Here is a 72089-nt window from a genome sequence, read left to right on the forward strand (position 1 = left end):
GAAAAAAAAAACTGATTTTGATGGTAGTTGCTTTAAATTTAGGTTGATATATATCGTCTTTGGAGTTTTTAAGTTGACATGCATTCGAAAACATTTATTATTTCAAATATATTAATTTTCTCCATTCTTTCAAATCTTATTAATTTGGTATTAACCTAAGGAAATAAGTCCACGTAAAAGATATAACAACGAATTGAAAATCCACATTTTTAAAATAATGTTGAACATTTTAAGATTTAGTTGGTACGGTCAATCTCAAAGACATTTTAAGATTTAGTTTGACAAAATAATGTAGGAAGATCGAAGATAATAATATTTTAATATTTTTTTGTTATTTTTTATTTTTTATTTTATTTTGGATTAAAACTTTATTAGAATTTTTTAATTAAAATTTGAGGAGGATTTTTTTATGTATTTAAATATCTTTAAGTGTGGCCGTCAAGGTTATCTTTTATCATAATAAACTTTAAAAGTTTTTATTCTCTATCTAATAAACTTAAAAAAAAAATATTCTCTATTTAATAGATTTCAGAGCTTTATTTGACATTTGTTGTTTGCAATATGTGTTTTCAATCGAGATTTAGCACTTGCTGATCCTTTGTGATTCCGACGGCGTTAAGTGGCATTTGAGCAAGTTTTATTATTATTTTTAAGCTAGATCAATCATGGGAGATCAACCATTGGCTAGAACAAATCTTGATGGAATTATCGTGAATTTTACTATGATCCAAACTGCTTTGACTGAACTGATGGCGACTTTAATAACTCAGGTGAAAAACACCAACTACAACACGAACCAGCGAAGAGACATGAGAAAGGAACCAATTAGGGTTCCATGGGGTGGAAACAATCGCGTTGTTATTGGTGAAAATTCGAGTTCTGAAGAAGAAGAATCCGACGAAGAAGAGATAATCGATCATGGAAATCGACATAACCATAATTATCGAGTGAAGAGGGGTATTCCATTATTCTACAAAACGATGAGAGTGAAAGAGTTTATGGATTGACATATCGACGTCGACAAAGTCTTCGACGTCATGGGCGTCCCTAAGAATACGCAAGTTAAGGTGGTAGTGCTCAGGCTGAAGAGTAAGTTCGTTGTCTGGTAGGATAAACTTGTTGTTTAGAGGTAGAGGAAAAGAAAAAGGTCGGTTAGATCTTGGGGAAGAATGAAATAATGGATGTTGGAGTAGTTTTTATCGGAGATTTATGAGTAGATTCTTTACAAGATGTATATTGAGTGTGTTCAAGGAAAAAGAACTATAACAAAATACATAGCTGAGTTCATGCATTTCTCTGATCATAATGAATTTGGAGAATTATAGAGCAAGAAAGTAGCTCGATACATTAATGGCTTAAAATGATCTTTGCAAGAGAAGATGAGTTTGTAGATTGGCTGAAGCATACAATCTAGCTTTAAAGGCATAATTGATGGGGAAGTCTCCTCGAAATTCTCATATTTTAGGTATTCGCCCCCATAATAACTTTGAATCAATATGCAACAAGGAAAAATGTGCAACAACCAGGGATTACAACCTTTAGAATAAGAGGACTAGCAGCCCTAGCGGTTTGCAATAGGGTAAACACACAAGTCCAGAGAAAGAATAATTCATATGCTAAATCCACTAGAACACGTGTTATTGTAGTAATCGAAGAAGTCATAGATCAAATGTTTGTTGAACAAGGAGAGTCGTTGTTGTTGTTGTAGAAGAAAGGGAAGATGATGAGGAAAGAGAAGGACATGCAGTTGAGAATAATGAATATGCATGGGTTGAATTTACTGAGGAAGAATCTAATGAGAGGGTAAATTTTGAGTTGCTGAGAACTTACTAGCATCCAAAGATGAAGGAAAACTTAAGAATTTGTTTAAGCACATTCACTAAAAACTCCGTGTTTAGTGACCGAATTAGAGATTGAAAAAGTTTAAAAATCGGTCACTATAATGTTTAGCGAATAATAAAGAGACTATAATTTTTTGATGGAAAAAGTGCTAGTCGCTAACCTTTATTGAACCTGTGCCCTTGGGTTGTAGAGTACACGCGTTACCACTGGGGCGCATCATAACAATGTGAATTTCGTAGTATATATTATTATAATATATCTAAATTATTATGATGTCATTTAAATTACATTTTTTTTACTAAATTACTAAATTTATGTTTATGATTTTTTTTAATATAAATATATGTTTTATATGTTATAAAAATAAAAATGTGAAACTTTGACTAAAACTTAAAAATCAAGATGAACATAGTAACTTAAAAATGAAAACCTTGGTGATCGAAATTTTGATAACTGAATTTTTTTAATAAAATAAATATATATTTTGCGACTGAATTATATGTCACAAAATTTCAGTCACTAATTCGGTGGTTAATTTTATTTGGTGACCGATTTAGTGACTTAAAATATTTTATTAACATGATGTCAAAGTTTGGTGGCTAAAGTGACCAGAAAATTGGTCACTAAAAGCAAATTTTCTAGTAGTAATTACTCTATCAAGAACAATGTGTATAATTTGATTGTGGATAATGGCACCTTGGAGAATATGGCGTCACAGAAATTGATAGATTATTGTAAGTTGTCAACAAAACTCTATAAGAAGTCATACACCCTCGGTTGGGTAAACAGAAAATCAAAGTTTTCAATCTGAGAGACAATGTGATGGTGTTTTTGCGTAAGGAAAGATTTCTGTTTTGGATTAAAAATTCGTTAGGAATTTTTTTTCTATATTTTTTATTTTTGTTTTGAATTAAAGTCCATTAGAGTTTTTTTTTATGTATTTAAATACTTTTGATGTGACCACTAATGTTATATTTTATTATAAGAAAATTTAAGAATTTTTTTTATGTTTATGATGGATTTCAAGATTTGATATTCAGATTTATTATTTATAACATGTGTTTTCATTCGAATTATATCGCTAGCTAATCTTTGAGATTTGAGATTATGTCACAAAAGTAAAAGTGAAAATAAAAATAGTGAATGAATAGAAAAAGTACATTACATCCTCATTGTTACGCAGATATGATATCATGATTTTAATTTTTTTACTAAGTAGCATGTTGAGATTTAAGACCCAACATCGCACAAAATAATGCTTTAAATTTTGAACAAGAGAATTTGTCAAATATTTAAACTGGTCAACCAGGGTTTCCTTCAATTGAATTTGACTCTTTCCCTCCCCGTTCCATTGGTGCATTGCTATATAAATATTCAAATTTGATACCATCTTACACATATAAACATTCATTTCAAACATTACAAATAATCCTTTTCTCTATCAACTAACTATTTTCTATCCTACATAAACCAAACACACGTTACCAAGAATTACCTTAGGATTATAATCCATATATTTTATGGCTTCAATATTACAAACTTCAGTTCTAACTTGTTGTTCTTTATCATCCTCAAATAAAGTTATTAATGCAGCTATCCATCTTCCCAAACTCCCTAATATTTCATTGCCACCAACAAAGATACAAACCAGCAGAAAACTGTTAGAAAATTCGGTAAAATTAAATGGATCCAGGACTGAATCGTGATTGAGAATCACTTTCCTTAAAAGTATTTCAAGCACTCTTTTATTATGTCTTAGAGTTGGAAAATGCAAGAACACTCAGGATAATGTCAGCCTTATTTCGAGTCTGCACAAGACAAGTGAAGAACCCGAAATGCAAGGAAGGTTTTCTGGAATTTGGAAGAGAAATTCGTTTTTAGTTCTTGTGTTATTTTTCTGAATAGAATCATATATTTATAGGAGATATGAATGTTGTTTCAAAAGTTTGCAACCTTTGATGAAACAACACCATTTCACCATAAAACACAATGTTTCATATATGACACTATTTCATGAAAAGATATGAAAATTGAATTCAAAATTCAAACAAAACAATAACTAAAAAATTGAATTCAAATCATTAAATGCTATTTAACTCTTTTGTCATTTTGGAACTAATATTGCAAAACAATTTCCAACAATCCCCCACTAGTTCTAATAATGACAAAAATCATTCCAGATAGTGAAATATAAAAAGTGTTAATACAGTTAGGTATCTTTCGATTTTAAACTTAACCTTAGTGAGGATAACGCAGAGTTTAATCGGAATGTTTGGTAGCAAAGCTTTTAAACCATTAATCCATGGGATCAGACCGGCGTTACCTTACACACACTCTTTAAAGGTTCTTCCTTTACATATCTCGCTTAGCACTTATTTATGGCCATATGCTATCCTTTTCATGAATTTTTCATGAGAGAAACTCCAACTCTCACTTTGAGACGGCACCATCTCAAAATTCACATAGGTGAGGTTCATATAGCATCCTTTCCAATAGATACTCTTCTTCGTTAATGAACTTCATTAAGAGGTTTTGGAAACCTCAACCCTCAATTCAACACAGTCAACCTTATTTCCCAAATTCTTGACTTACATCCAATTCAACGACTTGTTGTTACCCATTGAATCTTGAAGTTAATGTTTTGTTAACATAAGATTGGGTTGCTGCCGTTGTCGGAACCTTTATTTAAGGAGTTTCAACCCCATTCCTCTCGAGGTTGTTCGTACTAAGTCTCTGGCCAGTGGCTTAGTAAACGGATCTGCTAAGTTATAGCATGTTCGTATGTAGGTGAGTGAAATGATTCCATCCTTAATCAATTTTCTTACGAACGAATGTCTAAGTCCTATATGTCTAGACTTTCCATTATACACTTCGCTGAATGCTCTTGCTAATGTGGCTTGGCTATCGCAATGTATCATCACTTTTGAGACATTGTCTTTAGCCAATGGAACTTCCAACAGAAGATCCCTCAACCATTCCGCTTCTTGACCGGCGGAAGCGAGAGCCACAAACTCTGATTCCATGGTCGAAAGTGTAATGCATGTTTGTTTCTTGCTCTTCCAAGAAATTGCTCCACCAGCAAGTGTAAATATCCATCCAGTTGTAGATTTATGGTCTCCAATATTAGATATCCAACTCGCATCAGTGTATCCTTCTAATATGGCAGGGAACCTTCCATAGTGAAGACCAAGGTCCTTGGTTTTCAGTAGATAGCAAAAAATCCTTGTAATTGCCTTCCAATGTTCATTACTTGGATTACTAGTAAATCGACTCATTTTACTGACTGCAAATGATATGTCGGGTCTGGTACATTGCATTAGGTACATTAGACACCCTATTGCACTTGCATATTCCAATTGAGCCACTGATCTTCCATTATTCTTTTGAAGTTTGTTGGCATGATCAAATGGAGTGGTTACTTCCTTGAAGTTTAGATGTTTAAACTTATCAAGCATTTTCTCAATATAGTGGGTTTGACTAAGTTCATAACCCCCACTATTTCGCTTAACCTTGATCCCTAAAATTGTGTCAACAAGTCCAAGATCTTTCATCTTGAAAGTGGATGTTAGAAACTTCTTTGTTTCTAAGATTCCTTTTAAATCATTACTAATGATCAACATATCGTCGACATAGAGACAAAGGAATATTACAGTGGTTTTGCACGTCTTTGTGTATAAACACTTGTCACAAGAATTAGGAATAAATCCATTTGAGAGTATTACAGAGTCAAATTTTTGATGCCACTGTTTTGGTGCTTGTTTTAGTCCGTATAAGGATTTGACAAGTTTACACACCTTTTGTTCATTTCCAGGAAGCAGGTAGCCTTCCGGTTGTTCCATGTAGATTTCCTCATCGAGATCTCCATTTAGGAACGCTGTTTTAACATCCATCTGATGGATTATAAGATCATTCAAAGATGCTAAGGCAAACAACAATCTAATAGTAGTTGTTCTTGCTACTGGTGCGTATGTGTCGAAGTAATCTATGCCTTCTTTCTGTCTAAATCCTTTTGCCACTAATCTGGCTTTATAAGTGTTTAAAGTACCATCGCTATGGTATTTCTTCTTAAACACCCACTTGCATCCAATGGGCCTTGATCCCTTAGGTAAGTCAACAAGTTCCCAAGTGTGGTTTGATACAATTGAATCCATTTCATCTTGGATAGCATCTTTCCAAAAAGTGGAGTCCCTTGAAGTTATTGCTTCCTTATAAGTTTTTGGATCATCTTCCACTTGAAGAATAATCGGAATGCGTTGAACAAAGTTCTTACAATTTCCCTCAACAAGATAAAAGGAAATAGATTGAGAATCAATCTCATCTGGTCCTAGATTCTTTGTTTTCCGAATTCTCTTGCTTATCCTAGGCTCGGGTTGTGGTTCAATGATTATAGGAGTGCCTTCAGTTTGTATTTCTACAGTCCGAGAAGAGTTATCTTCATGAGATTCTTTATTAGTGGCCGACTCCGATCCTTTATCCTTTGTGATAAGGTTTTCAAAGAATTCTACATCCCGGGATTCAACAATTACATTAGATTCTAGATTTAAGAGTCTATATGCTTTACTGTGTTGTGCATATCCTACAAAAGCACATCTTATTCCTCGAGGACCCAACTTGTTTCTTTTAGGGTCCATGTTTTTGTAGTATGCCACACACCCCCACACTTTAAAGTAACCGATATTTGGCGCTCTGCCTTTCCATGACTCATATGGAGATATACCAGTTTTCTTTAACGGAATTCTATTGATTATATGACAGGCGGACAATAATGCCTCACCCCACAAGTTAAGGGGTAATTTAGAATGCATCAACATGGCATTCATCATCTCTTGATATGTTCGATTCTTTCTTTCTGCCATGCCATTTTGTTGCGGTGTTCGTGGTGCCGAACATTCATGTATTATACCGTGCTCTTCACAGAATGCATCAAATTCAATTGAAAAGTATTCGCCGCCCCTATCACTTCTAAGGACCTTTATACTTTTATTTAATTGATTTTCGACTTCTGCTTTATAAGTCTTAAAGGCATTAAATGCATCATCTTTATGCTTTAAGAGATATACATGAGTGTATCTAGAGGAATCGTCTATGAATGTAATAAAGTATCTATTCCCTCCACGTGTCAACATGCCATTAAATTCGCACAAATCTGAGTGCACAAGATCAAGTAATTTCGTTTTCCTTTCAACACTTTTGAAAGGCTTCTTAATCATTTTTGATTCAACACATAATTCACATTTTTTGAAATCCTTTATATTACATGAAATTAGTCCAGATTTAATTAGTCTCTTCATAGAACTAATACCACAATGTGCTAATCTATTATGCCATAAAGAAACGGAATCAAGCATGTAAACGGAATTAGAAATTTCATTAATAATATTATCATTAGTACATAGTTTGATCATTCCCTCTGCGGAATATCCTTTTCCAATGAATACACCATTACGGGTCAAAATAAGTTTGCCCGATTCATATACAGATTTAATACCCGGTTTTCCCAATAAATCCCCACTAACAAGATTCCTATTCATGTCTGGAACATGAAGCACATTTACAAGTGTAACTTTCTTTCCAGAAGTGAAGTTAAGTTCGACCGAACCGGTTCCAACAACTTTAGAGCGGACTTCATTTCCCATTTGTACCTCTTGTCCATCAATTGCTTCAGAATAGGTTTTGAATGCAGCCTTGTCATAAGTAACATGCACTGTAGCACAAGTGTCATACCACCAACCTTGAACTTTTCCTTTGATTGCCATAATTTCGCTCACTGTAGCAATTATGTCATCATCTGATCGAATTGCATTGATCTCATTTTTTGCTTTATTTTGTCTGCAATCTCGAGCATAGTGTCCAGGTTTACCGCATACGAAACATCCGTTCTTTGGACCTTTATGACCGCCAGAGTTCTTGAACTTGTTATGTTCTTTCTTTGGTCCAAGATGACTCTTTATGCCATCATGTCTCTTCTTTCCCTTGTTGGTCACAGCGTTTGTTTTGAAATGAGTAGGGGGTTCTGATTTCTCCCTCTCCTTCGATTCCTCCTCGATTCGAAGATGTTTCTGAATTTTCTCCAAGGAGAAGTCCTCGGAACTGTGCAACAATTTCTTTCGGTAGCCTTTCCATGAAGGTGGTAATTTTGCAATAATTGCACCGACTTGGAAGGTCTCAGGGATGTCTATTTTTACTGCCTTTATTTTATTGACCAGAACTTGCAATTCATGCACTTGGGGAAGAATGGGCTTAGAATCTAAGAATTTAAAATCGAAATATTTAGATATTAAGAACTTCTTCGTACCTTCCTCTTCAGCCTTGAACTTGAATTCTAGTGCCTTCCATATTTCTGTTGCCGATGGATTGTCTGTGTAGAGGTCGTAGAGACGATCAGATAAAGTATTCAGAATGTGTCCACGGCAAAGCAGTTCGTCCTCCTTGCGTTTCTTGCGCTCCTTCTTGAGTTCTTCCGAATCATTTTCTGTTGGTTCAGGTATTGGTTGTAGGTCGGGATCAAGAACATAGTGAACCTTCAGGGCAGTCAATAGGAATGTCATCTTGTCTTGCCATCTTGTGTAATTTGTTCCATCAAATCGATCTAACTTGACAAGATCCTGATTCATCACTTTGATGCTTGAAACAGCAGCGTCTGAAGCCATTATGTTACTAATACTTTTAAGATTGTTAGAAAATTCGGTAAAATTAAATGGATCCAGGACTGAATCGTGATTGAGAATCACTTTCCTTAAAAGTATTTCAAGCACTCTTTTATTATGTCTTAGAGTTGGAAAATGCAAGAACACTCAGGATAATGTCAGCCTTATTTCGAGTCTGCACAAGACAAGTGAAGAACCCGAAATGCAAGGAAGGTTTTCTGGAATTTGGAAGAGAAATTCGTTTTTAGTTCTTGTGTTATTTTTCTGAATAGAATCATATATTTATAGGAGATATGAATGTTGTTTCAAAAGTTTGCAACCTTTGATGAAACAACACCATTTCACCATAAAACACAATGTTTCATATATGACACTATTTCATGAAAAGATATGAAAATTGAATTCAAAATTCAAACAAAACAATAACTAAAAAATTGAATTCAAATCATTAAATGCTATTTAACTCTTTTGTCATTTTGGAACTAATATTGCAAAACAATTTCCAACAAAAACAACAACTTATTCATCAACAATTAATACTAGAAAGCAACAACAAAAACAACACAAGAATATTACATGATCAACAACAAGAGAATTCTACGAATTCTAACGCCACAATTCAACTCTATGCAGTCTTAGAAGCTGTATCCGACAGAGTTGAAATGCATCAAAACATTGGCGAGCAACGTAACAACTGGAACAACCTTCTCTTAAACTCAACCAACATGATTACTCTAACTGCGACAGCCATGGCTGGTGTTGCTGCTGTCACAAGTGGAGAAGGTGCACCACTTTTGGCTCTGAAACTATCTTCTGCTCTTCTGTTTTCTGCTGCAACTGGATTATTGCTTATCATGAACAAAATCCAACCCTCTCAACTCACAGAAGAGCAAAGGAATGCAACAAGACTGTTCAAACAACTTCAGACACAAATTCAAACAACAATTAAAATAGGAAACCCTAGTGAAGAAGATGTGAAGGGTGCTATGGATAAAGTTTTGGCACTTGACAAAGCTTACCCACTTCCCTTATTAGGCGCAATGCTTGAAAAATTCCCTGCAAAATTTGAGCCTGCTGTTTGGTGGCCTTCCAAAAATGGAAAAACACAAAGCAAGAAAATGGGTAAAATGAATAATGGATGGAGTGAAGAATTAGAAACGGAAATGAGGGAAGTTGTTGAAGTGATAAAGAGAAAAGACACTGAAGATTATAACAGACTTGGAAACATAGCATTGAAGATAAACAAGAGTTTGGCAGTTGCAGGGCCATTACTCACAGGAATTGCAGCCATTGGATCAACTTTTATAGGTAATGGTAGTTTTGTGGCTGCTTTTGTTCCACTCTTGGCTGGTTCGTTGGCTTCTGCAGTTAATACCTTTGAGCATGGTGGACAAGTTGGCATGGTTTTTGAAATGTACAGAGCTTCTGGTGGCTTCTTCAAGTTGTTAGAAACCTCAATTGAATCAACTTTGGGAGAGAAAGATTTACAGAAAAGAGAAAATGGAGAGTTGTTTGAAATGAAGATGGCTTTGCAGTTGGGAAGAAGTATATCAAATCTGAGGGAACTTGCATCAAAATCAGCTTCTTATAGAATGGAAGGTGTTGGTGACATGGATGAATTTGCCAGCAAAATATTCTAAGACATATCAATTAATTCATTTCTTTATATTTTTTATTATTTCATTCTTTGTACTTAGTTATTTAAACCTGACATAATTCAAAGAAAAGAAACTGTTACATACCAACTTAAACATATGCATGTTGTTACTAATCTGTTTTTGTTTTTCTTGATTCGGTTTTGTCTATTTGACATTTGTTGTACAATACAACACATGCAATGAAGAATTTAACTTTTCAATTAGATACAAAATATAACATACACTAATATTAAGATTAGGGAATAAATGGTAAATGGCGTCTAATAGTACGTGACACACTTTTGTGAAGAGAGAAAAAAGAGAATTTAAAAATAAAATTTTTATTATTGAAGATTGATTGTGTGTTACAAACTGGTTTATATATGTATGTATTTATATACGAAGTTACTTGACTACTAAGTAACAAATATAACAAACTAAGTAACAAATCATAAACCATAATTAACTCTGGGCTTGAGTCACACACAATTTGAATTATATCTTATATCTCAACATACCTCTCTATAATCCAAATTGTCGAACATATACTAATCATAATCGGTCTGAACTATTCCTAATTTCTTTCTCAAATTCAGGAATATGTTGATCTTCAATCCTTCGGTGAAAATGCCGGTCAACTGTGCTTCACTAGAGCAATGTCTCACTTCAAGTTCACCTTGATTTACCTTCTCCCTAAGGAAATGAAATCTAGTTTCGATGTGCTTACTCCTTCCATGCAAAACTCGATTCTTCGCAAGATTTATGGCTGACTTGTTGTCGATCTGCAGTGCCAAAGGTTTCTTCACTTCGATCTCCATTTCTTCTAGCATTTATATGGTCCAAATTTCTTGACATGCAGCATAGGATCCTACTATATATTCAGTCTCACACGAAGGCAATGCCACCACTGGTTGCTTTCTCCAGCACCATGAGATTGGGGCACCAAATACTTGAAAGAAATAACCAGTTGTGCTTCTTTGATCTTCCTTATCTCCACACCATTCAGCATCTGAATAACAAGTAACCATAACTTCTTTGCTTTCAGAGTATTGTCGAAATAGAATTCCATAGTTTGTCGATCCTTTTAAGCATCTCAGGATTCTTCTTGCAGCCTTCTTGTGTGACACCATTGGTTCACTCATGTATCTGCTCACTAATCTGACTGAGAAACCTATATCAGGTCGACTGTTGCACACATATCATAGGGATCTGATAATTTGTTTGAACAAAGTTGCATTGACTTTGTCTTCCTCTCCTGCTTATTTAACTTCAAGTTTCGTTCGACAGGTGAAGATGCAGAAGTTGAATCATCCATCCGAAATCTCTTGAGTATCTCTTTGACATAATTTCTTAGATGTTGCACCATACCTTGCTTCGACATTTGAAATTTCATGCCTAGGAAATAAGACAAGTTTCCTAGATCCGACATTTCAAATTTCTTCTTCATCAGCTCTTTGAACATTGACAGGTTCTCTAAGCTATTTCTAGCCACTAGCAAGTCATCGACATATAAGTAGATGATTGTTACATCTTGTGACACAACCTGGAAATAAACACCATACTCATATTTGCATTTGACAAATCCCAATTCGATATAGTATGATTCGATCTTCTTATTCCATGCCATAGGTGCCTGCTTGAGACCATATAATGCTTTGAGCAAATTGTATACTTTCCTTGCTTCCTCCTGAATCACAAACCCGTGAGGTTGTGTGACATATACCTCTTCATCTAGAGGACCATTCAAAAATGTTGATTTCACATCTAAGTGAAATGTCGACCAACCTTGATTACATGCTAAGGTAACTACTAGTCGAACAATCTCCAATCTTACTACTGGTGCATATAATTCAGAGTAGTCGAGTCCCGCTCTCTGAAGAAAACCTCGAGCTACCAATCTTTTCTTATGTCAGGCTATCGATCCATCAACATTGTGCTTCAACTTGAACACACACTTTACTTTGATATCTTTTGTATGTGTTGACAATTTGACTAACTCATATGTGTTGTTTCTTTCAATTTCTTGTAACTCTTCAACCACAACTAACTTCCACTTTTTATTGTTTAAGGCTTCGCTATAGTTGATTGGTTCATCACCTACAAGTAAGGAGAAATGAACTGATTCTCCATTTGGTGTGACTTCATCATCAGCAGTCACTTCATAGTCTTGAAGTTTTGCTGAGTGAGATCTAGTTCTTTGAGGCCATTTACTAGTACTAGCTATACCATCTTCGACTTCGACCGTGTCAGGCATGTTAGTAATTACGTCGACTTTGACTGAAATATCAACAATTTCTTCGACTTCGACATCGTTACTTTCTTCTTTGAAATCACAGCTCATCAATGGCTTGTCAATTGTATCACTATTCCAATCCCGGAAAGAATTTTCATTAATCACAACATCTCGAATAATCACGATCTTATGATTAATTGGATTGAACAACCTGTATGCACCAGTTTTATGATATCCTACCAGAATCATAGGTTCAGTCTTGTCATCAAGTTTCCTTCTTCTAACATAAGGAATATGCACTACTACAAAAAATCCTATTTCACCTCGGATGCAAAAGGGATATAACCTCAGTTACACAGGCGAGGTAACGAAGGGAGACATGAAAACATGTCTCTTTACCCCTCGATTTTAAATAATTGAGGGGAAAAGTGGCACTTGTCATGGATTTGATCCCTAATAACTGCATTTTTTTTTTGTATTTTCAAAATTACGCTACTTTTTACCTCGATTTTTAACAATAATCGAGGGGTAAAGTTTTGTTTACAAAATTTTATTTTAACATGTTTTTTTTTGCTTTAATCTATAAAGCATCAAATTTGTTGACAAACTCTAAATCTTCATCATCATCATCAACAACAACACCAATAACAACAACAAAAACAAAATCAATAGAATCCTTAAACATTAAATCTCAACAACAAAAACAAAAACAAAATCATGGAATCTTTAAACACAAATCTCAACAACAAAAACAAAAACAAAAACAACATATAAAGAAAATCAATAGAATCATTAAATACTAAATTTCAATAACAACAACAATATTAAACATTTTACTTGTTACAACTACAACTAACATTAATAAGTTATTTTCATATTTTCCTAACTAACATTAAACATTTTTAACCATAATTACTAGAGAAAAGATTATGTTAAGAAACTAACCATGAAATATTTTCATACTCTTGCTTTCATTATCATTGTTTTCAATATGTTAAATTTAAATATCAGTATTTTGCATCCAAGATAGATAGTTGTGGCATTTATGTTTTAATTGGCTAGTGACAGTTTCACGTTGATCATTGATGTTTCATGTGGATTGATGATTTGACAATGTCTTGAGCATTATTAATTTATAAATGGACGACAAAGATTCGCTACTTAGTTTTTTCATCAAATTGGTCATAAAAAATGCTACTTTACCCCTCGGTTTTCAGAAAAACTGAGGTAATAGGTCATAGAAAAATTAAAAGGTGATAAAATTTAGTTGTTGAGATTCGAAGACGTGTCCCCTGAATACTTTACCCCTCAGTTTTTAGCGAAACCGAGGTAATACGTCATAATTTTTTTAAAGACATTCAAAGGTGATAAAATTTAGATGCTAGGATTCGAAGATGTATCCTCTAAATACTTTATCCATCGGTTTTCAGCAAAACCGAGGTAATAAGTCATAAAATTTAAAAAAATTAAAAGGTGATAAAATGTAGTTATTGGGATTCGAATGTGTGTCCTCTAAATACTTTACCCCTCGATTTCCAGCTAAACCGGAGGAATCTATGGTATTTAAAAATAAATAAAAAATTAAAATGTGACGCGTCTTTGGTTTACACCTCAGTTTTTTTTGGGTGAGGTAAAAGTTTCGTCATAAAATGTATTATTTATAGTAGTGATGCTTGTAACAAGTAGATCCATACACCTTCAGATGACTCACTGATGGTCGTTTGCCACTCCAAACTTCTTCAGGAACCTTGTTCTTCAACCTCTTGATAGAGCACATATTCAGAATATAAACAACAGTGGAAGCAGCTTCATCCTGTAAGGATTTTGGCAAATTCTTATGCTTCAACATGCATCTCGCCATGTCCAATAAGGTCATGTTTCTTCTTTCTGCTATTCCACTATGTTGAGGCGTGTAAGGAGAAGTTACCTTATGACCAATACCATGTTTTGCACATAATTTTTCAAACATCTTTGATGTATATTCGTCACCTCCATCTGTTCGCAAAACTTTGATCTTCTTCTCAATCTAGTTTTCGATAAGCATCTTGAATCTCTTAAAGATTTCAAATACTTCGTCCTTTTGCTTGATCACATAAATCCATAACTTTCAACTAAACTCATTGAAAAACGAAACAAAATACTTGTTTCCACCAATGGTATGCTCTTCAAAAGGTCCATATACATCTGAATGTACAACTTCGAGTATGCAGGAGGATCTCATTGGCATAGTCGAAACGAAATACTTTTTGGATTTCTTCCTGACTAGACATCCTTCACAAATTTTAACGGGCATCTCCAGGCTTGGTATACCAATTACCATATCTTGAGAAATCAATTGATTGAGTGATCGAAAGTTCAAATTTCCAAACCTTAAATGCCACAACTAACTATTATTATGGTCGACAATATTTTTTAGACATTGTACTTCAGTCGAACTGATCATCGTTTATAATGTCCTATTCTTCGATAAAGGTGATTTTAAGACCAAATTGTTATGGGTTTCAAAAATTCTAAGGCTTCATCTTTCATAATCACTCAAAAACCTTTTTCGACCAGTTATCCAACGCTTAGCGGGTTTCACTTCATTCCAGGTACATAGAATATATCTTTGATCATATCTTTTCATCCATTGCTCCTTTGAAAAATTATGTCACTGATACCTTCTACTTGCAACGAGATATTATCAGTAAGTTTAACCTTGATATTCTTCGATGAGTCAAAATCTTCTAACCATAATTTTTTACCAGTCATGAGATTCGAGTAGCCCGAGTCGAGGAACCAGATCTTGGATTCGACATGGTCATCTGCAACTGCAGCCATAACCATCATATCTTCATAATCATCTGAATTTTGGCATGCAAGGTTTGCTCCTTCCTCCTTGCCTTTTGTTGATCCCTTGTCTTTATTGTACCAACAATTCTTGTCCACGTGACCCCATTTTTCACAGTTATAACATTGCACATCGTTTTTCTCTTTGTCTTTCTGATAGGAGTTTCTTCCTCCTCTTTTCGAGGATTCAAAAGCCCTATCATTGACAGTGTGCTTATGAGGGTTCGACCAAGAATTCTTTCTCTTAGTCTTGTCTCCTTTTCCTTTGAACTTGTCAGAACCACCATGCTTCTTCCAAGCCTGTGCAGTGCTTGTATCGAATCTTGAACCCCTTTCCTTTTGACAATCCTAATCTCATGCGCCTCCAACGAACCAACCAAATCTTCCAGTTCCATGGTTTCAAGATTGTTGGATTCTTGAATAGGTACGATAATATGATCAAAGTGAGAGGTTAATATACTCATTAAATTCTCAATTATCATCTTATCAGTTAGGGTTTCACCACAAGCATTCATGAGATGGAAAAGATAATGCATCTTCAATACATAGCGTGCAATCTTTTCATCTTCTCCCATCTACAATAATTCATACTACCGTCGCAAAGTCTGCAATTTGACAACTTTGACTTTCTAACCCACTTCATAGTACTTAACAAGAATATCCCAAGCCTCTTTCGTCGATTCAGCATGAGAAATTCTATCAAAATTCACTGAATCTACCGCCGATTGATGCAAAATGCAGCCTTACAATCTTTCTTCTTGGCCTCCTTGTTCGCGACTCTCTGAGTATCAGTTGCATTCCTAGAGAGCTCAGGAGCGCCATTAGTAAAGAATTCAAGGGTTTCATGAAATCCAAACATATATTGAATTTTTTTCTCCATCGAATCCACTTCTCATCATCAAGAATTTGAAGAGAATTTGGAATGTCGTTGGTGCCATTCGTCTTTACAGAAAACACGATTAACAACCCATGATCTTGAAAGCATGATCACAGACATGTGATTCTTGAAAACACGATCAAGAATCTAACCAAAGTTCTAGATACCAATTTATTAGTGTGTGAGGCACTTTTGTGAGGAGAGAAAAGAGAGAGATAATATGAAAAATAAGGATTCTATTATTGAAGAATGTAAACATAGAATACCAAATTTACATTGTTTTAAATCTTATTTTCACTGGTCTGTATCATTTTTTACACCGAAACTATAAAATATGTGACAGAATTGGAATATATCATATCATTTTAAATCTTGTAAACAAAGAATAACAAATTATCATTATTTTCAAAACCAAATGTATAAATTTACATTTTTCTCATCAAGACAGAATACACACATTTACATATTTGCACATAAAAATGATAAAACATATGTACATATACAAATTAAGATTATAGCAACCAAGAAAAACTATTATTATCAAGATTAAATAAAAAGATAAGAAGGCACTAACTCAATGTGATCGAATGTCATACATATCTTCTTTTGAGTATGGTGTTTTATCGTTAAGCTACTATAATTAGAAAAAATTTAAATTATGATAAGATAACAACAACAACATTAACTTAAGAAATATAAATATGTATATATCACTACTACAAAATAGACATTTCATTGCACCAATTTTATAATGGTCATAGTGTTAACTGTGGTAATAATTTATTTCTGGGCACTTTTTATTTTTTGGTATTTACTAAAGGGAATGTCACAATGGTCAAATGAAGCAGTTGTGGTTAAAGGTACACAGAGTGAAATGGTTCAAATCCCAACATCAACAGTTACCCATTTATCGTGATAAAAATGTGATTGACAATGTATGTCGCCACAATTTTTATTACCAACCTTAATGAAAGGTGATACTTATTTATATATAAGTGAAATTATCTCTCGCTTCCATACATAACAACCATCTCTCTCATAACAAAACCCTAACAACTATTTCAATCGTCTCTCTCCAAACGAAACTCTAACAACTCTGTCACTCGTCTCTCTCATATGGAAACCCCAAAACGAAACCATAACATCAAATCTTAATCAATGGGTATTTACAAGTTCATTTTCTCTATAGTTATTTTTTCAAAATATGTTTCAATAGCTTGTTTCATGATGTATGAACTTTCTTCTTGTTTTGACTTATAGGTAGGGATGTTTGTTTCAATAAAGAGAATGAAGCTAAAGTTAGCGTCACAAAATTGTAGGTAGGGATTTTAAGTTTACTGCTCTAACTTTAGCTTCATCCTTATTTAATTATGGACACATCATTATAAGATATGTATGGTACGTTTCTGAAGCATTCTATGACTTGATATGTTGTAGTTGTTGTTTATGGTTTATTGTCGATGAATGCTGTTGTTAATGTTTGTTTAAAATATGAGTTTATTATATATTATGTGGTTTTAGTGTTTTTCCAATCCCTTATTGAATGTATAGCTTTACAAATTGCATTAGAAACTTATGATATGACAGATAAATTTGTATTATAAAACAAGTCCACGTTCAATTCTTGACAAGAATTCTTCACATTGTTAACTATATGTTGTTCTTTAACCGTTAAAAACTGGTTTAATGATTGTATGTCTTCAACCGTCTCTTTCTCCACCTCTAATGTTGTTTACAAAGTAGATAATATTTTTCAAAAAGAAATGGAGGTGAAGGAAGGAACGGTTGAAGAAGTAGGATCATTAAACCAAATTCTTACTGATTAAGAGCAAAATACGAATAAGATATTGAAGAGGTCTTGTCAAGCATTGAACTGAACTTGTTCTTCTAATATAACTTAATTTGTCATGTTATAATGTTCTAGTGCATGTTGAAAGGTTATATGTTTAGTGAGCATTAGACAAATAAGCATTTCACATGATTTATAATAAATCCAGGTCTATATATCACAACGGTTGTTTAGAATAACCATTGTTAAATAGGTTGCATTAAAAAATAACATAACGGTTGTTTAAAGTAACTGTTGTGGTAGGTAGCGCGCTACATAGATACGATAACGGTGATAGGACTTTGGTGGAAAGCGTCATACATACAACCACACCTTACCTCACAAAGATTGGTTCAAAGTGGTGGTATCCATTTTCCAACCATTATGATAGGTGTTTTATGTAGTAGTGTATATGTATACTTGATGCTTCATCCATCCATTTGTAATGCATGTGGAGACAATATGGAGAATATATCTCATAGCATAATATCCACAAGAATAGTCGTTGGGTTATTTTCGCCATTACAAGTGATTTTCATATATTTATATCACTAATAAACACAAATAATACAATTCAAAAAGCACAAGTAATATACTTACTTTTGGGTATACATAGTTTGACTTTTTACCAAGTAAATTTCGTTTGATTGCATTATGTTCCTCCATCGCTCTACATGTGTCGGTTAAACTTAAACATGAATAAAAACTATTCAAATATAAAGTAAGAATTTGAGTATTAAGAATAATACCTCTTACGCATTCAAAGCATTAACCACAACTTTAGGCAGCACAGAGTGCAACGTGCAAAACACAACTATAACATTTTTCCTCTGACATATAACAATTATTTGTCAATATTCGCTACATAAACATTTAGAATTATATATATATATATATATATATATATATATATATATATATATATATATATATATATATATATATATATATATATATATATACATACATATGTATGTATCTATATATATATATATATATATATATATATATATATATATATATATATATATGTCGCACCTCGAAAAATGGGAGCACGACTTAGCGAAGCGCAATCGCACGCTCGCATGATGGACTAAACAGAGTCGCCGCCGAACTTTATTTATTCCTAAAAAGGAAAGGGGAAATATCGATAAAACCCAAGAAAGAACGACAATGATTATGGTCATCGCAACCAATATCAAGGTTCGGGAGTGGATTACGCAAGGGGAAGGTATTAACACCCCTTATGTAATCGACTCCCGAACCCTGATATTGGTTGCGATGACCATAATCATTGTCGTTCTTTCTTGGGTTTTATCGATATTTCCCCTTTCCTTTTTAGGAATAAATAAAGTTCGGTGGCGACTCTGTTTAGTCCATCATGCGAGCGTGCGATTGCGCTTCGCTAAGTCGTGCTCCCATTTTTCGAGGTGCGACAAATGGCGACTCTTCTGGGGAATGATGGAAATATAGGGTAAATGTGGCCCACGAAAAATAAAATATGAGGGTAGAAATTCACTGGGGATAACAGTCCTACTGGAGGAAAGACAAATGGGGAATATGCAAAGAGATTTTAACAACAGGTTCATACATGACCTGACAACACCAGAATATTCAAGGAATTTTCAACAACAAGTTCAAGCATGACCTGACAACACTTGACTATTCAAAGAGTGCTTAATTAACATGTTCAAACATGACCTGATAGCATTGGGGAACATATAAAGAACGTTTGAACAACAAGTTCAAACATGACCTAATGAGAGCTTAAATATCAAGGAAAGTTTAGTCAACAGGTTCATATTTGACTTGACAATATTGGAAAAAAATCAAAGAATTCCATCAATAGGTTCATACATGACCTGACCATTGGAATATTCAAAGAGTTTCAATAACAAGTTCAAACATGACCTGACAATGCTAAGGGATATCAAAAGGTTCCATAAACAGGTCCAAACATGACCTGGAATACTAGAAAATATACAAAGAAATTTTCATCAACAAGCTCATACATGACCTGCCAGCATTGGAAAATTCAAAGTGTTTCAACAACAGATTCAGACATGACCTGACAATACTAGAAAATCAAGGAAATTTTAATCAATAGGTTCATACGTGACCTCAACATTAGGATATTTAAAGAAAGTTTCATCCTTAGGTTCATACATGACCTAACAATACTTGGAAAATCAAAGGGAGTTTTATCAACAGGTTCATGCATGAGCTGACGACACTGGAAAATTCAAAGAAAGTATATCCATAGGTTCATGCATGACCTGACAATTATGGAGGTTTCACAGAGATTCTAACAACAGGTTCATACGTGACCTGACAACACTAGAAAACCGAAAGAAAACTTCAACAACAGGTTCATACATGACATGACAATATTGGAAAACATACAAAGCGAGTTTCATCAACAGGTTCATTCATGACCTGACACTTTAAAATACATCTGATAGTTCTGGAGATTTATCACAAGAAATTCATCCGATCAAAGATTTTGGAGATTTCTAACAAAGAATTTATGCAAAACAAAGATAAACGGGAGTCCTCTTATAAGTAGATCATCCATGCAAAAGGCTACGATGATTCTTTACAAATAGATCAAACAAAACCAACATCATTGGAGTTTTCTAACATGAAAAATGTCCAAGCTTCTGGGAATTCCTCAAGATGATGAGTCATACATGACTTTCACGGAACCATCAGGAAATACAGGGTAATCAAACTCTCAGTACGGGCCAACAACAATTGGACTTTGACCGTAAGCAATGGATTACAACCAACTTTTAATGGATTTTGCCAACAACAATTGGACTTTGACCGTAAGCAATGGATTATAACCAGTTTTTAACGGATTTTGCAAACAACAATTGGACTTTGACCGTAAGCAATGGATTACAACCAGCTTTTAACGGAATGATGCCAACAGCAATTGGACTTTGACTATAAGCAATGGATTACAACCAACTTTTAATGGATTTTGCCAACAACAATTGGACTTTAATTGTAAGCTTTAGTAAAACAATTACTGACTACAACGGAATTTTCCAGCAACAACTGGACTTGAACTTATATTGGCGACAACGAAACTTCATATACCAATTACGAATATATTTACAAACAGAGTGATAGTGATGCCAACGACAATTAGGTTTAAAATGAGTTCTAGTAACAACTAAGCTTGGAAAAATGCCTAATGACAATTGAATTTTAGGAGACACCAATAATGCTTGAAATAATGTCAGGGAATGACATAGAGGTTCTGGAAGTGCGTCAGAACAAAAATGACATGTTTGGAAATTCATCGGAGAGTAAAAGAAATGAATTTTGGAAATACATCAGAATTACAAGGGATATTCTAGAAATGCATCAGAATGCAAATACATCCGATAATACATTGAGGAAATTCTGGAAATACATCAGAATACAAGACAAACATATTTGAGAATACATCAGATAGATGGGGACACACTTGGAAATACACCAGACAAGTTATGGAAGTACATCAATAAACGGAGGAGTAATCCAGAAATTCATTGGATAATCCCCAAAAGGAAATGAACCTCATGGACAAAATTGTCAACTGAGTTGGACTTGAAAATGACTGCGAAAACCGGATGATGGTTTAAGGGCACCAAAGACAAACTGGAATTAGAGGTCAAAGGATATAGGATCAACAACAAGACCTGGGTCAATGAAAAATGAGCCCGGAGTACATTTTGGCTATGCATGATTTGAATTTCTTTTTATGCATGATATATGAATGGTCATGATATGAAAATGCTGACACCTGAGTGGACTGGGAGTTGCAGAGGATTTTTATGGAGATCATGATTCCTCAACACCGAGAACTCAACCAAATATTTTATGATAAATGTTATCAAAGGAGAATTCTATCAAGCTTGACAACCACAACTTAGCCAATGGGATCCTTTTGGAGGAAAATGAATCGTGCTAGCATAATTTTCGGGCACTCATCTTAAACTCAATAGTTGTTGACGTGTGGCAGAATTTGTTTAAGTAGTTTGAAAGCATGAAGGGGGTCTGCCCCTCTGTGGCTCATCTTGCCCTAGTTGGCTGAGTCTTTGAAAACGTTCACCTTGAAAGTGAGTTTGAAACAGCTTGACATGAAACAATCTCGAGATGGCTTGCCCAACGTTTGAATACTGCAATTATCTGACCCTGATTAACCAAATCTTGGAATGGTAGACTTCTGATTGACCGCCCTTTGGATAGTTGGACTCATTGAGCTCTGAGGTGGCTTGCCCCAGTCTATGTCTTGAAGCAAATTACTCTTGGCTAACTGAACCTTGGGGTGATTGGCTTAGATTGAATGATACTCAAAGTGATTTTCCCCTGACTGGACTTCTTTCACTTTATCAAGTTCCTCAATTGTATATTGCTGGAATTTCTTCGATGCTAAGTGTTGAGTTACAAATAAGATTGTTCATTCAAAAATGGTAATTTTAATGCATTGCTTATGCAAAAATTTGAAATCAAAACTTATTATTATGAATGGGTGAAATACAATGAACGGGTCAATGGCAAGAACACAATGATGATCTAGTCATTCAAAGTATGCAAGTTGGTGCAATCAAATGATTAACAAATATTGTTTGGAGTCAGGTTAACACAACCTTATTGTAGTATGCTTTCAGAATAAACCTTGCCTCAATTAGGTCTTTTAAGGGTTGTAACATGGCCAGGTTCACAGTTTTTTGAAACAAAAGGATATAAGGCTCAAAATTTATTTTTTACCCACCCTTCTTCTTGATGATCTCCAGTTCCTATGTTTAGTTAATTCAATACACGCATTCGACTTCGAAGGTGTGAAGGTGAAAATGAGGATTCAAGATGAGATTTTCTTGAAATGACAGTCACCTTATTTTGTTTTTGTTGAGAATTTCTAACCTCATTTTTTGTTTTTTGTGGGGGCCCTTTACCATATGTCTCCATCATTCCCCACAAATATTTGTTTCATTTTGCATCCATCATAAAGCATCATGCTAGGGTTTATCTTATGTCTGATTATATCCCTAGCAAGCCAAAAATAAAAAGAGTCATGCATACATTCATAACATCTCCTATCATATCATATCATTTGCATTTCAGGATCAAAATTCGGGTCTTCTTAGTATTTAACTATCTCCCATTATGATCATATGAAGAGTGTCCTGCTTCATATTCATCATAGCTATCGCATCTCTACATAATATATCATGCATTCCATACCGCATAGTGCCTAGAATATCAGTCGAAATAATTTTTCGGATCTATAGGCAAACCGGTTGAATTAATCGGCGGATGTGCGTCAAATCAGTGGACGAAATTTTTTGAAAATCAAGCTTCGAGACATCAGCTTTATTAATCTACATTTCGTATAGTTTAATTTGGTATGCTCGATTTATTTTTCAGCTAAATTTTCGGCCACTTTTTGATCAGCTCGAGCCTGTTTAACCGGTCAAATTTATTTCAAAATTAAAAGAAACGCTGTATTTTCCCAATAAGTTTATTTCGCACTGATCATTTTGGTGCATTCATTTTAATTTTTCGAGCACTTTTGTGCCCGACTTTTATTCATTTTAAATCCTTTTATTTTCAATCTTTTGTCAAAAGATTCAAAAAAATTAAATAGAATTGTTCATTGTGGTTGTTTTAAAATTTGTGAATTTTGTTTGTTTTAATTAATTGAATTTGATTTTAATCAATTAAAGCATTTATAATGGTCATTCTAGGCATTTAAGTTGTCTAACAATATGTGCTTCTTTGAATTGTTTATGACCATCAGATTCATTTGATCATTGGTTCATATTGGCAATCCATGCCCACTCCTCTCATCCAATCAAAAAAATAGAAGATTAAGAAAATAAAAGAATTTGAGAAATAATAAAATCTTTTGGCCACAAGAGGAAAGACGGGACAACTCTTTAGAAAATTAAAAAAGGGCACTTTCCATTTAAATGTATAAAACATACTCATGAAAAACAATGATTTTCTATCTCACACAAGTAGGCTGCCCCCAACGGCTCTCTCTTACTCTCACGTGGCTAGCACCAGAAGGAAAAATCTATTTTTTAGTGATACTCTCTCTTTCCATACATGGCAGCATGCCATTGGCGGGGAGGATTTTTCAAATTGGAGTATCTCACTAAAAAATAGAATTGGAATAAAAAGGAGAGGATTGCACAAACAGAGGGAGAGGCTTCTTCACTATTTTTTTGGGGTGAATAATTTTTCTACAAAAAATACCAAAACTCCTCCCCCCTTGATCACCTCTTCAACGACTTTTCCATCTACACACATTTATCTTTTCACTCAATAAACACAACACTTTTTTTTGATTTGCTACATATCCCATCCACACATATCTCTTCTCACACTCACATAAAACCACCTCAATAACTACCCCTATCTATCTCATTTAGAAAAGTGAGTAATTGATAGAAAGAATGAAGATTGGATATGTACTAGCACTTCACACAAACTAATCTTCTCTTTTTAGTTTTTATAATATATTTACTTTTAATTTTTCTTAGTTATATATATTTATATCCTTTTGTTTTAGTTTTAATATATATATATATATATATATATATATATATATATATATATATATATATATATATATATATATATATATATATATATATATATATATATATATATATATATATATATATATATATATGATTAAATTTAATATATATGTGTGTGTTCAGTTTTTAATTTATATAGATTCTTCTTTCTTTTATATATATATATATATATATATATATATATATATATATATATATATATATATATATATATATATATATATATATATATATATATATATATATATATATATATATATATATATATATATATATATATATATATATTCTCCTTAGTTTTATAGTTTATATTACCTATACATTTTTTTGTTGTATATAATCATACCATATATATTTGTTAGTTTTTCTTTTTAAATTTACATGTATAAATTTTTCAGTCATATATATATATATATATATATATATATATATATATATATATATATATATATATATATATGATATGATATGATATGTTGATTTTGTTCTCACATTTTTTTTTGTTTTTAGCTTTATGTCGATTTTGTAGTAATACAACTTTATTGTGGATAACGCGTGCGTGTTGTGTTTAATTTTTTTACTTTTCGATTAATTTGAATTAATGTAAATAATTGTGACACTATTGTAATAATAATAATGTGCTTGATTGTTGCTCGATTTATTATTGCGTTACGATTTCGGAGTTAAAATCCAATTTAACTTTTGAAAATTATTTAGACACATAAATTTTGTTGCTCAACTTCTTATAGAGTGATTCATACATTAGTCCATTCTAAGTTAGCTTGAAGATAAATGCGATCGCTTTCGATTTCAGTTTGTTTCCGGTCCCGTGGCTTACTCTTGGGCCTTCTTACAATGAGCTCTTAAGCAACATCAACTTAACTTTCAATAATTTCAAATCTTTGTACTTTAATTATTTTAATTTATTATTCAAGACATTTTCATAAATAAAATCTAAAGAAAAAGATTATCCTGGATGGATTATCCAGTCGTAATCCCGAATATTAGGCCCAAGTTGTAAGAGCTTGCAAATCATAAATATTAGTCTTCTCTTCAAGACACACTCCAATATTCAAATCTTTTTCTCAATAAAGTATGAAGAAAAAGATTACCCTGGATGAAATATCCAGTCGTAATCCCGAATATTAGGCCCAAGTTGTAAGAGCTTGTAAGCCATAAATATTCGTCTTCTCTTCAAAACACACTCCAATATTCAAATCTTTTTCTCAATAACGTATGAAGAAAAAGATTACCCTGGATGGAATATCCAGTTGTAATCCCGAATATTAGGCCCGAGTTGTAAGAGCTTGTAAGCCCTACGTATTTGTCTTCTCCTCAAAATATTTGTAAATATTCAAACGTCTTTTTCCAATAAAATTGAAAGAAAAAGATTACCTGGGTGAAAGACTCAGTCGTAATCCCGAGTATTAGACCCAAGTTGTAAGAGCTTGCAAAAAATATATCCAACCAATCAATCTCTTTTTCGCCGCTGTGCGATTGATCAGAAAATCCTTTTCATAAACGAAAGACACCTTGTCTTAAGGTGATGTAAAGCAATGCTTCGGCCACAATTGTTGAGTTGAGATAAATGGCGTTTTTCCGAATGTTGATTTGTAAATCCATTCGATGTGTGGTATACGTCCGCTCCTCATCTGTTTTGGGTAAAACAATGTTTTCATCGATTAATACAATAGAGTTTTCGCTAAAATCGACAACAAACAAATATTTTCTACCCAGAACTACGTAAGCCTTGATTTCTCTGTTGAGATACGTTGGAGCAAGATTTGTAAGTTTTGTCAGGCCCACTAATAAAAAACTTAGGTTTAGTCCTTCGTCAAAAATCCAAAAAAACATTCTCCTCTCTTCTATTCTTTCTTTCCCACCTAATAACTCGAGAAACCTAACATTTCTAAGCTAACAAAAACACACACAATTAACCTAATGGTTCCCGTTGAATACAACGGACGTAAGGGGTGCTAATACCTTCCCCTTGCGTAATCGACTCCCGAACCCTGATATTGGTTGCGATGACCATAATCATTGTCGTTCTTTCTTGGGTTTTATCGATATTTCCCCTTTCCTTTTTAGGAATAAATAAAGTTCGATGGCGACTCTATTTAGTCCATCATGCGAGCGTGCGATTGCGCTTCGCTAAGTCGTGCTCCCATTTTTCGAGGTGCGGCAATATATATATAAATAAAAACACGAATTATAAATAAAAACACGAATTAATATATACTAACTCGATATAATTGATTTATAAATAAAAACACGAATTAATATATACTAACTCGCGGTAAAACGGGGTCAAATAATATTCTTTGTTCTCTTTCAACTTTTCTTGTACGTAAACAAAGATAATTTTTCCTATTGAACCGCGAGTAAGACCAAGGAGCAGTGTATCTAAGAAACAATACTTATTTATATTCCTTTCAACACAAAACTCATGCATGAACCTGCAAGAGTCAAATCTTTATGTTAAAGTACAAGAACATATGAATATAAATAGAAATCAACATAAAAACTATACTTACGAGCACCAAATTTATAATATGGAATTGTCTAGGTACTCATCTCCCTTCAAATACTCATAAATAGAATCCTTGGAAAGTATGAATAACTGACTTGGATCATGACTTAATGAAATACCCAAACATGGGTCTAGAATAAATTTGAATATCATTGATAATCTCTCAATGTTATCTAGTTTTTATGGTGTCGTTTCAATACTGAGCTGGTTGACAAAAAAACTTTCTGTCGTGCTTGTATCACCTGTAACTTTATCAAATACATTCTCTTGAATTTCCAACTGATTTGAATTTGTGTGGTTGAGTAAACCCAATGAATTCAATTTATGCATCATAAAAACAACATAAATATAATACAACATTAAAATACTAAAGCAATAATAACAACAACATACAACTTATACCTCAAGCACATCGCAAAGACACTTCTCATACATTTTCTCAGGATCTTCCTCAACCATCCTCTTTCCCTCCTCCTCATCATTCCTCTTTCGCTCCTCTCTCTCTCCTTATGGACACTCTCTCGTACCTTCTGTAATAACCTCTCCCTCTCCTCCTCCACGATCCTCTATTGCTCCTCCTTCTACCTCTCCTTTTCCTCCTCCAACATCCTTCACTCCTCATTCCACTTCTCCCTTTCCTCTTTCAACTTAACAACAACAATATTTTTAATCTCTCTCCTACGTTTTTTTTCTCTCTCTAGATGATTTAAGTGGTAAAAAATGTAACTTGAATCCAACTGCTCTCCCAAGACCACGAACACGCCCAAGGTGCTCCTCGGTTCCAATCGATTCTACCAAGATGTCACGACGATCTTGTGAAGCGAATAGGTTGGCTTTGGCTTGTTCAACCAGACCATTCTAAAATACATATGTAATTTCATCTTTACCAAATTTATTTAACCAAAATAAATATTGTTGAAAAATATCTACTTACAATCTTTTAAGCCACTTTGCGTGTAACATCTGATGTGAACTCGTCGTCTTTTCTTTGACGTGCCCTCTTCCATTTCTCTTTCCGTCATGGTGCATATGTGATCAAGGCTTATCGAATCTCCCAGCTCTAGCTTCCTTTCTTTTCTTTTTTATTCAATCATCTTCTTTTCAAGTTTTTGATATCCTCCACAAGACAATCTATGTGGATAGATATTTCTAGCTTGACTTTCCTTTCCTATTTGGCTCTTTGCCAAGAATTCAGGAGTGGCGCGAGACTTTATAAATTTCTTCCAAACATCCTGATTAATAAATGAATAAATCAAGTATAGAGGCTTATATTCAGGGCCATATTCATCTTTTGGATGTTTAATATAATCATGGGTGAGTTGTGTCTTAAATTCCCTCCAAAACGCTCACCAACATATGTAAGCAATTTCTTTTTCACCATACTGTCATGTGGACTAACATCAAACACCTCTTATGTTTACACAACACAGTTTTTATTAATATAAAACAAAAAATAAATGATCATATATACTTGTAAGCAAATCATAAAATACCTTAACATTTCGGTGTCTTTCAAGTCCTCGTCAAATTCGTGCCAACTATCTATCAAAGTACTCACTTTACTTCTACTTTGTAACGCAATGTAACCCATAAAATCCTCAACATGTTCACCATAAGCTCTGTCGGCTGTTATATCAACTATAACCGGTAGCGAATACCACTTTTGTGGCCTTTTTTAACTTTGGCATACATCGTGGCACCTCTAGTTTTTCTTTTATGTTCTGTATTAAAGTGTTTGTCGAATCAGACATGACTATCTAAATAAACCTCAAAATGAACAAGAGAAAATATTTTAGTGAATCAAACAACACATAGAAACATTCTAACTAACGTTTCGGTGAAAAACAAAATGAAGAAACGTACCTCAAATGAGTTTTGGTTAGAATAGAAAATATCTGTTGGAAGAGTTTTGAAGAATATATGTTGGAAGAGCTTTGAAGAATATCTATTGGAAGAGTTTTGAAGAATATATGTTGGAAGAGTTTTGAAGAATATTTGTTGGAAGAGTTTTTATGAGAGTGACGATGACAATCGCCTAGGTTTTTTTTTGTGAAATGAGAGTGACGAAATGGCGTTTGATCTTTGATAGCAGTCTGAAGTATTTCATGCAAAATATGTGACACGCCGGTCTTATATAAAAGCCGACATGAAAGTATTGATTAAAAATAGAAAATATAAAAAACACAATAACTCCATATTCTGGGAACTCACTTAAAATATATATCATATCGGTTTGTGATGAAAATTGAGGGATTTGAATATATAAAATAAAAAATTAAAACGGGATTTTAAAATAGTAATTTGAAATTGTTGATGTAGAACATATTACCTCTCAGTTGGACCATGTAACCGAGGTAAATACTAATAAAAAAGAAAAAAATTAACAAAGAAAAAAACTGAAGCTGGAAAGACACTAAGTGAGAAATACTAATTAAATCATTGAAAAAAAACATAAATGCAATAACTGATATTCGAAGCAAGCTCCTATATAGCTATATTCCCTTGGTTTTCTTAAAAAACGAGGGAACGTGTTGTTTATTTTATTTTTTTAAAATAAGACATGGCGTTCCCAAGACCTATACCCTCGATTTTTTATTTTTCGAGGTGTAAGCCTCTTCATAAAAAGCGTTATTTGTAGTAGTAACACTAATATCAGATTTGCTAAGAAACGTTATGAAAGGATTAAGGTTGATTTTCCATTTTGAATTTTTGACCTCTTTATTTTTTTTTGTTGACTATATTAAGGATAATGTGCCATTTTGGAATCCTTTAATTTTAACGCCATTATAGAATTCTATTTTCTTATGTATTAGTCTTCTTGTATTCGAACTTCATGCAGGATACACTTGTAATTTTTTAAGTACTTACCATTTATTCTCAGAACTCGACCTTCAGGGGTCAATTCTTCAATTTCATAGGCATTATTTGAAAACACTTGGCTAATTATTAATGGACCTTCCCAATTTGGTGACCAGTTACCTAAAGTCCTATCTTTTCGATCCATAGGTAAAATAACTTTCCAAACATAATCACCAACTGTAAAAGCTTTCGACTTAACTTTCTTATTGTAGGCATTGGCTATTCACTATTTTTGTCTTATGAAAACGTTTAGGGAAGATAATATTTCCTCATCTAAATCAACTAATTCTTCCTACATCATATTCTAATAATGGTCAGAAGGAACTTTGACTTGACTTTGAATTCAATTTTATTGAAAATAAATTTCGATAGGTGATAAAGGCCCAAAAATGGATAATATTTACTTATGAAAAATAGCATTTATCGAATTAAGGAAACACTTATTCATGAAATTATATACATTTAGTCAAGAAAATGATACTTCTAATGATGTGTGGTTAATTATTACAGGAATAGATCAAAGAAAGGAGAAAGCAAAGCAAAAAGCATGTCCTGTTTCGCTACGTGAATTCTGGTTCGCTTAGCAAAACCAAGTCAGAAGAAAAACATCCAGGTTCTCTAGCTAGCAGCGAAGAGGCAGCGAATGCCCGGTTCTCTAAGCGAGCTCTAGTTCGCTTATCGAAACCAAGTCAGAGGCAAAACATCCCAGTTCGCTAACAGTAGGGAGCAGTGAAGGAAGTTCGCTTAGCGTAGTTTGTCGGCTCCTGGAAGGTGGTTTGACAGCTCAAAAATTAGTGGAGAAGATATGATAGTTCTCTTATAAAAACTTCATCTTGCTAAGCGAACTCAGGTGGCCAGAACCATTATGAAAAGGGACCAAGAGCAATGCATAAGGAATCATCTTGTGTTTTGATAACAATTTGTAATAGTTATTATATTATGTCAAAAAGGGTTATAATAGACACTTAGGGGATGGAATCGAAGAATCGAGTTGGATACACATCAATGATCGAGGAATCATCACTGATGCTCACTCATCTCCAATTCTTCCTTTTTTTACAAGCTAACATGAAAATGACTAGCTAATATCTGTCTCTTGCTGGAATTGGAAGAATCTACCGTAATTGTATATATATTTACCATGGACTTTGAGCTTTTGACCTCTTTGTCTCTCAACCATGGACTTGAACTTCTTAAAAACTTCAAATACCTCATCATTTATCTTGATTAGGTATGTGTTCGCTGTTGATTTTGACGAACAACCTCTGGTTTTCCAAAACTTGTCGAATTGGGTTACTTGCAGGATCAACCATACAAATCCTAGGACATGTGCAAATTTAAATAACTTTGTAACTCTTTAGAACAACCTTTGTATCCTTTATTTGGTTTACTAAGTCTTTCATGTACGAAAGATATTGACTAAAAGTGCTTAAGTAAAAGTAAACTTAACAAGACTAAGATAAAATGGCGAAAAATAAATGGCGAAGAATAAATTGCATAAAGTAAATGCAAAGGATAAATGACTGGTAAATGTAAAGGAAAATTGGTAAAGAACTTTGAAATTTATAAGATAAAACTTTAAAGGAATGGTGTTTGTTCACACGTACATTTTCCAGATAAGGCTCTTTTCTCTCACACGGGTACTTTGAGTATTTTGCAGGAATTTTGTACAAGTTTTTACACACACCCATTCTGATAACAACTATCCTATTTATATACAAACAAAATAACTGTCACTAACGAATAAATCCTAAAACTATGACACTTGGCTCTCTGCATAACTTCCTTTCGCCAAGTGCTTCCACGCGTCTTCTGCCAAACGTCATAACTCTTTTGAATTTGAATTTTCGCTTTACGTCGAAACGACGCGTCTCCTCAGACTTGTCGAATTGTCGAAATATCATAACATCATCCATACTTGTCAAAAACGTCTTTTCATCTGCAGACATCTTCTCTTGTCGAAATATCGACCCATCAACCTATCGAAGTGTCGAACAAGCATCTCCATTTGTCGAAAAAACTATTCTGCTTATTAATTTCATGGCGTCAAAAATACATGTATACAGTATGTCCATAGATTTCTACTATGATCATCGATGAATGTGACAAAATATTTGTTACTACCATTGGAATCTACATGCATCAGTCAACACACATCCGAATACACCATCTCAAGGTGATTCTTGGTTGTACAACTTGCACCCATGCTGAATTTACCATTATGTTACTTCGCTTGCACTCATTCTTCACAAATTTCAGTCGGTATATTGATCAATGGCAACCCCGTTACCATTCCATTCTTTTGGAAGTATTTGAGATCTCAGAAATTGAGATGCCCATGACGATAGTTCCATATCCACTCTTCTCGAATTTTCATTGTAGAAAGACATATATTCTCCCTAGTCTTTAGCTCAACCTTGAAGGTTCTATTGGCATCCATAATAGCTTTAAGGACCAAAACCTCGTTTGCATCCATAACACACAACCCCTTGTTTTCCATGTGAATCTTGTAACCCTTCTTAAGAAATTGGCCAATACTTAGAAAGTTACATTTGATTATTTGAATGTAAAATACATCTTTGATCAAGGAATGTCCACCATCCCTTCTCATGATCAAAATATCACTGATCCTATTGGATGCTAGAGTGGTGTCATCTGCGAACTTCACTTTGTTCTTCATGGCACAATTAATTTGAACAAACCAATCATTTCTCCCAGTCGTATAAGTAGAACAACCGGAATCCAAATACCATTCTTCGCTGCAGTGGATTCCTTCTCTTACAATCACCATAAAATTTTCTTCTACATGTAACCGGTTACAACTTTCACGTAACCGATTACAACATGTTTTTCCAACATTCCCAAAATTATTGATGTTGATGTCCTGCAGCCTGCTGCTGTTACATTCTCCTTATGTGATCATGACCAATAGTGTATTCTCCTCATTAAACTCCTTCTTATAACCTTAGCTTTATGTCCTTGAGGTTCGTTCTTGTTTGCATTGCACTCTCTTGTAAAATGACTGAACCTATGACACTTAAAGCATTGTGTCTTGCTTTGTCCAAACTCTTCCTTTCACCTTTAAAGTTTCCTTGACCACCATTTTTGTTGCAGCTACTCTCACCTCTTTGAAAAGTTGACTTCTTATAACTTTGGGACTCTCTTCCACCAAAATTCTGAAAATGCCTTTTACTCTACATGGTCCATTTTTCTTTCGATCTCTTGTCTTTCTTGTTGAAGCGAGCTTACAAAGCAATTTCTGCTCTTGCCTTATCCTTATTTCTCTCCTCCATCATTTTCTCATGAGCCTCAAGAGAGCTTTGTAACTCCTCTTTTCTCATCATCACAAGATCCTTTGATTCCTCAATCACTAAAACCACATTGTCGAATCTTGGCTTTAAAAAATGCAAGATTCTCGCGACAATGTTCTGCTCTGTGACTGTTTCTCCACATGCCTTCACTTGATTCACCAACCGAGTGATGCTCGTTGTGAAATTGTTGAGTGTCTCCTTTTCCTCCATTTGAATCAATTCAAGTTAACGTCTGTGAGTTTGTAATCTCACCACCTTCACCTTGTTATCCCCTGCGTATGTCTTCTCTAAGATCTCTCATGTTTGCTTTTACAATTCGCAATCACCAACTTTCTCAAAGTTATCATCATCCACACATTGATGGATAAAAAACAACGCCTTAAAATCCTTCATTTGTCGTGATTATTCGCATCAATGATGGGTAGGTTTGTATGAGTTCTTTCATTAGAGATAAAATTCATGTTGCACGCTAGGTGTTTGTAGATCAGAACCAGACTCCTAATGTCAAATACTAGAACTTAAAACCACAATATTGGTGAATACTGGAGAAAATTAGAGTGTAGAGAGGGAGAGAGAGAGAGAGAGAGAATTAAGGGTGAGAATGTATTTCATTAGCAATTGATGAGGTTGTCTCAAAAGGTATTTATACAAATGTTTGGGATATAATCTACACAAACAAATAACAGAAAAAATAGTTTTATCGTACCTGTAAACGATTACACTAAATATGTAACCGGTTACATCTGTTACAAAATTAATTATATTCCGTGGTAATGGTTAACATAATCGATTACGTCCACGATACAATCTCAATTTCTTCATCTCAGAAGTGATTTTCGTCATGTTGTAATCAATTAACACTCGGTTACAATACTTAAATTATCAAATTTCATTTGACATGAATTGTAACTAAACTTTTACACAATTAATCAAAATTATTTTTAAAAAGAGAGAATTTTTTTTTTTTTAAGAGTAATATATAAGGTGTAGGTGAAAGAATAAGTGTTAAGATAACATTTTTCTTATATTTAGGTTCATATATATATCCTCTTTAGACCTTTTATATTGACATGCATTAGAAATCATATATTTATTAGTCAGTCTTTTATATCATAATTGAATTCAAATATATTATTTCACCATTCTTCATTATCTTATTTGCTGAAGAATTAAGGAATTGAAGTCCACAGAAGAGATATTATAACATATTCAAAATTCAAAAATTCAAAATGAAAATGTGGAAATTTTGAGACTTAGTTGGTATGGTTAAACCAAAAGACACTTAAAATAGAGCACTAGCCATAATTTATATTGGCAAAAGTAAAAATTAGTGAATGAAAGTAAAAAGTCGATACCCTTCGTTGCATGTAAAGAAGTATTGTGCAGCCATAATAACGTACGTGGTTTTAATTTTACTACGTCGCATCACATGTTGAGAATTTAGACCCAACAAAGAACAAACATAAGCTTGAAATTTTGAACAGAGAATATGTCAATTTATTAAACTGGTCAACTATTGTTTTCTTTATTTGATTTTGACCCCTTCCTTACCTATCCCATTGGTTCTTACCTATATAAATATTCACATTCGATACCACCTTATACTAAAAACATTTCAAACCTTATACATATATTTCATAAAGCAAACACACGTTACCAAAATATACCTTAGAATTATAATCCATATATTTCATTCATGGCTTCAATATTACAAACTTCAGTTCTAACTTGTTCTTTATCATCTTCAAAGAGAGTCATTAATGCCGCAATTCATCTTCCCAAGCTCCCAAATATTTCATTGCCACCAAAGATACAAACCAGTCGAAAACAACAACTTGATCATCAACATTTAATACTAGAAAGCAGCAACAACAACAACACACAACATGATCAACAACAGCCGAAATATTCTAACGCCACAATTCAACTCTATGCAGTCTTAGAAGCTGTATCCGACAGAGTTGAAATGCATCAAAACATTGGCGAGCAACGTAACAACTGGAACAACCTTCTCTTAAACTCAACCAACATGATTACTCTAACTGCGACAGCCATGGCTGGTGTTGCTGCTGTCACAAGTGGAGAAGGTGCACCACTTTTGGCTCTGAAACTATCTTCTGCTCTTCTGTTTTCTGCTGCAACTGGATTATTGCTTATCATGAACAAAATCCAACCCTCTCAACTCACTGAGGAACAAAGAAATGCTACAAGATTGTTCAAACATCTTCAAAGTGAAATCCAAACCACAATTGCTATAGGAAATCCTAGTGAGGAAGATGTGAAGAATGCAATGGAGAAGGTTTTGGCACTTGACAAAGCATATCCACTTCCCTTATTAGGAGTAATGCTTGAAAAGTTCCCTAAAAAGTATGAACCTGCAGTTTGGTGGCCTTCCAAAAATGGAAAAACACAAAGCAAGAAAATGGGAAAAATGAATAATGGATGGAATGAAGAATTAGAAATGGAAATGAGGGAAGTCGTTGAAGTGATAAAGAGAAAAGATGCTGAAGATTATGACAGACTTGGAAACATAGCATTGAAGATAAACAAGAGTTTAGCAGTTGCAGGACCATTACTCACAGGAATTGCAGCTATTGGATCTACTTTTGTAGGTAATGGCAGTTCTTTGGCTGCTTTTGTTCCTCTTTTGGCTGGTTCATTGGCTACTGCAGTCAATGCTTTTGAGCATGGTGGACAAGTGGGAATGGTTTTTGAAATGTACAGAGCTTCTGGTGGCTTCTTCAAGTTGTTAGAAACGTCAATTGAATCAACTTTGGGAGAGAAAGATTTAGAGAAAAGAGAAAATGGAGAGTTGTTTGAAATGAAGATGGCTTTGCAGTTGGGAAGAAGTATATCAAATCTGAGAGAACTTGCCTCAAAATCAGCATCATATAGAATGGAAGGTGTTGAAATAGATGAATTTGCCAGCAAAATATTCTAGGACATATATGTTTTATATATCCATTAATTCATTTTTTGTATATGTTTTATTCCTTCATTCTTGCTATTCTTTGTAGTTAGTTACCTGACTTAATCAATAGAAAAGAAATTATGTTTTATACCGTGCAAGAGGCCTTGTATCAATTAATCACATTTTGAAATTATTATTTGTATGTAATCTAATACTATAAATGTAATAACATATATATAAAAATAACGGAGAAGAGGATTAAAATTACTCTAATAGCATTGGCCTGTTTATTTCACCTGTTTTTTTAACATAATTATAGTGTTACATATTTTAGTTAGAAAATCTTTTACAATTATTTTAATAAAAAAACTATTAAATAAAAGATTAATTTAAATAGTTTTTTTTAATGTAATTTTTATGTACACCTCTATGTTTCAGTAGTTTGGCATAGAAGGTTTGCCTAGTTGAATTATAATTAACATTGTTATGTACACCTCTATGTGTCAGTAACTTGACATATAAGGTTTGTCTAGTTGAGTTGTAATATTTAACATTCTTTCATCTTGTTAAGATAGAAGTTGATCATTAGGGTTTAGTGGTTGTTTTCCTATGTCACTGATTTTGTGGCAGAGAAGAAAGTGAGTAGGTTCTCATATTTAGGGGGCTATAAATAGAAAATCATTGGGTAGTGTTAAGAAGAGGCATTGAACAACATATGATTTGTTGTTACTTTTAAGTCTAATTGTACTAAGCTACTAATAGTTAATTTACTTTTTTGGATTGTGGACTCAACCCCCAGACGTAGGTGTAGTTTCACAGAACTGGATAAATAGTTTATTGTGTTCTTTATTGTTTTTCTGATTCATCGTATATTACTTGTTAGTGTAATGGTTTTGGTGTATCTTGTTGAACCTGTTGTCGAAGCATCGAGTTCGACATATGTCCCCTTAGGAACATAATTTCAAAAAGATAGAATTGTACACCACTTGTTTTGGCTTCATTCTTCTTTTTTCTTTCCTGACATGTGTTTCATTTCTTTATTTATTTGACATGGTTACTCTCACCATTTACTCCTTTGAATCTCAATATATTCGCTTACTTTCAGATCCTGACCACCCCTCCTCTTCCTTTATAGCCCATAATCTATTATTTCCTTGCATGAAACCCGAATTAAACATTGATTCACAACAAAGGGTTGATCCCCCAGAAAATCGCTTCATTGATTCTTTTGATTCATGAGAAGAAGAAAGTGTTTTGCTGAACAACTGTTTGGACTCCCTTGTTGGTAAGAGAGATGAGAAATAAGACAGTTTGATGATTTCAACTCCAATGTTATTTCTCAAGTGAAGCGACTCCAAATCACTTTCAACTATTGGGTTTGAAATGGACCTCTGCGTATGTGTTAAAACGATATGTGGATTATTGAAATTGGTTGTTTTTGTGCCAGACCCATAAAAATTTGATATGAGGCTCGATTCATTATCGAACATATTAATGGATACAACTGTCAGTTTTCCTTTCAATCTTATCATTTTCTCCTACCTTTTTTTGGAGGACACATCATTAAGTTCAAACCTTCCTCAAATTCACACACTTTTTTTGGGTGACACATCGTTAAGTTCAAACCTTCAATCTTATCATGAAGACTTTGTTTTCAATATGGACATTAGAAGTTTCGTTTATGACAAGTGTATATTCTGTTATGACTAGGATGCGTCCAACATCCATATTGCTCTGTTTTCTAGTATCGTCATTCGAGCACATGTACACACCCTATGGTGACATGATGCACTAAAACAAATTGGGTTCCATGCATTGAATGGGACACCATATCATCTCGCCCACGTCACCCTTTCATTTTCAACATCCTATAGCATCCATGCTCTTATCTCCTTAAACCATTGACCTAGCCATTCACTACCATCCTCTACAAGAGTGTTTGGTTCACCTTCTTCGCATTCCTCCATCAAAAAAAGGTTAGCCCCTAAAGGTGTGATTTTGATTCCAACGTAACCTTCAGTGTTAAATATATTTTGCATATTGTATGTTATTCTCGGTTCATCCATAATCCCCGTGAAAGCTTTCTTGTATCTATTATTATCATCTTCCTCTTTTAGATTGTATTCTAGATGCGCAAATGGGGTCTTTGACTCCTCATATTGATCTCTTTTTAGTTTCCACACATGGACACGGTTAGGTTTAGCTTGAGAAGTACTGTTAGGTTTAAACCGAACATTGTCGTTCTTCAATACGTGTGCATAAGTTCTAGAATCGCTTGCTCCATTTAGTTTTGATCTCATTCCTTTTTTGGTTATCCCAGAATACACATTTTTTATTTGACCTCTCTTAGTTTGAAAGCTCCTTACACTACTACAAATAATATATTTTATCACAAAACTTTCACCACGCCTAACAAAAAACCGAGGTGTAAACCATATAAGTGTCGCATTTTAAATTTTTAAATAAAAAATACCACTTATTCCCTCGGTTGAGCTGACAACTGAGGGATAAAGTATTTATGGAAACACCTTTGAATCCCAACAACTATAATTTATCACCTTTTAATTTTAAATTTTTTTATGACCTATTACCTCGGTTGAGTTAGAAACCGAGGTGTAAAGTATTTAGAGGACACGCCTTCGAATCTCACCAACTACATTTTAACACCTTTTAATTTTAAAAAGAAATTATGACCTATTACCTCGGTTGAGTTAGAAACCAAGGGATAAAATATTTAAAGGACATGCATTTGAATCCCTTCAATTATATATTTATCACCTTTTATTATTTTTTAATTTTTTTATGACCTATTATCTCGCTTGAGCTGAAAATCGAGGGGTAAAATATCATATTTTATTTTTTTAAGTATTTGTTTATTTATGACCTATTTGATGAAAAAATTAAGTAAAAAATCTTTGTCGTCCATTTATAAAGTAACAATGGTCAAAACATTATTAACTCATCAACCCACATGAAACATTAGTCATCCGTGTGAAACTCTCGTTAGCCAATCAGAACGTGAATGCCACAATTATCCATCTTTGATACAAAGTGCCGAAATATAAATTTAACATAATGAAAACAATGGTAATGAGATAAAGAGCAAGAAAATGTTTCAATGTTGGTTTCTTTATGTAATCTCATCTCTAGTAATTCTTTATGTTAATTGTTATTTTATCAGGTAAAATATTTAATATTGTTTGTTTTAGATTTAATATTTAAAAATTCTATTGATTTTATTTATTTATTGTTGTTGTTTTCGTTGAGATATAATGTTTAAAGATTTTATTGTTTTTGTTGTTATTTTTATTATTGTTGTTGTGATTTAATATTTAAAAATTCTATTGATTTTGTTATTATTATTATTATTATTATTATTATTATTATTATTATTATTATTGTTGTTGTTGTTGTTGTCGTCGATATTTAATGTTTAAGGATTCTATTGATTTTGTTTTTATTGTAGTCGTTGTTGTTGTTGATGAGGAGGAGGATTTATAATTTGTCAACAAATTTGATGTTTTGCAGATTAAAACAACAAAAAAATAGGTTAAAACTAAAACTTTGTAAATAGGATTTTATCCCCTCGAGTATTATTTAAAATCAAGGTAAAAAATAGTGTAGTTTTAAAAATCAAAAATATGTTGTTGCTGGAAATTGAACTCATGACCAATACAAATTTTCCCTCGGTGAAACTTTATCCAAGAGGAAAAGTGGCGAGTTTTTAGCCTGTCTTCATTTCCTCGCCTATAAAACCGAGATAAAATCTCTTTTCCAACAGAGGTATAAGGAGTTTTATGTAGCAGTGTTACTTTCTCCTCCAAAACCTCTCTTCTTCTTTCATCTTTAGCACTATGTACTCCAACTCCAAACTTCCTTTGAAATATGGGTATATTCACGAATATTTTCTGCCTTCTAATGTAGATGTTGTTGTGTCAAAAAAAATGTAGATGTTGTCCAACTAGTTGGATAATAAACTTTCATCTTCCACGTTAAAGAACCTTACGAATCTATACCTCCTTCTCCTGATGTCTCTCCTTGCTGGAATGACAACTCCATCTATGTCACCTAAAAATTTGAACTCCTCGTACATTTCTTTGACTCTACAATCGTCTAGTATTGATGTAAAGAAGAAACTTGTATTTCTGGCCTCTTGGATCAACCAACATCTTTTTCCAGCATTGTCCCATGTCTTATTTTCTCTATATTACCTACGTCTGGTTCTGACGTGCTCCCAGCCAACTTCATCTCCTTGCCCAAACATTTGATATGTAACAATATAGTTGATTAGGTTCGATATTGAGTTTGGAAGGTGAATTTGGAAGGTGATCAGGGTTGTTGATGAATTTGGGTTTTGGAGAAGTTAAAAAGATAAATGTTCAGAGAAAAGGCATAATTTCCCTCTCATCTCTCTTTAGTGTCTTAAATATCATGTTATTACTTGAATGTAATCAACGAATTTTGACATGTTTTTTTTACCTTTGTCACCTAAATGAAAAACTATAGCAATGTGTGTTCATGTCATAACATACCTCAATAATGTATTTTTCTTTGTTATATAAGGTTAATATACCATGGCAAGATGTTTAGATTTCATAAAAAAAACATCAATGATTTAAAAATAACTTTGGAAAGATGTTGTAAGGATAGAAGATCTTTGATCCATTGTCGAAACCATAAGGGTAACTATTGAATTCCTTATCATGGATAAAGGTAACACATTACTTTGGATCATTATTCCTTCATATATGTTAATATGGTTGGGTTGTGGGGTTTATTAACTTTATAATGTTCATTTTATAGGGGTAAAAGACAGGTAGGTAGTCCTGTCATTTAACCTTTTTCCTCTTTCGAAACCTTTGTTGCATAAGGATCCTCTTATATTAAAGAAACAACTAGCAAACATTAACCTATGATTTTCAAAAACCTCCGGTTCACTTTTTTTTCTTCCTGTCTGCGCTATCTTCTAGGTCAGATTATATTTCAATCAAATAGTTATATTAGATCGATTATTTCTCAAATTCTCAGTTCAATCGATTTAACCGGTAAATCCAAACAAATTTTAAAACAACGAATTTCATTCTTAACTAATGATATAAGAAAATTTGTTAGTTATCAATTCTTTATATAAATCTAATAGATTAATTTCTACAACTCCACGATCAGATATTAATTTATAAATAAAAGTAGAAGATGATTTTTAAGATGAAATTCTACTTAAAACACTTTATATAATAAGGTCGTCTTTAAGGACGTGCAATGTGCGTTAAGTCACATGACATTAAAATTTTCAAAATTAAACTATATAATTAGATAGGATCTTATAAATTATTTGTTACATTAAATTGTAATTAAATAAAACTTCTATTTATTTTTTTATAGTTAAGTTGTGGCTAATAATATACATGTGAAATAAAAAACATTCATATTTTTGTTGTTGTTAGAAATGGCCAATATTATAATGCAGAGTAGACAAACACATGAGACATACGCTGACATGTTGACTTGCGTATCACAATCCACATTCTAAAATACGCGCTACGCACGTAAATATTATAATATTATAATGTACTTAAATACAAAATTTAGTATTTCATTCTATATGTAACTGAAGTTAAAAGTACTATAGTGCCATGCACTTATTGAAATGTTGATTAAGTATTCACATACGTTAGCATGATGGATATTCCATTTCCATTTCATGACTCCAATATTTTCAACAGACATGAAAATGAGTCAATACATGCATGACATACGCAAATATGTTATGGTTTTTAAGGTTAATTTTTCTCATATCTAGCACCTTCTTTTCTAGTTCGTTATTACTATAAATATATCCATGCTTAATCTTCATTCAAAACACTAATCAACAAGAAATCTTGCACCATGCTTTCATTACAATCATCATTGCTACTTAATCGTTCACCATCCTCTCCTTGTCTATCATTCAATCGAATCAAATGCGGTATCGATTTCCCAAAGTTACCTAGAATTTCCTTATTCTCAGTTCAAAAAGAATCTAAAAGAAGTATTTTAATTAAGGAAAATAATATTGGAAACACAAATGAAGATGATGAAAATTTATATAATTCTAAAAATTCTAATATTGCTACTATTAAACTCTATGCAATTTTAGAAGCAGTATGTGACAGAATTGAAATGCATAACAACATAGGACAACAACGTGACAATTGGAACATTCTTTTGTTAAACTCAATCAACATGATAACACTCACAGCTTCAACCATGTCTGCTATTGCATGTTGTTCTGGATCTGATGATAAACCTCTTTTGGCTTTGAAACTATCTTCTTCTCTGTTGTTCACTGTCGCCACTGGAATGTTACTTGTCATGAACAAAATCCAACCTTCACAACTTGCTGAAGAACAACGGAACGCTACGAGACTCTTTAAACAGCTTCATTTACAAATCCAAACAAAAATATCACTCGGTAATAATAATCATATTGAAGGTGATGTGAGGGATGCAATTGAGAAAGTTTTGGCTATTGATAAAGCTTATCCACTTCCTTTGTTGGGAGGAAAAATGGTTGAGAAATTTCCATCCAAATTTGAAGCTTCTTGTTGGTGGCCATGTCATAGGAAAATTCCTAGAGTGAATAACAATAAGATAGAGAGCAATAATGGGTGGAATTTGGAGTTGGAGAATGAACTGAAGGAGATTATTGAAGTCATAAAGAGAAAAGATATTGAGGATTATGATAGATTGGGAAATATTGCATTAAAGATTAACAAGAGTTTAGCTATTTTAGGACCTTTGTTAACAGGAACTGCAGCTATAGGGTGTTTCTTTGTAGATTTTATTCCTGTTTTTGGTGGCGGTTTGGCGACTGTTGTTAATAGTTTTGAGCATGGAGGACAAGTTGGTATGGTGTTTGAAATGTATAGAAACTGTGGTGGATATTTTGAGCTTTTGGAAGAGATGGTTGAAGAAACTATTGAAGAGAGAGATTTGAATGAAAGAGAAAATGGAGAAGTGTTTGAAATGAAAATGGCTTTGTCATTGGGAAGAAGTGTAATAGAGATGAGAGAACTTGCCTCAAAATCTGCTTCATGTCGTGTTGAAGAACGTGAGATAGATGAATTCGCCAACAAACTCTTCTGAGATCAACAATTTTTATTTTTATTTCTTGTTTTTTTAGTTCTTTCAAATTAATGTATAAACAGCGTCGTTGTTAATTGACCGTCGAGTACAATTAATAAATAATAAACATATACTTCTATTCTTTTATTTCAAAATTAAAGAAAAAATTGACTAGGTTCTTGTTTTGAGAAAAAAAATCCTATTAAGAATTGTTGTTTGTGAAGATCTTGTTATATTAATTATTTAGTTAATTAAATATATATTATAATTAATTATATTATGGTTAATTATTATTAAATATTAATTATTCATAAAAATTATTTGATTAGATTTTTTGTCCGAATGAATCGTGATAAGTTGTATCATTCGGTTAAGGAAAATGAGAGGTCATTATCCTCAATCGCTTAACTATTTAAGCGTTGCTCCATTCTACGATTAATATACTCTTGAAATCTTAGACGACAATGAAGATAATAATTCTCTTATACTCATTCTTCCCGATAATAATCTCTCGAATTCTAAAATGTATGTCGTTCTTAAATATCTTTTATCGTAATATACTATATTTGTATTTATCGATTATCAATTTAATCTATTTTAAATCCTTCAATTGGTATTTATCGTAATAAGGAATGCATGTATGTTATTAATATTTTAGGCATACGTGAATATTGTTGAAAGGTAATTCAGTATTTTTGTATTTCGCATACATGATATTATTATTTGTGTATATATAGTACTATAGTTGTCAACAGTTGTATCCACTGAGTATTGTAGTGCAATGTGTGTGCAACCATTTTGCTGTAACTGTTTTAGCAGAGTAATGGAAGTTTGTTATTCTCTCCTCTCTCTCTTCTTTCATCTTCATCTTCTTCATCTTGTGCACCAATAATTGATATCTAGAGCTCCGGTTTAGATCCAGTGGAAAACACGAGTAAACAGTGAGGTGTTGTGTGATTGATTTTTCTGATTTAGAATCGTAACATAATCACATTTCTTGATTCTCCGAGATTGGGAAACCCTAGTGTTTGGTGAGACATGAGTTTTGCACAAGGTTGAAGGTGAACAGAAACGGGAATCTCAGTATCAAGCTTCCAGTGTTCGATGGCAAGAACTATAATCGTTGGATGATTCAGATGCGTGTGTTGTTTGTAGCTCAAGATGTTCGTGATCTCGTCAAAGATAGTTACGTTCTGGTTTCACTTCTGCCAAATGCAACAGATGCGCAGAGAAATGCTCAGCGTGATCTGAGAAAAAAGGATCAGAAGGTGTTATTTTACATCCATCAGTGTGTGGGTGTGATTGTGTTTGAAAAAATCGTTGATTCGACAACGGCGAATGCTGCGTGGGACACACTGGTACGGTGCTACGATAGTGATGCATCCGTGAAGAAGGTAAAGCTTCATTCTATACGTAAGAAGTATGAGAACCTTAACATGAAGAACAATGAGAAGGTACCTGACTACATATCCATAGTGATTATGATCACGAATGAGATGAAGTCGTGTGGAGAAACTCTCTATGAAGAAAGTATCATAGAGAAGGTACTTAGATATCTTACTCCTCAGTTTGATTATATTGTGGTAGCAATTGAACATTATAAGGATCTAAGAACCATGATAATTGAAGAGCTGCAAAGCAGTCTAAAGGCACAAGAGTCGCGTCTAAATTATGAAAAACTCTGAAATGGAGGTAGAGCAGCAGGCTATGAAAGCAGCTTCTGGTAAGAAATATCATAAACAGTTGTTGAGTGTAGTTTTAAGTGTCGGGTTTTTGTTATCGTCTCCACAGGGATTGTGAGATATCGCCGCCGTTCGACAATTGTTTCAATTCTTAACTCGTAGTAACAAGGGGTTTTTGGTTTTAGTCACAGTATCTTGCATAAAAGTGTAATAAAATGCGGTAAAAGTTTTTGTTTTTCTATTTGAGAAATATTGTCAAAGTTAGGGTTCGACGATCACTTTGCATGTATATGTTCGATCAACAAAACTTATAAACTCCTTTAGATGACAAACTATTTCACAAAGTCCTCCCAATGTGTTTATCTCTAACACACATTGTGGGTTTTCCCATTTTGATCCATTGTTTATCTCTAACACAATCTATCAAAATGACAACTTTTTGGTTCAACCTTATGGTGAACAAAATCATTCATTACTATCTCTAGCTAACAAACAAGATTGGATGAAAACCTAGGTAAAGAGTTGGTAAACATCTCTCGATCATAAACCAACACAAAGAGTTTTCAATAAAACAAAGTTTTCACCATATATTCATCATTAAAGAGTTTACAAATGAAGATCATCCCATTTACACACAAAGCTAATGATCATCTACATCTAACCTTGACAAAATGAAGAACTTAGCCACTCATTTTCATGGTGGCTTGCACAACAAGTCTCGGTTGAAGGTTGATCAACATCCAAGTCGAAGAATCGAGATTGGATGGGAATCCACCTTCTTTTTGTAGAATAATGTTAAGAGATGAAGAAAAATGGGTTTCTAGGTTACAAAATATCTCTAGAGCAATGCTGAAAATATCTAAAAAAAGTACAAAGTATGGAAGTATAAAAGTATGGCTCCAAAAAGTAGCCCCTGCTACTTATAGTGCTGCTACTGAGCTGTCATGCTCGCTAGGCAAGCAGAATGGTTCGCCTAACGAGCCCCTAAAGTAGGCACCAGAGGCACCTGCGCCCAGAGAAATATCCTTTGCCAGATTTGCATGTTCGCTAGGCGAACAAAACCTTCGCTCCAACGAGCTTAGGAGGTTTTGCTACTGGAATTGCTCGTTGGGAGCTTGCTAATGGCTCGCCTAGCGAGTGAGTGCTGGTTGCGCTTTTGACCAAGTCTGGGCGTGTTCGCTACCACCTTCGCTGGCTGCTCGCCTAGCGAGTTTGTTGATGTTTGCTACTGTAAAATACTGGAGATGTTCGTTGGATGCTCGCCGGGTGCTCGCCTAGCGAGCACTTCCCCACAGCACTCGCCTAGCGAGCGTGCTGATGAATGCTTTCTTCTCTTGGTCCCTTTGCCAACTTTCTTTTGCCTTCATTTTCTATTATAATTCCTGCACAATAACGCACAAATCAAAGGTACCAAGATCGTTTAACATTGTATTGCGATTCATCTAAAACAAAGGCGGTTTCGAACGCTTTAGCAACAAAAAGGAGTGAAAGATGCCCACATTTGATAGCTCAAATAAGCACTTTTGGGCATCTAACAACAGTCTTGGTCAGAAGTCAAGGAAGATATCTTATGGTGTTCAGAATTCAGAAACCTCAACTTCTGGAAGGCAAAAGAGTGCTCATAAGGGGGAATAAGAAGTATGTCAAGAAGAAAGTTTAGTGCTAATGTTGTAAGAAGTTTGGCCACCTCGCTGTTGATTGTTGGTCAAACAAGCAAGGGAAGTCAGAAGAAGCAAACATAGCTAGAGAAGATTCTGATGATGAATCTGTGATATTGATGGCTTCTGAGTCTGATGATGCGCATTTGATAGATTAGTGGTATATGGACACTGGCTGCTCAAATCATCTTACTGGAAATAAGAAATGGTTAGTTGACTTTGACTCTAGAAAGAGGACAAAGATCAGATGTGCTGATGATAAATACCTCAATGTTGAAGGTGTGGGAAATGTCAGAGTAGTTCTGAATAATGGTAAATCAACATTGATTCAGAACTTGTGGTATGTTCATAGCATGAAAAATAATATGATGAGTGTATGACAATTAATTGAGAAAGGTTTTTCAGTTACCATGAAGGACAATCTTTTGAAGTTGTATGACTATAATCAAAAGTTGATTATGAAGTTAGAACATGGGAGGAATAGAAGATTCAAAGTGAATGTTAAAACTGCAGACTCTAAATGCCTTAGTGCAACAAGTGTTGTGAATGAAAGTGAGTTGTGGCACAAAAGATTTGGTCATCTGAACTTCGGAAGCTTAGGGCATCTGAATTCAGAAAAGTTGGTACATGGAATTTCTACAATTAAGAAGCTAGAGAAGTCATGCAATGTGTGCATGAGAGAGAGGCAGCCAAGATTACCGTTTGCATCTGAAATGCCTCTAAGAGCAAAACATGCTCTAGGTGTGGTGCATTCTGATGTGTGTGGACCATTTCCAGTGCCTTCACTTAGAGGGAATATATACTTTGTGTCATTTGTTAATGAGTTCACAAGAATGACATGGGTATCCCTCAAAAATTTCAAACACGAGGTGTTTGCTAAACTTAAGAAATTCAGAATCTAGGTTGAGAATCAATGTTGTCAGAAGCTGAACATTGTCAGAACTAATGATGGGGGTGAGTATAACTCTACAGAGTTCAAATCATTCTGTGAGGATAATGGAATTGAGCATGATGTGACCGCTTCATACTCTACTCAACACAATGGTCTTGTTGAAAGGAGAAATTGAACTTTGCTTGATATGACAAGGAGCATGTTGAAGGAGAAGAAGCTACCTCACACTTTGTGGGGAGAAGCTGTTGCCACCTCAGTATATGTGCTCAACAAGTGTCTAACCAAGAAGCTGAAGGAAATCATTCCTTTAGAGAAGTGGACTGGAGATAAGAAAAGTGTGATCCATCTGAAGGTGTTTGATTTTGTTTGTTACACACATGTTACAGATGCTAGGAGAAGGAAGTTGGATGACATAAGCGAAGTTATGTTGCTTATAGGTTACCAGAGTACAAGTTCTTATAAGCTTTATTGTCTTGTCGCTAACAAGTTTGAATTCAGCAGAGACGTTATTGTGAAAGAGTCAGAAGCATGGGATTGGAGTAAATCTCAATCCAACTCGGGTGTAGTGCCAACTTCTAAAGAGATTTCCGACTCTAAAGAAGAATCTTCCTCTGAAGAGGATTCTGCCTTTGAAGGTGATTCAGAATCAGAAAATGATTTTGAAGGTGAGTCTGACTCTGAAGGTGGTCATGCCTTTGAAGGTGGTACTTCTGGGGTTCCACCATTTGATATTATTTTAGCATCTGAAGAAGATTCTGAAAAATTTCAGTGGCCACAAAGAATCAGAAACATTCCAAGGAGGTTTGTAGAGTTTGACATGTTGCAAGATACTAAAGTAGACTCTGAGGGAGAAGTCATTCATTGTGCCATGTTAGTAGACTTTGAACCAGTCAGTGTTGAATAAGCGAAGTGTGGTTGAAGACCATGAAATAAGAACTTGACGCAATAAAAATAAATAAGACTTGGGAGTTAACTAAGCTTCCAAAGGACAAGAAAGCCATCAGCGCCAGATGGGTTTTCAAGGTGAAACTGAAGCCAGATGGGTCAATTGGCAAACACAAAACAACATTAGTAGTGTAACACTCCATTTTTTATTAGATATTTTATTATATTTTAATTGTTTGAACTATTCATTTTGATGATTTATTTTATGGTTGGGTGTTGGCAGGGTAAATATCCTTGAGTTAGGGGTATAGAGAGATGATAGAAGTGAGTAGAATAATTTAGAGTTGTTTTGGCAATTAAAAATAATGTTTTATTTTTTATTATTATATTAATTAGTGAAATATAATAATTTGGTCAAATATGAGAAATTGAGAAAGTTATTGGGGGGGGGGGGGGGGGGGGGGGGGGAGGGGGGAGGAATAAGAAATAATTAAGTTTGGGTCAAGTTGGTGATTTGGAAAAGTTTACCTTAAAAATAAAAAGTTAAGAGGAACCTATATTTATGGAGATTTTCACAGTATGTGAAATTTGAGAAAAAGGAGCAAAGAGACAAGAGGCAAGGTGATCAGGGGAAGAGAGTGAAGGTTCCAATTTAAAAAATTGCAAGGAATTCAGATAAGGGGGGGTGTGCTTCTCTAATGGATGTTAAAGCATGAGGGGTAGATGGAGGGACCCTTAACTTCCTTAGGGTTAGGTGTTTTGATTCATAATTTTGAATTCTAATGCTATGATGGTTGTTATATGATGATTATATGTTGAATTTCATGTGCCTATATGTGTATAATATCCTATTTTGAGATATTGATGTTTTCCACCATGTTTGAGGGTTTTGAAGGTTTGGGGTAAACATTAATTGATAAGATTGAACAATTTTGTTGATTCCAATCTATGATATAATGTGAATTTTCTATTTTAATCATAATATAATTGTAGTATGTTGAATTCTAAGATCGGGTGTTTTTATGGAATCGAAATCGGAGGTCTGGAAGGCCTCCAACAGTGAAATTCATAATTCTTTATTTTGTAGGTCTGGACGAGTTTGCTTAGAGAAAGTTCGCTTAGCGAGTGAGGCTTCGCTCTCCGAAGAGAAACATTACTGAAATGTTGATTTTTGTTTCCAATTGTTTTTGTCGTAACTTGGATTAAGACGTGGTTCAAAGCGGTGGAAAGCTAACGCAAATTACTATATGATGAAATTGTTTTTAGGGGATGGATGTGTTATAATAATCTGAGTATTTGATAATATGAGTATTTGATTCCAACTGTTTTTTATGTTAGATGATTGTATGTTTATGAAGATGAATATGTTGAGTTACTAAAGTTGATGTTATTGTTAGTTGTAGTAGTATTAATTAATGTTGCGTATGGTGTAGGATGTTATGATGATGTTGTTAATGAGGTTATATGTTTAAATATACACATGCTATTTCAATGTTGATGATGTTGTTGGTGGCATACATGGTCAGAAGAGGGTCCAATGTGTATGTGTTGTTGTTGCATGATTGGGAGTCCACACATTCATGTTGTCTGAACTTTGGTTCTTTATGATGAGCCTTAATCCTGTGGTGATGGTTCGAGTGAGAGTAGTTAATTCCTATTATGGGGGATTAGTGAAGCGTTACTTATGGTGATGGTAGCGATTTGGTGTGCTTCGGTTCCAAGAGGGAATCGATCCTATGATGGGGATCGTTGAGTGAAATGGACCTAAGTGTTTATAAATTGGTACCACATGCATATTGATTCAGATGTTGAGTACATTTGCATTTGTGTTGCCTTTTGTGATTATTTGTGGTGTTATGACATGTGGTACTTAATATGTTGATGTTGTTGCAATTAGTGTGAGATGTTGTTAGTTAATCTACTTCCAATTGTTTTTCACCACTAATTATTTAAGTGTATTCTCACCCCTTCTGTTTAAATTTTGCCTTTACATGGGCATCTGCAGATACTCAGAAGTAACTCGCTAAAGTAGGTAGAAGATAGCTCTTGGAGTTACTTCTTTATTTTGCCATTTTTTTCTAATGGTACCTTGCTCTGATCATGTAACATCGGTTGGGTTAAACGCTTGTTTTATTTCTTATGTACGATTATGTTGAAGTCATAAGACTAATTATATTGTTGAGCATTATTAATATGTTAAGTTGATTGATTATAACTCTCTTACTTTGTTATTAGAATTGAAGTTGAGACTAAATGCCATTACTTGCTTTGTCTTCTATAATTGTTGATGATAATTTCGCTATGATGATACTTTAAAATGGAAGTGAGCGTACGATGATAGGTTACGAATGTCTTATTATGTGAATATGTGATACCGATCGGACGAGATGGATGTTGTGTAAACATCCCATGTATGATTCAGATAAGTTGGATGTCGTGTAAACATCCTTATTACAAATGTGTGTATTGAAATTTACTATTGAAACCCGTGTTACGGAGTAGGTCGTTTGTTTTATGAATGTGTGACACACTATGTGATTTTATTTTATATTTAAATTACGTGATAAATTATGTTCGGGATTTAGGGTGTTACATTACTAGTATAAGAGCAGGTCGGTCCGTCCGACCAGGTTGATTAATTATGTTTGTTCCCTAGTATGCAACATGTGTGTGAGAACATTGTCGATGCTTGTTTTATTTTCCATTTGCAGGCTGGGAATGAAACAAGTGGGGGAGAAACGTCTGTTTCTCTTGGATGTTGGGACTGTAGAGAGCTTGGACATCATGTTGCTGCATGCATGAATGCAGTGTTGGCTAGTCCAACTATTTTGAGAATGTTGTATTTTTCCTGAACCCGAAGAGAGGTCAAATTAGAGGATGGTGTTGGTTAGAAAATGGTGTAATTATTGAAGGAAAATAGTCATGTGTTCTCATTGGTCGCTTCCTTGTGAGGGGGAAGACGATGTTTTGGCTAGAGATGAGCCAGTGATGTGTTAAGTATCCTGACGTGTTACCTAAGGATGTGTACGGTTTGTATTTTTATTGGAACAAGTTTACGTTATTATTGGAATGCATTTGTTGGAGTTAAACCAGTTGTTTTTATAAGTTGGTGTAGTGTGGCGTTGATTGCAAGAGTTCAAGCAATGTCGAAACTGTATTGTTCCCTACACCGAAGATGTTGCAGATTCGAGATTGTTGTCTTCCGGTCAAGTTGGGATGTCTTTAGGAAAAAAATCAGATATTGTTGATGTTTGCTTCTTGGAGAGTATAGAAAAATGTGACGGCTAGTGTTATGATAGTGGTGTGTGATTCCTGATGTTTTCTTGAAGATAACAATTACTTTCCCCCAGAGTGTGAACCTAAGTTTGATGGAGGTGAAAAGTTGATGTTCGTATCAGCTAAGCAAGTGAAAGAGTCTTTGAAGGATAAGGCGCAAGTGTTTGTGATGTTAGCTTCGTTGGAGGCAAGAGGAAAGGGAGTAGTTCGTGATCTTCCTGTAGTGTGTGAATTTTGGGAGTGTTTCCTGAAGACATCAATGATTTTCGCAAGAGCGTGAAGTGGAGTTTTCTATAGACTTAGTACTTGGTACTAGTCCAGTGTTGATGGCTCCTTATAGGATGTATTCTTTAGAGTTGGGAAAAAATTAGGGTTCCTCTCTATATTTAATCATCTTCCCCCACTAGATGATGAAGACTCACCGTCACCATCATCTCAGTTCAAAGGTGATTAAATAGCGACAACTATCGTACCCTAAATTTTGACCACTCATAATCCAGTTAGTTTAGAGTACAGGGTATTCATTAGGGTCTCTTATATAGGTCCTCTGATCAACTCTAATGACTTAAAAAATCAAAGGAGGATCATTTTGACTTTTTTATCCTCTTTTCATATTTATTTTCATTCTATGTGAGGCATTGTTATCTTTAGCTTTCTTGTAGTTTTATTTGTTTAGGTCTTAGTTCTAACTAATTAATTAAAATATATATTAAGGTTTAGTTATAAATATAATTATTATTAGATTTTTTTACTTTCATTTTTAGATTATTATTGCAAAACTTTTGAGTTAATATTACTTAAACATAATAGATAATTAGGTTAAGGTATAGTCGGTGTTTTTATGACTAATTAAATTATTAATTTCATTAGATTATTAAGTGATCTTTTTTATTAATTAAAAATTATTAATAACTATTTTTGTTTATTATTAAAAAAAATTAGGTTTGGTTTTCGTTTTTTTTCTTAGAGTGAATCTGGTCAAACTTTGTGACCAGGTCAACCCAATAGCCCATGAGTCCAATATCAGAAACCCTAATGCGCGTGGAAAAGATGCCAAAATTTATCGAAACACTAGAACAAATAATATTAAATATTTCCAATTTGGATTACAGATACATTTGAATATACAAAGTTACATAAGAATCAGATCAGGTACATAATTGTTACATTTGTATCAGAAACCCTAAAAATGAAAAATAACAATTACATCAATTTCTTTCTAAAATACATCAATCTAATTAATTTTCTAAACATATTTCTAACCTATAAATAATCTAAGAACAGTCAGAAGAAGGGGCGAAAAAAGTGAATAACCCTAAACGTTGTTGCTGCAATCCCGAACCCCACTAAAGCTCCATTGAATTTTTTTGCTTATGGGTTTTCATTCAAACCCTAGGTCATCTGGGCTTGACCTCCATCACACCTCTCTGACAAAAGAAGAGAGGAAGAGAGTCAGAAAGTAAAGACAGACAAAGAGCAAAAAGAGAATCAGAGAGATTTATTTTTTTACCTTACCGAGAGATCCCCGTCATTGTAGGTTGATGGATTTTGAACTCTACTTTTGTTTTATTGTTGGTTGCTTGCGTTTAAATCTTATTATGATGTTCACTTTTGATTTGTGTTGTTGTGAATAGAGTTAGGGTTTCAGTTTATGAATTTAGGATTTTGAAAGTTTGTTTGGATTTGTTGTTTCTGATGCTTGATTATGGGTTAAGAGGTTAAGATCTATGGGTTATTGTTGTTTGTATTGTGTTTGGGTTTGATTTTGGGGATTCTTGGAAATTTAGGGTTAGGGTTTATAGGTTAGGGAAGAATATTGTTAGGGTTCTTACTTAGGTTTCGTTTGGGTTGAAGATTAGGGTTAGGGTTCATGCTAATTAGGGTTAGGGTTCTTAGTTCTAAGGTTTTTGGGTTTGGGAGGATGAAGGTTTGAAGTTTTCGGTTGAGGTTCAATTGAAAACTTGGGTCTGGGGGTGGTTCTCGGGGTGGTAAAGAGTGGCCAGAGAAGTGTCGAAGTAGGCAACAGAGAGATGAGGGAGAGAATTGAGAGATAGAGAGAGGGCGAAGGAAGAGAGAGAAAGGAATGGGAGAAAATGATTTCTGAAAGGATTTTACTTAAATACCTTCCCCCAAGACCCCCACGATCTGTCACACGTGTCCTCACACAATTCTGTCAGATGAGTTGACCATGACTCATCAAGTGAAGTTAATCACACCGTGGTCCCTTAGTTGACTAGTGATCATGTCCCTCCATCTAGTAGACCTTTCATCCAAAGGCCATGAAGCCATCATGTTGACTATGCAGTTAACGCATCTGGTGGCCTCGGTTGAGATTCAACCTTTGACTCTCCTGAGTAGTCTCACACGCCCAAATGGGCTTCCTACAAATCTGGGCCTAATGCCCATTGATTAATGCACCCCCAAATTATTTGTCCTAATGGATTTCAACTAAAAATGCACCCCCGGTCTTGTTTTATTTTATGTTTTATTTAATTTTCTATTTCTATTTTATGTTATTAAATTTAAGATTAGGATTAGTTAGTTTAATTAGGATAATTAGGTTAGTAATTAAATAATTCATAAATAATAAATAAAAAAATATTTCTTTTAAAAAATTATAAACATATCATGATTTATTTAGTGTAATTTGATTATTGATAAAAGCACAAAAAATAAGTTTTATTTAATTTAGTCATGGTAATTAGTCTAGTATTATTTAAGATCTTAATTTTTTTTTATAAAAAAATATATAATATACAAAATAATTTCTTTTATTAGGTTATTAATTTATTTACTAGATGTTTTAGACATATGCAAAAACAATAAAAATAGAATTATGTATAGCTTATTTTATTTTCTAATTTAAATTAAAATGATATTTTTTGCAAATCAAACTGATTGACTGGTGTCACACCTTATCAATCAAATAACCTAAAGTCAATTCAAACACACCCAAATGTTGTTTTCTCTTCCCTTGTGCATTGAGACTTTTTGCAATCAAACTTTTCTCCGTCCCCGAGGCATTGGAATCTTTTCAAAATTAAAAACAACAAACACAACATTTTTCTAGACAAACTACGATACTCTAATCCCTCATAACGTTTGAAGGTACGTAGGCACTGAGTTGTAACACTCTAGCGAATACAATAATAAAAAACTATTTCTTTGTGTTTACTTCCTGATCAAATATTTTTTCTATTAAAATAATAACATAATTCTCTTAATAATAATTGAAATAAAGCCATTAAGATGAATAATTAGGTAAACATCCTTAGGTAAATATAGTGACCCTAGAACTAGAGAAGGATCCCATTGATTACAATGGAGGTGAGGGTGCCTAACACATTCCCCTCACTTAATCGACTCCCGAACCCTAACGTCTTATCCTTATACATTTATGTTTTATCATTATTTCCATATTCCTTATCAACGAATAAAGGATGATGGCAACTCTGTAATTTTCTAGTCGCGACACTTATTACTAAACCAAGACTTTACATTCTTTATCTTTAATACACTTCACTTGATCAAAATCTAGTACCTTTCTCTTCCCTTAGCAAGCCTATATAAATATTTTTCTCCCTGCATGGTTCCTAGAGATTGGTATAATCATTCAAAAGCTTGGGTTCTTGATTCACTCACCACCTTCTTGGTCTTATTTGTATCTTTCTTAAGTTTAGACATTTTTACACTGAGACCATTCTTTAAAACAATCATTTTTACTCTAACTTTACTCTGAATACTTTCATTCTCCCACAATGATTCTTATCCCCTAGGTCCAAAACATCTTGACTCATCCAACATCTCTTTAGCCACTTTTCTAATCTCTTGAGTCATCTTATTCCACATATCATTTGCATTTCCTTGTGATTGTCCAAAAATCTACTTCCAAGATCTTGAGTTGGAAAATTCCTTATTTTTCCACCCTTCAAAGGCCAACACTTGATTTCTGGTGCTCCCATGTGACTTATTCTCTTTTCTCTCCCTTTGATTCTTACATCCATAATCAATACTCTATATTGGATAGTCAAGCTCTCTTTTGAAATAACTTCATCGTTCAATTAAATATTCATATCTGACTTTCTGATAAGAAAGTAATCTATATGAGAACATGTCATCCAATTTTATATGTGATAAGATGTCCATCTCTTTTCCTAAGTCATGTATTTGCTATAGTAAGATCCAAAACCGGCAAAAACTCCAAGATAGATTTACCCTCCACATTCACCTCTCCTAGATCAAACTCTTTATGCACGCTCTTAAAACCTCTTGTTACGCTCCATACATGTCCATTTAAATCCCTTCTAGAACAAGCTTATATCCTTGGGGTATTTCTGGAAGTAAGCCTTCTAAATTCTCTCAAAATTTTACCTTAAGGTATTATGCTAACCTAACCTGAGGTGCGCAAGCAATAATAACATTAAAGGTGTCTTGTTCCACTACAAATTTCAAGACTATGATTCAATCTCTTTTTTTTTACATCTACAACGTCCTTCTTCCGTTCCTTGTCCATAATAACTCCCACCCCATTTCTCGATCTAACTTTTTCAGTGTACCAAAGCTTAAACCCGAGTAGTCTAATTATTTTGCTTTTTCACCTGTCTATTTAGTTCCTTGTAGGCATATAAAATTAATCTTCCTCCTAACGAATAATGTCTACCATTTCCATATATTTTTGCAGAAAGCATGTTTATATTCCATGATCCAAAACGAATCATACTCTCATGAACTGACTTTTTTACTCATACTCGTTTACGAAAATGTGAGAATCCTTATTTATTTTTCAATGCATCAAGACGACGACGCATCGGTCCTTACTCTTTTAACATTGTACTCGAACAATACAGTTTATTGCTTACAGGTAGGACCGGTCCAAACCCAAGGTGCGTGACGCTATTACTTTGGACCTCAAATTTTTGGACCTTTAAAATAAGCCACAAATACTAAAAAAATGTGACCTCAAAATATATATATATATATATATATATATATATATATATATATATATATATATATATATATATATATAATATATATATATATATATATATATATATATATATATATATATATATATATATATATTTCATAACAATGATAATTAAATTGAATTGCTACGGTATAATTTAGTACTAGTACTAGATAGGATAGTGTATATGGGTTCAAATCTTGATAGTGTATATTTTGGCATTTAGAAATTATTTTTAGTGGTTTTGTCAATTTTAAAATATTTAAAGTCCAAAAATTAGTTATTTCAAATAAGTTATAATAATTGTGTAACTTTGATTTTGATTTTTTATTAAAGGAATCAATCCAATCTTATAATTTTTAATTTTTTTTTATAATTACTTATACAACGAAATTAACATCAATAATAAAAATGTTATTTAAAAATTGATTTAATTATTAATTAAATATTATTTTTAAAATAATTTTAATTAAATTTTATCTTAAATCTCAAAATACGCGGCCCGGCTTATAGACAAGTATTCACATTATTTCCTAGATATCTAGAGAAAGTTTTACCTAGACAAACAAAACATTTTCTTTTATCCTAACTTGGAACCGGTTAAGCAAAGTTAACAGAGGCAGAATTACTCTATAGCATAGATTTCCTAAATTCCTAAACAAATAACAACAATGTGGCATTGTAATAATTTGACCAGGATTAGTCAACGGATAAAACTTTTTCTCGATTTTCATTTGTCAAAACAAGTTAATGTAGAAACTAGAGGGGTCAAAAAAAGCCCTAAATGATAATGCCCTAACAATTAGACCCCTATTTGACCCCAATTTTTTAGGCCCCCTACTAAATCAATAACTCTTTGGCCCCTTATTTTTAAGCCCCCTCATATTTTTGTTTTTTAAAGGGCCTAAATGAGGGGCTCAAAATATAATTTATTTGAAACAACATATTTTATTTTTTTAAATAAATATTTTTAAATAATAAATATTTTTGAAAACTATTTTTTTCGAAAAAAACCTTATTTTTTCAAAATAAAAAAAAATCATTTTTTTTAAAAAATCATTTTTTTTTAAAATAAACATAATCGATTTATTTTAAAGTATTAAAATTTTTAGTTTTTTTAAAAAAAATTGATATTTTTGAAAAAAAAATATTTTTTTCAAAAAAAATAAATAGATTTTTTTCGTAAAAAAAACTGATTAATTTTTTAAAATGAGAAAGGCGGTTTTTCTTTAAAAATAAAAAATCATTTTTTTCGAAAAAAAAGTCAATTCTTTTTTAAAAGAAAAAATTATTTTTTTCGAAAAAGAATATCAAATTTATTTTGAAAATAAATAATCGACTTTTTTCAAGAAAAAAGTCGATTTTTCCTGAAAGTAAAAAATATGATTTTTTTTGAAAAAAAATTCAAATTTTTTTATATATAAAAAAAGTCGATTTTTTTGAAAAAAAAGGTGATTTGTTTTTGAAAAAACACCAGAATTTTTTCGAAAATAGAAAAAAAAAGTCAAAGTTTTTTCTAAAATAAAAAAAATCGATTTTTTCCAAAAAATTAAATCGATTTTTTTAAATAAAAAAGTTTAATTTTATTTGAAACAAAATCAAATTTTTCCTAAAATAAAAAAGTTGATATTTTTTGAAAAAAAATGATTTTTATGAAAATAAAATAATAAAATAATTTTTTCTTTAAAAAAAAAGTCAATTTTTTTTCTTTAAAAAGTCAACTTTAAAAAATGATGGGGCCTTAAGACTTTACTTGAATTTTATGGGCCTTTAGTTTAGGGGACCTATATATTTTGGGGCTTATTTATTTTTAGAATATTGGGCCCCCTATATTCTGGGGGCCTTAAAAGTTAGGCCCCGGCCCCCTAAATTGACGGCTCTAGAAGAAACACATGTACACAAATAAAAATATCAAAAGGACACCGCTGAATCTGGAATAAATAATCATAATTGAATCAAAGAATGGTTAAGTTAGATCAAGAAAAACTAAAACAAAAAAAACTTAGAAAAGCTTGCTTGCAAATTCATCTACTGTAGTTCCCTCGACACGAGAATAAGCTGATTTTCTAGCAAGATCTCTCAACTGTGACAAACTTCTTCCCAATTTCAAAGCCAACTTTATTTCAAACAATTCTCCATTCTCTCTTTGTTCTTCATCTTCTTCTAATATATTTTCTTGAATTGAATTTTCCATCATTTGAAAGAATCCACCACAGTTTCTATACATCTCAGAAACCATTCCAACTTGTCCACCATGCTCAAAAGAATTAACAGCTGTAGCCAATGCACCAGCCATAACAGGAACTATAGATGTCCATGAACCTTGGCCAACAAAAGCGGACCCCACAGCTGCAATTCCAGTTAGTAAAGGACCTGCAATTGCCAATGTTTTGTTAACCTTCAACACCAAGTTTCCTAATCTTTCGTAATCTTCCATGTCTTTTCTCTTCATAACTTGTAACACATCTTTTACTTCACTTTCTAACCCTTCATTCCATCCATTTTTCTTCCACCCTTTTTGTTTTCTTTCATTATTTTGCTTGTTGCTTCTTCTTGGTGAGGTTTTTGCAGGCCACCAATTTGCAGGTTCATATTTCTGAGGGAACTTTTCAATCATAACTCCTAACAAAGGAAGTGGATAAGCTCGGTCTAGTGCTAAAACTTTTTTAATTGTATCCTTTATATACCTCTCTGTGGGATTGCCTAATGCAATTGTGGTTTCGATGTGAGACTTAAGCTCTTTGAACAATCTTGTTGCGTTTCTTTGTTCTTCAGCAAGTTGTGAAGGTTGGATTTTGTTCATGATGACTAACATACCGGTTGAAGCGGAGAACAAAAGTGCGGAAGATAATTTGAGGGCTAGAAGGGGCGCGTCAGAGCTGCTTATGGCTGCGATAGCTGCCATGGCGGAGGCGGTGAGAGTGATCATGTTGATGGAGTTTAATAGAAGGGTGTTCCAGTTATTGCGTTGTTCGGCGATGTTTTGATGCATTTCTATTCTGTCGGATACGGATTCAAGAATTGCATAGAGTTGAGTAATGGTTTTAGTTTTGGATGATGGAGAAAGGGAGGATTTATTGGATGAAAAATGATGATCATTTTGTTGGATGATTGTGTGTGTGAGTTGACCGTTTAGTTCTTCAAATAGCTTTCTGCTTGGTCTTGTATTTGGAGCTATGGAAATGATTTTAGGAAGTTTTGGGAGATGGAAAGAGGATTTGATGATTGTTTGTGAAGAAGAAGAAGATGAAATTGAAGAAGAAAGAAGAGATGAAATTTGTAAAGAAGCCATGTGATGTAATGTGATTAAAGTTAGATAGAGTTTTGTTGTCGTTGTTTGTTTGTGTTGTTATGGATTAGTTTGATGGTTGAATTAGGAAAGTGTGTGAATATATAGGTAGCTAACGTGTGAACAAGAAGAGAATGAGTCAGATTGGAAAATAGTTGACTAGGTATTACTAGTTGACTGTTTTTTTTGTTATTTGAGTTTACATAACATTCAACTCTTATATTTGTTCAAACATTTTCACCTAGTACTCGGTCGTATGTATGGATACGCTGTTCTACATTAAGAGACCGTCTTTATGTGCTATGAGATACAAATGTCTCTTTAATTCTGCAGTTACGAAGTACTAAAAGTATTGATTTTCTAAAAATGATTTATGTTAAAATATATTTATGTAAATGAGTTGAATAATAAATTGAAAAATAGAAATTGTTAAATATATAATTCTGAGTGTTAAATATATTGTAGATTGGCAGAGTCAAATTTGAGTGTATTTGATAGAATAGTAGTCAAATATAATTTATAGTAGTGGAAATATGTAGTTGTCAAAAGAGTTAACTTCGACATTGTTAAAATTTAGTATTGTTTTGTAACAATTGTGTTATTTAAAGAGATTACTTGTTGTGTAAGTAATGTCAGCAATAAATAGGGAGATACCATATGTTTGTAATGTGAATGTAGAGAGGGAAACACATAATCATTCAATAAAATTTCTCTTTTTTCTCAAAATCCTAATTTTTATTTTTCTCTCTTTTCTCTCTCAAATTATATCATCTCATTACATCTTTGTGCGACGGATTCATCTTACAATTAATGTGTGGTTGAATCACTCAAGTGAAGAGTGAAGAACGAGAGGTATGATCAATCAGAAAGATTGATTCTCGTTCAATCAAGATTGATTCAGATTATTTTTAAGATTGGGGTTTAATTCAAACATCTGGTATCTAGAGCATTGACTGTGATTTTTGGTGATTTTTGGGAAGCATATCTAGAGCATTAGAACGAGCATTTTCCAACATATTGCAATGACACCAATTGGAGAAGATGCTACGGATCAACAAAAGGCCATACATAAAGATTTAAGGAAGAAAGATTATAAATCTCTCTTTACAATCCATCAATGCGTTGATCCTGACAACTTTGAGAAATTTGGTAATGTAGACTCGGAAAAGGAAGCATGGGACATCCTGGAGAAATCATTTAGATGTGCTAAAAAGGTGAAAGATATGAGGTTATAAACTCACAAAAGAACGTATGAGCTATTTCAGATGGAAGAAAGTGAAAGCGTAGCTGATTTCTTCACCAGATTAACGAGATTGTTGAATAAAATCAAAATGTGTGAAGAAGTGATGACAACAAGATTAGTAGTTTCAAAAATCTTGAGGTCATTACTTCCAAAGTTCGATCATGTGGTAGTGGCCATAGAAGAATCTAAGGATTTGTCAAGCATGACAAAAGAGGAGCTTCAAGGGACGCTTGAATCTCATGATTAAAGAATGTCTGAAAGATCTGCGAGCAAGACAAAGAATGATGTAGCTCTGCAAGCGCAACCAACAAAAGAAAAGAAAGACAAATGGAGATTGAACTGTAACAAAGGTAGAGGAGGTTACAACAATTTGACTAGTAGAGGAAACCAACAAGAATGTAGTTTATCAATTCAAAGACAAACTTCAAACCAAAGCAATTACAGAGGTGGTACTGCAGGTAGAGGAAGAGTGATAGAAGAAAACCTGACAAAAGCCATATTCAGTGTTATAATTATTAGAAGTGTGGACATTATACAAGTCAATGTCGAGGAGGCAAGAAAGAAATTCAAGAAAGTGATGCAAGACTTATAAAATACGAAGAAGAAGAGATGTCGTTGATGGTCACAATGAAAGATGAAGAAAGATTCAAGGCCAATGGTACTTAGACTCAGACTGCGCATCACACATGACTGGAAGGAAAGATTGGTTTGTCAACATAAGTCCCTCGATGAAGAAGAAGGTGAAATTTGCAAATGACAATACCCTGATTGCTAAAGGTATTGGTGATGTTCTGATCATGAGGAAATATGACAAAAGGTCAATAATTTCTGATGTATTGTATATATCATGCATGAAAAGTAATTTGCTCAGCATATGGCAACTAGTCGAGAATAATTACAAAGTGTTGATCTAAGATAAGATGACGAGAGTTCTCAACTTAAGTGGTAAGTTAATCTTGAAGGCACCTATGTCTCAGAACATAACCTTCAATATTGAACTCAATGTGATGGAGCACAGTGTCTGGCAACCATGACTAGCAGAGATGAATGGCTATGGCATTACGGGCTTGGCCATCTCAATTTCAAACACATTGGAAATCAGAAGAGAAGAAACATGGTTTTAGGATTACCATAAACTGGCATTCCAAATGAAGTGTGTGAAGAATGTATTCAACAAAATTAACACAAGAATAACTTTAGCAAGATGCGGGAAACAATTGGAGGTCATATACTCATATGTGTGTGATCCTACCCAGGTAGATTCAATTAAAGGCAACATATACTTTGTCACATTCATAGATGATTTCAGTAAAAAACTATGAAAATACCTAATCAAGAAGAAAAGTGATGTGCTTGAGGTGTTCACAAAGTTTAAGTCTATGGTGGAAATACAAAGTGGTCAAAAGCCCGGGACTCTGAAGACTGATGGTGGTGGAGAATATGTGTCGAAAGATTTTGATGCATTATGTGAGAAAGAAGGGATTGTGCATATGGTGGTGTCACCCTACACTCCACAACAAAATGGTACTGTTGAGAGGAAGAATAGAACCATCATAAACATGGTGACGAGTATGCTTAGAGGCAGGCATCTACCTAATAAGTTATGGGGTGAAGTTGTGTCGACTGCAACATACATCTTGAACAGATGTCCGACTAAGAAGATAGAAGGACTCACACCTGAAGAATGTTGGTATGTTGTCAAGCCTAGCGTAAGTCATCTAAAGGTGTTTGTATTCATACCACATAGACACGTGCATGACCAGTCTATGTGTGATTATGCTTGTTAATTACATCAGGTGATATGGTCGATGATGAAGGTGAACTTGTTAATTATGCTTTCTATGCAGATACTGATCCAGTTTATGTAATTGAGGCATTGAAGGACTCTAAATGGATGCAGGCGATGAATGAAGAACTGAAGTCCATAAGTGTTAACAATACCTGGTCACTTGTCGAGTTGCCACAAGGCAAGAAGGAAATTAATGTGAAAAGGGTTTATAAAGTGAAGTTGAATCCAAAAGGATAAGTAATCAGACACAAAGCAATACTTATAGCCAAATTATTTATTCAAAGAGAAGGAATCGACTTTGATGAAGTCTTTGCACCTGTTGCTAGGATCGAAACAATCAGGTTCGTTGTTTAACTAGCTAGCATGAATAACTGGTATATGTGTCAAATGGCCCACTAGACGAAGAGGTTTATGTAGCACAATCTGTCGATTTTGTGAAGCAAGGCCAAAAAGGAAAGGTATACAGGCTGCATAAAACCATGTATGGACTTAAGCAAGCTCCAAGAGCTTGGAATAAGAAGATAAATAGTTTCATAAGAGAGAAGTAATATGTAAAGTGCACAATTGATCATGGAGTATATGTCAGAAGAAGCAAGAGTGAACTGCTTATATTATGTCTCTATGTTGATGACCTATTGATAACAGGTAGCTACAAGAAAGAGATCAAAGACTTCAAAGCTGATATGTGCAAAGAGTTCGAAATGTATGACCTGGGCAACATTTTATACTTCCTTGGCATTGAATTCAACGAGAGTAGTATAGGCCTGATGATACATCAAAGAAGATATGCAAGTGAGATACTCAAAAGATTTGAGATGGAAAACTACAATGAAACTTCAACACCTACTGAGCCAAGACTGCAACAGTCGAAGGACTCAGATGAAGATGATGCTGATCTAACTCAATACATAAGACTCATTGGATCATTAAGATACCTTTGTCACACAAGGCTTGATCTGGAATACAACGTGTGTATGGTGAGTAGATTCATGTAAAGGTCAAAGGTATCACACCTTGTAGCCACAAATAGGATACTAAGGTATCTCGAAGGAACTCTCGACTATGGAATTTTATTTCCTGCAGTAGATGAAGGGAAAGAATGCAAACTTATGGGATACACTAACTCAAGTTGGTGTGGTGATGTCGAGGATAGAAAATTCACAAGTGGTTATGTGTTTATGTCAGGTGGTGCACCAGTTGCTTGGAGCTCAAGAAAATAACTAGTAGCAGCGTTGCCATCATGTGAGACTGAGTACATTTTTGTCTCTCATTGTGCACGTCAAGTAAGATGGATGGTGAATTTAGTTGAAGAAATTGATTGATAAATTAGCAAGTGTACTAATCTGTCAATATAGTAATAATGGGAAATTCCAAATATCGATCTCAATGACTGCTTGATGATCATGATTTATTTTGAATTGTGATTGTGTTTTGTGTGATTAATATACTTGAGATTGTTGTTGTTTACCATCCTGCTATTGATTTTCACTATTAACATTTGTAAGGTGTATTCTCACCCCATTCTTGTTAGTTTTGTTAGTTTTGTGCAATAGTTGTACATATACTCAACATGAGACTGCAAGATTGGTAATGCAATTGTTGGCTTTATTACAAACGACACCATTATTCCAGCGTGGAACAAAAGATTGGTAATGTGAATGGGAAAAGTTCTTTCAGTGAAGTGATGCTAGTCTCTGACGCGGTGGAGCGATAATGTACCTGCAAGATTAGCAGTCCAATACCTAAGTTAATGAGATCACATAGATGTAACTTTACAAAAATAAATGAATGAATACTTGTTTATGGCATATGGGGGAGCTTATATACAACGAGCGGTTAAAACCACTCTTGTTCAACTTGGCGTGAGGTGCATGAAATTGTCTTATTAGATATGACAGTTGATGATGAGGAAGTAATTTGAATCCGGCGTACGACTTTTTGACGAGGGTCCACCTATTCTTATTTCGAATAAATAATTTATGTTATTTAAATTGTCTTCCTAAACGGTTGGACTCACCACCAGAAACACAAAAAGTAAACTTTAATATGAGGAATCCAATTGTACTTTTTATAGAAAAAATATCTTTTAATCTAAGTTGGTTTTATATATTATGAAGATGAAATAAAATGAAAATTAGTTAGATTTGACAAACTTAGAGAGAGAGAGATAGAAAATAGATTACATTTGCACGATTAAACTGAAAAGAAAAATGTCAGCATCTTCGTGAGATTTAATATATTGAATAACGTATGAGCCGTTGTCATGTAAACCATACATTAGTATATTTGACATGTTGGTCAACAATGATAACAATAAACCATGGTAAACAAGTAGGTATTGTTTTACTCAAAAAAACACCAACCACTAACGAAAAGCCTTTGAATTTTGGTCTCACGGTTAACAAGAACTGCCTCGTAATTTAGAACAGCGTATCCAAAGGAAACGACCGAGTGCAAGATGAAACTGTTTGAACAACAGTAAAGGTTGAATTTATTTAAATGAAAAATCAAATCACAAAGAGAAAAGTCAACTAGAAGCACCATTCAACACTTTCCCTACCTGACCAATTCTCTTCTTGTTCACACATTATTACCTGCTACTAGTACTATTTATTACAACCCACAACAACATCTTCAACACTAATAACAACCACAACAAACATCTATCTAACTTTGATCAGATAACAATCATCTGTTCTTTCTCATGGCTTCTTTAAAAGTTTCATCTGTTCTTTCTTCTTCACAAACAATCATCAAATCCTCTTTCCATGTCCCAAAACTTTCTAAAATCATTTCCATTGACCCAAAAACACGCCCGAGCAGAAAGTTATTTGAGGAATTAAACGGTCAACTCACACACACAATCATCCAACAAAATGATCATTATTCGTCCAATAAATCCTCCCTTTCTCCATCATCCAAAACTAAAACCATTACTCAACTCTATGCAATTCTTGAATCCGTATCCGACAGAATAGAAATGCATCAAAACATCGCCGAACAACGCAATAACTGGAACACCCTTCTATTAAACTCCATCAACATGATCACTCTCACCGCCTCCGCCATGGCAGCTATCGCAGCCATAAGCAGCTCTGACGCGCCCCTTCTAGCCCTCAAATTATCTTCCGCGCTTTTGTTCTCCGCTTCAACCGGTATGTTAGTCATCATGAACAAAATCCAACCTTCACAACTTGCTGAAGAACAAAGAAACGCAACAAGATTGTTCAAAGAGCTTAAGTCTCACATCGAAACCACAATTGCATTAGGCAATCCCACAGAGAAGTATATAAAGGATACAATTAAAAAAGTTTTAGCACTAGACCGAGCTTATCCACTTCCTTTGTTAGGAGTTATGATTGAAAAGTTCCCTCAGAAATATGAACCTGCGAATTGGTGGCCTGCAAAAAACTCGCCGAGAAGAAGCAACAAGCAAAATGATGAAAGAAAACAAAAAGGGTGGAAGAAAAATGGATGGAATGAAGGGTTAGAAAGTGAAGTAAAAGATGTGTTACAAGTTATGAAGAGAAAAGACATGGAAGATTACGAAAGATTAGGAAACTTGGTGTTGAAGGTTAACAAAACATTGGCAATTGCAGGGCCTTTACTAACTGGAGTTGCAGCTGTGGGGTCCACTTTTGTTGGCCAAGGTTCGTGGACATCAATAGTACCTGTTATGGCTGGAGCATTGGCTACAGCTGTTAATTCCTTTGAGCATGGTGGACAGGTTGGGATGGTTTCTGAGATGTATAGAAACTGTGGTGGATTCTTTCAAATGATGGAAAATTCAATTCAAGAGAATATATTAGAAGAAGATGAAGAACAAAGAGAGAATGGGGAGTTGTTTGAAATTAAATTGGCTTTGAAATTGGGAAGAAGTTTGTCACAATTGAGAGATCTTGGCAGAAAATCAGCTTATTCCCGTGTTGAGGGGACTACAGTAGATGAATTTGCTAGCAAGCTTTTCTAAGTATTGTTTTTAGTTTTTTTATTTATTTATCTAACAACCATTCTTTGACTCAATTATGATTATTCTTTCAAAATCATTGATCCTTTTATTTTTATATTTGTGGACATGTGCTTGTATAGAAATTAATTTGTTTTTGACTAATTTCACTTTCTTCTCAATAATAAAATTTTGGTCTTTTAATTTTTTGAATTTTAATTTATATATATATATATATATATATATATATATATATATATATATATATATATATATATATATATATATATATATATATATAATCAAGATTATACAAAAATAACAGGCAAATAGGCAACAAGTTGCGCTGCAACCACTTTTTGGTTGGAAAAATCAATCTTCTTAAAAATTATATTCATTATCCTAGGTGATAGAACTTTGTTATGCACGAGCATTTGCACTATTTGTAAAATATCCACTGTTTCTAGTGCTAGAAAATCAAAAGTGTCAAAGGCAAATGATTTGAAAACATGTTGATTGTCGACACATGATTTCTCATGCTTGGCCACTTTACAAGAAGCGGCTTTGAAAGTTGTTTATCACATAGTAAAACCTCTAGTCCTCAGTCCCACTAGTGGGGAAACTCCAATCAAGTCTACACATGCATGATTCTCTCCTACCCACGCATACACCAGAATATCTTCTAGCCTAAGAATCGATCTTCCCTCTTGTGGGTCAGTCAAGAAATCTGCAATCGTCTCTTTCTTCACAGATACCCATGTACACCTAAAAATATGAAATAGGACATCCCTAACAAATTCATGTCGATATTTGAATTCTGAAAGTTCTTTGCAATGAATAGTATGTTCACCAAATGTATCCAAGCACGTCTTCCAGGAAATAGGGAAAGCCCTAGCTTTTGCTTTCTTCCTCCTTAAGTTCTTACTAAAAAAACCCATACCTTTCAATGGTGCTTCCTTAAAAACATCGTGTAGGCTTCACATATGATATTGAGCTTCCCATATTCGTCAATGATCGTGCTTATGTACTAGAACCTCCCATGGAAGCAGAGGGAAAACAAGTTTGGTATCACTCCACATTCATCCCTTACATCCTTATTGGTAAGGTGCATGCATTTATGGGTATTTTATCCAAATATATTAGGAAATCCCAACTGCTTCAGGATTTCTTCCACGTCTATCATAGGTGTGAACCATTGATGTTAATTGATGAATCCTTCATGTTTAACTTCTTCAAAAACCGGGTTTTCCGTTCCTCTCCTCCAATTGAAGATGTTAAGTACATTAAATAGTTGAATATGGTTGATAGAGGAAGGAGCATTTTTTGAAGGATTTTGGGATCTATGACCTAATCCAGTTGTCCAGAGTGGGCCTTACCTATAATCCCCACATGCTTGTTTCGTCTATGTGTTTCTGGGATACTTCCACAAACACTTTTCAACTACTTTATGGAATGATATCTCCCACTTTATTTGATATAGTTGCTATAGTTTGTCTTCGACCAACTGGGATGGATTTCAACCCTGCAAAGGCAACAAGAACTGATCCTGCCTCCACCTTCTCTAGGATAGCTTATGGTTCTTTCACCGAAGATCATCGAAAGACAAAATATCACATTTCTACACACGAACATATTACTTCCTAACTTATTGGCTGTCGAGGTACGTATTCTACAATTGATCTGTTTCATATGGCAAGAAATATGTGCCCCTTGCCACCCCGATTCATGAGGGAAGAAATATCTGCTTAAGCATATTACTACTCATGGGACTTTATGAATCATTGGCGTTGGATGTCGCTGACATGGTAAGACCAGATAGTCCTAACAGCCTCCAAATAGGTAGACCTATTTGGCTCCTGAAATTATGGATGAATGCCACTTTAGATTCCTCTTTCAAGAGTAGAGTGCCTCCTAACCAAGAGGTAGGAATAAAAGGGCCTCGACTAGCTAAGCTCACTCCCGATGATGAGAAGGTGGATTCTTTAGATATCTTTTAAGATTACTTTCAAATGATTTACAGATGTAAAAAATTCACTGAGTTGATGGTGCCTTTTACCAATCAACAATGTGGTCCTGACTGGTTCAGGAAACCTTACTGATCAGTCACAATTTATGTTAGTTTAGATATCATTTGAATGCCAAAAGCAGGTGAATTACTAGAAGTTTGGGCAATAGTTTAAGAGATTTATATAGAGCTTTACAAAAGTTTGATTTGCTATTGTTTCGATAATTCTGAGCTATTTTCTACGCATGAGGTAGTGTTTGATATGTTTATAGGACCAAAAGATCAAGAGAAGATGGATCAGAGAAGAAACCGGATGACAAATGCATGAGCAGGAGAAAAAAGGGAGAAAAAGCATGTTTCCTTCCCATACACGTATGAGGCCTTCTATACGCGTATGGCCACTCAACTCCACCCCACAACATACGCGTACCAGCAGAAGGGGGTGAAAAAAAAAGTCTCTGCATATACGCGTATGGGAAGGCCCATATGCATATGACACCAGCCAAGTCAAGTCATCCTGGGCATCATAAGCCTTATGCTTATGGCTTCAGTTGGGCCATACGCCCTACCCTAGGCCATATGCCCTACCCTGGGCCATACGCGTATGAGTAAGCGTAAAAAGAAGCCATACACGTATGGGAGGAGGCCATACGCGTGTGAGTGACCCAAATCTAAAAAAAAAACTCAAATTTGTCTATTTGAGCCGAAAAACGCGAATTTCCAAGGGTTGAAAGATTTTGGAGTATAAAGAACATGTTTTGAAGGCTGAAGCACTGGAGAATTTGTGGTGAATTAAGATTTTCATGAACTTTTGTGATTAAAGACCTCTTTTCTTCCGTTAATTTATAATGTCTACACTCTTTTTGATGTTTTCCTTTTTATTATGAGTAGCTAAACCCCCCAATGCTATGGGGTGTCCCTGATTCGGATTTATGATACAATTTTAGATTTTTACCTTGTAATAACTTTGATTTTGTGACATATGACTTATTTTTAATTTGTGCTTAATTCTTGCTCTTTCGGAAAGATTGAGTCTGGTCTGTGACTAATATTTAGGTTTGACCATCATTGTTAATGTTTAATTGTGAATAATTCATAGTAGATATCACCTAGGCTTAGGGATACCCTGTGGAAATTGGAATATTCTTGATAACAATAATGCTTAATTTCATATGTAATTCACAGACATAGGGATTAATTTGAATGATTAAAGGTTTTCTCACTAAGGACTTAAGAGCTAACACCCTTAAGAACCAGTAGTCAATGTTATTGAATTAAGTTGTTGCAGTGTTAATTTATTGTTCAACTATAGTCTTTACTTTCTTTTGCACTTTATTTTCCACTTTTAAAACCGACAATCCAAAACCCCTAAAGTATTTTGTTTAACTAAATTGAAACACAAACTCTGTATCGTCAAGCAGTCCTTGAGATCGATACTTGAGAAATTTTCCCTTATTACTATATTGGAAGATCAATACACTTGCTAATTTACCGATCATTTACCCCAACCGGTCCCGACAAGAACAAGATGAGATAAAGAAATTTATATTTTTCTGCTTCATCCCTGCCATTATATGAACGAGGGTTACCACTTCAGTGTTAGGTTTGAGGGTGGCTCCCTACCAACCGAACTTGGTGGCCAAGCAGGTTGGGTTGGGCCATTCTCCCCAAACGCCTCATTCCTAGAGGCAAATCCTTCTATTGCATCCTTGAAACTGCCACTAAGAGGTGGCTTAAGGGAATTCGTTTATTTTATAGAAAGAAAGAAGTTTTCCTCCACGCTTTCAACTACACCCTCTCCTACCACTACATTCAGTAGTTCAAAGAGTGGTGGCCACAACATTGGGCCCATGTGCCTGACCATAGGATGATGGCACAATGCTTAGTTAACCCGTTCTCTTTCTCGAGAGAAAAAGGTATGTTTGTCTAAATCATTCTCAAACGTTTTTTTATTTTTACTTTTAATTTTTAGACTAACGCATATTGTTTTCCCTCTTGCGGGTATTCCCAAAAATCCAAAAGCTTTGACTGGTGGGTCACAAGGAACCAACAATTCAGGGGCTACAAGATTAAACACTAAACCCCTTTAATATATCCTTTTATTTCTTCATCGACATTTCTAACCCAGACTTACTTGCTTAGGGATAGAGAATGAATTGAGCATGTACCTATAGAAGGACGTCGAAGGGTAGAGACTTAGATGAAAGCAACCACGAATCTTCTGATGATGAAGTCCTGGTTTGAACCTTCATTCTTAATCTATTTATTATGAAGATATGTTTTTTACTTATTTTTCCTAACTTTGTTAGTCTTTCCAGAAAGAGAGTGAGTTTGACATCAGCGATGGCGAAGAAGATGCTCTTGTTCCTCCACCAATGACATCGAATGATGGCGCTCATGCTACTGAGACCACCAATGTGCCCCCTGAGGTTAACAAAAACCCAGGTGAGGCCTCTGTCGGGCAAAAGAGAATAAGGAATGAAGGTGTAACAATCCTTGAGGAAGAGGCTATTGAAGAAAGTGAGATGCCACTTATGCATAAAAGAAAAAGGAGTGGAAACACCTCTGAGCAACCTCAAATAGCAGTTGATGCCACTACTCCGCCTCCTCGGCCTGAAGAACAACATGTAAATTTTAACTTTTCTTTTATTTCATTATAGGACAATGCTGATTTGGTTTTCTTTGGCAGCTTGTCAACATTACCTCAAAAAGCTATCAGCCTTAACCAGTTGAGACAGATAACATTGTTGAAGACCAAAACTAAAATCCGCCACTCCATCTTACCATCCTCAACCAGTTGAGACAAAAAACATTATTGAAGACCAAGACTAAAATCCGCCACTCCATCTTACCATCCTCAATCCATTGATCCTTCTAATAACATCCGAAGTGACGGTGGTAATGATGGCATTGTCAACCTAGAAGAACCAGTTGGTGGGAGGATTTTGGATATTGTTATGGTGAATAATAACAAATCAACAATTATGCCTACTCCCACAAATCAACAAGCCAGGGTTATGGTGCCTGAAATTCTCATGAGAACCAGTCCTCCTGAAGGAACTCCTATGGGTGTACATGTCGAGTAAGCTCCCGATGTTGTAGGGTCTGGCCTCATGCATCCATTTGGAGAATCTCCTCAACATGAAGGTTTTCAAGAGAAAACACACTCCTCTCTGACTCCAGGGTCCTGCTCTGCTGAAAGCTTTAGTAAAGTGGCTATTTTACTCTGAATGTTTCAAAAGTTG

The 72089-nt window shown here is 34.0% G+C and overlaps 5 protein-coding genes across 5 annotated transcripts; 4 read left to right on the plus strand and 1 right to left on the minus strand.

Annotated features, from left to right (window-relative positions):
- The first annotated feature begins 3253 nt into the window (after positions 1 to 3253).
- On the plus strand, positions 3254 to 10185 carry LOC127077809 (probable F-box protein At4g22030). Its single transcript, XM_051018741.1, has 2 exons — positions 3254 to 3544; positions 9037 to 10185. Exons 1-2 carry the CDS (start codon positions 3363 to 3365, stop codon positions 10127 to 10129), a joined length of 1275 nt encoding a protein of 424 aa, XP_050874698.1. The 5' UTR covers positions 3254 to 3362; the 3' UTR covers positions 10130 to 10185.
- A 24629-nt stretch (positions 10186 to 34814) lies between these two features.
- Positions 34815 to 36264, plus strand: LOC127077825 (probable F-box protein At4g22030). Its single transcript, XM_051018742.1, has one exon. It carries the CDS (start codon positions 34892 to 34894, stop codon positions 36134 to 36136), a length of 1245 nt encoding a protein of 414 aa, XP_050874699.1. The 5' UTR covers positions 34815 to 34891; the 3' UTR covers positions 36137 to 36264.
- A 5728-nt stretch (positions 36265 to 41992) lies between these two features.
- On the plus strand, positions 41993 to 43231 carry LOC127077841 (probable F-box protein At4g22030). Its single transcript, XM_051018743.1, has one exon. The coding sequence runs from the start codon at positions 41993 to 41995 to the stop codon at positions 43229 to 43231; it is 1239 nt and encodes a 412-aa protein (XP_050874700.1).
- A 15273-nt stretch (positions 43232 to 58504) lies between these two features.
- Positions 58505 to 59932, minus strand: LOC127077857 (probable F-box protein At4g22030). The gene has a single exon (XM_051018744.1). The coding sequence runs from the start codon at positions 59862 to 59864 to the stop codon at positions 58575 to 58577; it is 1290 nt and encodes a 429-aa protein (XP_050874701.1). The 5' UTR covers positions 59865 to 59932; the 3' UTR covers positions 58505 to 58574.
- A 5517-nt stretch (positions 59933 to 65449) lies between these two features.
- Positions 65450 to 67043, plus strand: LOC127077873 (probable F-box protein At4g22030). Its single transcript, XM_051018745.1, has one exon. It carries the CDS (start codon positions 65598 to 65600, stop codon positions 66861 to 66863), a length of 1266 nt encoding a protein of 421 aa, XP_050874702.1. The 5' UTR covers positions 65450 to 65597; the 3' UTR covers positions 66864 to 67043.
- Positions 67044 to 72089: the final 5046 nt, after the last annotated feature.

This window comes from Lathyrus oleraceus, chromosome 1, assembly GCF_024323335.1.
Source record: "Lathyrus oleraceus cultivar Zhongwan6 chromosome 1, CAAS_Psat_ZW6_1.0, whole genome shotgun sequence".
NCBI lineage: Eukaryota > Viridiplantae > Streptophyta > Magnoliopsida > Fabales > Fabaceae > Lathyrus > Lathyrus oleraceus.

Excerpts from the sequence above, each read along its gene's own strand:
- LOC127077809 (XM_051018741.1), top strand. The coding sequence starts at position 3,363 with ATGGCTTCAATATTACAAACTTCAGTTCTAACTTGTTGTTCTTTATCA. Across the intron at positions 3,545-9,036 it reads AATGGATCCAGGACTGAATC|CAACAACAAAAACAACACAA; the intron begins GTGATTGAGAAT and ends AATACTAGAAAG.
- LOC127077825 (XM_051018742.1), top strand. The coding sequence starts at position 34,892 with ATGGCTTCAATATTACAAACTTCAGTTCTAACTTGTTCTTTATCATCT.
- LOC127077841 (XM_051018743.1), top strand. The coding sequence starts at position 41,993 with ATGCTTTCATTACAATCATCATTGCTACTTAATCGTTCACCATCCTCT.
- LOC127077857 (XM_051018744.1), bottom strand. The coding sequence starts at position 59,864 with ATGGCTTCTTTACAAATTTCATCTCTTCTTTCTTCTTCAATTTCATCT.
- LOC127077873 (XM_051018745.1), top strand. The coding sequence starts at position 65,598 with ATGGCTTCTTTAAAAGTTTCATCTGTTCTTTCTTCTTCACAAACAATC.